The sequence below is a fragment of the Heterocephalus glaber genome, unplaced genomic scaffold (genome assembly GCF_053883595.1).
Source record: "Heterocephalus glaber isolate CG9 unplaced genomic scaffold, H.glaber_assembly_v1.0 deba00001673, whole genome shotgun sequence".
In the NCBI taxonomy this organism is placed as follows: Eukaryota; Metazoa; Chordata; class Mammalia; order Rodentia; family Bathyergidae; genus Heterocephalus; species Heterocephalus glaber.
In genome coordinates, this window is record NW_028258410.1 from 1,464,480 (window position 1) to 1,536,568 (window position 72,089).

Below are 72,089 nucleotides of genomic sequence, written 5' to 3' on the forward strand. Positions count from 1 at the left end.
GTTAATCTTTCTTTATGACAGAATAACGTTCCCTTGTATATACATGCCACATTTTCTTTATTCATTCTTTTGTTGAAGGACATGTAGTCTGCTTCCAAGATTTAGCTATTATGAATTGTGTGGCTAAAATCATGAGCATGCATCACTGTGGTATGATGTCTTCAACTCTTTGGGGAACATTCCTACAAGAGGAATAGCTAGGTCAAATGGAATTTCTATTTTTATTTTTTGAGGACTCTCCACACTGATTTCCCATAGTGGTTGCACCAGTTTACGCTCCTACCAACAATGAAGAAGGGTTCCTTTCTCTCAGGAGTCTCGCCAGCATTTGTTACTGCTTGATTTCTTGATGATATCCATTCTTTCTGGAGTGAGATGAAATCTCAGTGTTTTTTTAATTTGTGTTCCTTGAATGCCCAGCAATGTTGAACTTTTTTTTAATGCACATCTATTTATTGGTTGTTTGTACTTCTTTATCTGATAAGTGTCTATACATTTCAGGTGTCCCTTTTTTAATTGGGTCTTAAAATTTGGGGGCTGTAATATTTTTTAGTTCTTTATGTATTCTAGATATTAGCCCTCTGTCTGAGGAGTAGCTGGCAAAATATTTTTCCCCATTCTGTAGGTTCACTCAGTTAATGGTTTTCTCTGGTGAGAAGAATCTGAAGTGACATCATTTGTTCATTAGTGGTATTATTTCTTGTGTACTAGGGTTCTATTTGGAAGGTCTTTGTCTACACCTATGTCTTCAAGTGTTTTACCTATTTTGTCTTCCAACATATTAATGCTTTCCATTATAACCTTCAGATACTTGATCCATTTTGATTTTAGTTTAGTGCATAGTGAGAGATATAGGTTTATGCTCAATCTTTAGCATGTGAATAGCCAGTTTCCCCAGCACCATTTATAAAAGAAGCTATCTTTCCTCCAGCAAAAGTATTTGTCACCTTTGCCAAACATAACATAGATTAGTGTGCCTGGAGTTGTTTTTGCATCCTCTACTTTGTTCATTGATCCACAAGTCTTTTTATTTGCCAATATCATGCTGCTTTTATTACTGTAGCTTTGTAGATACCTTGAAATCAGGGATTATGATGTCCCTTGTGTTGCCCTTGTTGCCCAGAAGCACTTTGGCTCTTCTGGTTCCATATGAATTTTAAGACTGCTTTCTCAAGTTCTGTGGAATGTTATTGGTATTTTGACCGAGGTTGTGTTAAATCTGTACAACAGTTTGGAAGTATGGGCATTTTGACTCTACTGGTTCTGCCTATCCAGGAACAGGGGATGTCTTTCCATTTTCTCTTCAATCGTCCTTTTTCAGAGTGCTACAGTTTTCATTGTAGAGGTCTTTCGCTCCCTTAGGGATTAGGTTAATTCTTAAGTATTTCACTTTTTTGATGCTATTGTGAAAAGTATTGTTTCCCTAATTTCTCTCAGTGCATTTGTTATTGGTAAACAGGAAGGCTATTGATTACTGAGTATTGACTCTGTATCCAACTACATTAAGAAATGTTGGGTTTTTTCCATTTTCTTTTTTCTTTTCTTTTGTTTTTTTTGAGTTGTAAAGAAAGGTAATTTTTGCTCATATTTCAGGAGATCCATGCTTGGTGGCTGCCTCTGGCAATGTTTTCTTTCAGGTGATGTCCTGATAAGCAGGGTTTCACATTCCAAGAAGTGATGAGTGTGTTTGAGTGTGTGTGTGTGTGTGTGTGTGTACAGCAATTTTTAAAGAGGATTTCAAATTCATACAACTAGGTATACTAGTAATAGCAACATTTATTATTGTGATTCATATTATTTTCATTTTATTTTTAATACTTTCCTTAATTGTGAACATTTTTACATATGTGTTTTTAAAAATTGCATTTCTCATTAAAGATTTTTAATCTAATAAATTCCCATTTCTTATGACATATAACCCAAAATACTTTATAAAGCAAACTATGATCAAATATTAGGCCCAAACAATTTTATATAATAAAAATATCAGAGGATATGGAATAAGAATAGTACTTTTGTTCAAGTTGTATGTACATGTCCTATGATTTAGTCATTTAACTTTTCTTACTTCTCTGTTTTTTCTGTACAATAAGACAGTGTTGTAAGGTGGTTGAGATCTTGTGGGAAAAGTAATATTTCACATAGGTTTAAATTAAGTTTTAAAATCAATTGACTGCTTCTATTTAATGGATCAAAAAACTCAATATAATTTTAAAGTCAGATGTATTGCATGTGTGCTGAGATCATTAGAAGCATCTTTGTTCTATAATATACCCAATGCTTACATGCTAGGAGGTAGTGCAGATTTCTGAGTACAAACTGCTTGTAAATAACAACATGTTGTGTGAGTCTGAAATCTGAAAAGAAAATTTTTCAATTTTCTGGAAAACAAGAAACATTCAAATGTTAGTGCTATCTTTCTATAAAATAAAAAATATGGTGAGTGAAGTTTGCCTCTAGAATGCAAATCTGACACTGGCTCTGTCTCTGTCATTGGGCTGGTTATTTAACATTTTTGAACTTTAGTTTTCCTTCATCTATGCCACAGGAATGACCATGACGTGTATCTTGATAAAATATTTTAAGAGTCAAATAAGAGGTCAAAGAAAAGATATCAAGTATGATAATTTTCATTTTCCCATAGTTCCATGGTCAACCATGGTCCACAAATGCTGAATAAAAAATTCCAGAAACAATTCATAGATTATAAATTGTATGCTACTTTTAGTAGTGTGAAGAAATCTCACACCATGTCCTTTTTGTCTAGCTTGTGACATGAATTATCCCTTTGTCCAGCATAACAACATTGTCCAAATTATCAAGTCAATGATCATGATATCACAATACTTATAATTAAGCAAATAGTAATGGCTTGGTAATGGCTTTATGGTGCAATATTTTATTACAATATATTGTAATGACAGTTTTGTTATTATTGTTAATATCATCAGTTTACAAATTGAACTTTATCCTAGATATTTATATAGAGGAAAAGTATAGTAGATACACATGGGTTAGTGATATCCAGTTTCAGTAACAGCTGTCCATTGAAGGATCTGGGAATTTAGGACCCAAAGATGTGAAAGATCATGAAACAAATAAATAAAATTTTCTTACGAGATTATTTACTATCTAAAATTGTGTTCCTGTTCAATAACAATCTAATAGCATTTTTTAACTCTGCATTCCTTATTGTGTAGATAATAGGATTTAATAGGGGAGTGACAAGAGTATAGAATACAGTTACTGCTTTATCCATGTGAAAGGTGGCTATTGGTCGCAGATACATAAAATTACAGGGCACAAGGAACAAGATGATGACTGTGATGTGGGAGCCACAGGTGGAGAGGGCCTTTTTCCTCCCCATGGAGCTGTAAGTCCTCAAAGAGTGCAGGAGGTGCACATAGGACAGCACCAACATGACAAAGGTGATCATAGACATTCCCCCACCATTGATAGCAAGCAAGAGCCCGAGAAGGAAATGGTCAGTGCAGGCCAGTTGTATCAGGGGGATGATGTCACACATGAAATGGTCTATCCTGTTTGGGCCACAGAAAGGGAGCCAGAAAGTGACTAGAATCTGCCCGAAGGAGTGGAGAAAGCCCACTTCCCAGCACATCCCCACCAGGATGCAGCACTTGCTGTGGCTCACCAGGGTCATGTAGTGCAGAGGTCTAAAGATGGCCACATAATGGTCATAGGCCATGACTAGGAGGAGAACAATCTCTGAACCTACCAAGAAATGTTCCAGAAAAAGCTGCATCATGCAAACATTCAATGAGTCAGGTTTTGTGTCTGAAAGCAGATCCAGTAGCATTTTAGGGATTATGGAAGAAGAATAGCACACATCTATAAGAGATAAGAATACCAGGAAAAAATACATTGGGGAATCCAAAGTATGGTTACAGATTATAGTGATGACAATGAGTAGGTTTTCTGTGACAGTGACAATGTAGATGATGAGTAACATGAGAAAGAATTTTCTGCATCTCAGAATTCTGTGTCAGCCCCATTAGAATGAATTCAGTCACATTCATTCTGTTTTCTTCTATTCCAGTGCTAACGCTGAGTTCAGAGGTAGTTGGTTAACCTGCAACAATAAAGTCCTTCATAACAAATGAATGTATTGTGAAGTTAAATCCAACCAAGTTCCTTGGATGGAGTGTAAACCTTATGCAAATGCTGGTGTAATAGCTGTGGCTCCTATACATGAAATTGTCTCAATGTATGACAATGTTTTGTTCAAATGATACGACTGAAATCCTAGGAGTAGTTTTTCCCTGTTTACATCCCATATCAAGCAAATTAAAATAACCCACATGTCAACTGCCTACTTCATACCTACTTTGTGTCCATCAGTGAGCCCATCTCCCTTTCACTCTCACAGCAACTTCCCAAGCCATGATCTTGTTTAGAGAAAATATTCAAGAATTCTAGAGATTAGCTACATTTTATTGAATTATTACTTTTGCTGTTTACTTCAATGTAATGTTAGGATGTAAGCCTACTAAGTAACATTAGACAATTTACTTATCCTAAGTTTTATTTATTCCACCTGTGAAATGAGGGTATGAATAGTCTTTGTCTCAATATGGATACGATCTGTATTGAAGTTTTTACAAGAGCAAGCCATCATTATGAACTCTACAGGGAGATGACATGAGACCATGATTATTAAAGTCACTATGTTCTGTCTACAAGGCAAAACAAATGAATTATTTAAAAGAATACCACTATCCTCCACCATTTATCTGCATAGTTTTTAGCCAGCCAGTATCATTTTTTTCTTCTTTACCAAGGTGCTGTACTTAACACACACATTCTATACATTCCTACATACATCACACATGAGACTTAGTGGTTAATTTTGAGATTAGGCACAGAGAGACAGTATTTGTCACACATTATTACATTTCTAAAATATATATCAAATATAATTTTCTAAAATAAACATATTTACTTACAAGCGTTGTTGTTCATGACACAATTCTCTGTAAATACACTGTTTTCTACTCAACTGCTCAGTGACCTCCATTCATCACACACACACACACACACACACACACACACACACACACAGCAATGACCCTTATGTGTGCACCTCTTTCCAACCCCTTGTAAGACATGTAGCTTATTTATGCTGGAGATATAGGGAATACAGTACTCTAGCTGCCTACTCTGGGAACTTCCACCCAAGTTTCCTTCCTGTCACTTCAAAATGCAAATGACTGTTTCAGATGGGAAAACTGAGACACCGAGAGGGTAAACCATGTACTCTAGGACTTGAAGTGAGTGAACCTGAAGGCATAATTCAAGTCCCTCTGGCCTTGGGTTTCATCTTGACTCATCTCCACAGTCCCTTGTCCTTTGCACATAAAACTTACCCAAACAGTGTGATCCTCAACCTTGCCCTTCAACAAAAGCTTTAAAGACTATCTCTCATCCTGCCTTACGGAGGCATAAAAGACTGACTCAAAAAGCACTTGGGAATCTAAAGGATGTCATCTTCTGAGGATTGTCTGAGAATTTCTCATCTTCTCTCTCATAGGTATTTAGAATTATCAACTTGCTTATTTTGCTGAGTCAGTTAGTAAACATTACTATCATCACTCAAACACTATCTTTAATCTGCTCTAAATTTAATATTAAAAGAAAATACATGTTGATTATCCATTATTGTAAACTACTTCCATAATAACTACAAAATAACTCTATGGTGTAAGTGCATGATTTCAAATTCACAGATAGAAAAGCTAAGGGAGAGAATGTTTTATTTCATTTATCGAGGATAATATAACTAGTAAGTCATAGAACTGTAATTTAAAACATCCGTTTTCCTAGGTAGGCAGAATCAATATCATTAAAATGGCAATTTACCAAAAATGATCCATAGATTTAATGCAATCCCTATTAAAACAACAACAACATTAGGATCAAAAACAGTTCTAAAATTTATATGGAACCAGAAAAGAGCTGTAAGAGCCAAAACAATTCTGAGCAAAAAAAGAAAACTAGAAGACATCATAATTTCCAATTTCAACTTAAACTATGAAACTATATAACAAAAACAGCATGGTACTCACACAAAAATCGACCTGTAAACCAATGAAATGGGACAGAAGACATAAAAAACAACCTCATGCAATGTTAGCCATCTGATTTTTAAACTTTTTTTATTACTACATGTTTGCAGTGCATGCAGCTTACAGTCACTTGGGGAGTGGGTCCTTGAACACACCGCAGATTGCTTCTTTTTTTAATCCCCTATCCCTTCTCTCACCCTCCATCTCTCCTGCTTTCCCATCCTGATGTTCATTCTTGTTGCTATTACTCATCTTAAGCTCATGTTATTGCATATAATGTGTGCATTCATTGAGGTTATTTGATTTTTTTCATAAAGGGGACAAAAATATACACTGGAGAAAAGATAACTTCTGTAACAAATGGTGCTGGGAAAACTGGTTATCCATGTGCATACATTAGATCTGTATCTCACACCCTCTACTGAAATCAAATCAAAATGGGTCAAAGCCTTAAATATAATCACAGAAACTTTGAGATAGCTTCAAGATAACATAGGGAAGACACTTGAAGCCATAAGCACAGGCAAGGACTTCTTGAACAAAACTTCAACAGAAAGAAAAAAAATTGAAGGAAAGAAGGAAAAAACAGAAACAAAGCTTATGTATGTAGGGAGGGGTGGAGAAGTAGAAGGGGGGCCAGGGGAATGGGAAAAAAATAAGAACCAAGATATATCATGTACAGGTACAAATTCCCAATGATGAATGTGATCCTAAGATATACCTAAAATGCACCAATAAACTCAATAAATATTAAAAAAATAAGTCACACACTGGAGGTTAATCATCACATGTTTTCATTTTAAGCAGAGTAATTACCCTAGGTTTTATATTGTATTTTAACTGGACTTTTCTAGGAACTCAAGTAAATGGATGCCAGGCTGTGATTTATAAATAAATAATAGAATAGAATATTAGACATTGAGAATTGAGTGGGTTTGGAGATCTTAATTCATTCTTTTCATACTGCATACAAAGAAACCAAGACTCAAGAACATTCAAGACTCAAGAACATTTCTTCTTCTATGACCAGGAAGTTACATATAATACTGGAAAATTGCTTTTGCTCTTGGCAGTTCCAGAAACATACGATAAGTACTTTGTACTACATAAGAAAAGTGACTATACTTCACTTACTTCTCAATACCCCCAGAGAAAGTCATATAACACTAAGAACTCTGAAGAATTTTAAAAATCCACTGTTCTTCACATCGCTAACAAAAACAGAAGCAACAAATGACAGCTTTTATCTCACCTCTGTTCCAGACTTAAAATAGATTTTATTGTCAATAAATCCTAGTTTAACCCCATCTTAAAGAAATCTGAGAGAATTTATTATATCTTTAAAATTAAGAAGGCAAACTAGGATATCAAAACAGATAATAAGCACCATTTCCCTATGACTAAAATGGAAGGGGATTTTCTTATCTTCATGAGGATATTTATATTTTTTAAAGAAAATGTCATAGGCTGGCTTGATTGTTCACACATGGACTCCCATCATTCTGGTAGGCTGACCCAGGAGGATTACAAGTTTGAGCCCAGCCTGGGGAACTTAGCAAAATTCTGACTCAAAAACAATTAAAATGGGGTTGTAGGGCTAGGGATATAGTTTAGTGCCAAGGCCCTGGGTTCAATCCACAGTACCACAAAACAGTTATGCATAATGGTTCACTTAAAAACATATCAATTTGAATCAAGAATGACAGGTAAGCCATTTCTCAGTATTTCACTTTATACCAAAGATCTTTGACTAAGTGATAGGAAAAGAAAAAGAAGTAAAATAAGGTTTTGCAATGATATCATAAAATTTATGCTATTTTCTACTGATTTTTTATCTACCATGTATTGATACAATATCAAGTAATAAATCAGCCCAAACTCAGTGGCTTACAATTTAATCTTCCTAGCTGCAGTTGGGTACAATATGCTTAAGCCAGGGAGGACTCAAAGTAAAATGAAGAAAATGATGTTGAAACTCAAGGAAAAAAAAAAACCTTACTGATGGGAAGCAGAAAATAAACTTGATGAACATAATTATCTAAGGAGGTTCCTAGGCAAAGGTATTTCCCAGCTAACTGCTTCTAGCATTCGGAAAGAAACTAAGACATGGTAGAGAAAGAGGTACACAACAGTAAGGAACCAGGACTTATTTGACTTTAAAAATAAAACTGCTTCTTAACTGTAGCCTCTCCAGGTAACTCTGGTAAACAAAGAAATACATTCATTCCTGAAGGAATAAAGTCCAGAGCACTGTAGGAAAAGTGTGTTCAGAGATGAGAAGAAAGCTGAGACTGTGGAGCACCTTGCTGACATCATAGAAGTCTCTAAGGAGGTCCTTCCTAAAGACTCTTAACAGACACAGCCTTTCCAGGTTGTCAGGGGTGACGGCCCATTCTCAGTCTAAATAATAAATCTTCTTAGAAGGTTGGCTCTTGGACAGGTGTCATTTCGCAGCACTTATGCGAGGCTTTTATGGGAAAAAAGCATAACTCAAAGATATTCATGGAAATCACTTTTATCTCATTGGATAATCTCCAATAATGTTTGTAGGACTCTCACAAAAAAATTACAAAAATTATGGCAGTGTAGACAAAAATGAAATGTAAAAAGGACATTGCACCTCCACACTTCTATGATAAGAAGCAGGCTGAAAAACTACTGACCTATAAGCACTGTTGTTGTCACTTATGGAAAATAAAGGAGATCTCAAAAGACAGACTTGAAAGCCTGAGAGAAGAAATAAGAGTCCTGGAAAACCACTTGAAGAAGGTAGTCTGAGCAACAGTGAAGGAATGAAATGACCCGTCCCTGAATGTGTCCAAAACTCCCACCTCCCAGGCACTGCTGCATGCATGCTGGCTTTTCTTCCTTCTGAACCTGAGTATCTCCAGGAGTCTTACCCTGTCTGTCCCACCACCATGGACCGAGGATGCAAGAAATTAGGAGGTCAGTAACTTGTCTCTGTGGTTCACGAGTCTTCTAAGCAAGAGGAACAAAGCTCAAGGTGACCTCATTCACAGCTGGACCTGAATGAGATGATGACATTCTAAACCTGGAATCCAAGCCGTAAATATATGAAATCTGAAAAGTAGCCTGCAGAGAAGGAGCAACATAAAGGTATTACACTTATGCGAGGATGTGTACTACTGTGATCAGGGGGCCAAGTGTGACAGACTTATTACCACAATAGTATTTCCTGTTATGTATGGTCTTCTGGGAACACTGTCATTTCCTAGTCAAGAGGCTGAGTCTTTCCACTTCAACTGTGGAGGATTTTCTCACCGTCTTGACTAATGGGGTGAGGAAGAAATGATGCTGTGTGCCTTCTGAAGTCAGGGCACAAGCTGACTCACTGTCTTGGGACATACACTGTTAGAGCTCTGAGTGACTATATGAAAGTTTCCATCCCACTGAGGGAGTGTGCTTGAGAGAGGCTATGAAGACACTAACAGAAATAGGGCACCCTATTCATGATTTGAAGGGCACCACTATGCTAGGACCATGTTCACAACGCAGTGGGCATTTGAGCAAAGACAGTTTCAGGTGACTTCAGTCCCACCTTGTCCCTGACAGATCATCATTATTCAGGTGACTTCAGTCCCACCTTGTCCCTGACAGATCATCATTAGACATCCTGAGATAGAGAAACCCACATGGTCTGCTCAGAAACTCCTCACCCGTTGAAGTCATCTGTTGTAATTAATAACAAGGTGTTGTAGGCAGCTAACCAGTGATTGATTACATAGCAGTAGAATCTGAAATTTAAGAGCAATTTACACAGTGTAGTATTGGCTCATGAATAAAAACCTTTCACAGAATAGAAAACTAGGAACTAGAGTAATTGGTATACAGATGCTTATATATGAAAGGGGTGGTTTCAGGGAAGTGGGGGTTTGAATGGTTAATAAAATAATTGTTCAGGACAAATTTAGCTAAGAATATGATAAGAAAGTAATGTATATTTCCTTTTTTTTGCACTTTATTAAATTCTTTCATTGGTACATTGTAAGTATACAACACAATTACATTTCTCATTGGGAATTGTACCTTTACATAATGCATCTAGGTTCTTATTTTTTCCCATTCCTAGCCCTCCCTTCACCCCCTCTACCCTTCCCTATTTATAGAGACTTTATTTCCATTTTTGCCATTTCTCATCTTTTTTCCTTTCCCTTCTTTCCTTTACCCTACCCCTCCCATTACCCTTACCCCTTTGGACCTTTTCTTCCTATTTTACATTATCGATTATTCATTCTAATCATTGGTACATTTTAGGTATACAATATAATGACATTCATCATTGGAAATTTGCACCTTTACATAGTCTCTCTTGGTTCTTATTTTTCACTTTTTCCCAGCCCTCCCTTCAACCCCTTCATTCCTCCCTATTTACAAAGATTTTGTTCATATTTTTCCATTTTCTCATATTAATCCCACTCCCTTCTATCCTTTCCCCTAGGCCTCCCACTTCCTTCCCCTTTGCCCCTTTTATTCCTATTTCACATTGCTTATTATACATTTAGTCCTTATTTACACTTTCAGTTTCTCACACCAGAGAAACTATTCAGTATTTACACGTGTGTCCTATTTATTTCATTTAAGAGCATCACCTCAATGTACATCCACTTAGCTATAAATGTCTCTAATTTCTCATTTTTTATGGTTGAGTAGTACTCCATTTTATTTAAAAAAACACATTTTCTTTATCCAATCTCCATTTGGTGGGCATTTGGGCTGTTTCCAAGTTTTAGCTATTACAAACTGTGCTGCTATGAAGATGGGCGCACATATATCACTGTGGTATGATTCAATGTATATTTCTATCTCACATCATATCTGAAAATTCAAACTCTATGTAGGTTAATTTGGAAAGCAAACTTTAAAATTTTAGAGAGTTGCCTTTATTTAAAACTCAAATCAGGGAAGGACTTTGAGAAGTAACTGCGGAGATCTTATTTTCCCTGTGGATCCAGTTTCCTTCCTCTCCACATCATAAATGTGGATGGATCCTCACATGGGCTCACATGAGTATCCAGGTGCCAGATTTGCCACTTCCAATCATTATGAAGCTTCTAATTCTCTGCATTGGATAGCTAGAATACTTTTTATTTTCTCTACCAAAGAATAAATGAAATTTTATGGCTGGCATTTATTCAATATATGTTGAATAGATGCATTAATATTGCTAAGTGCCATAAATAAGTCTATTATGAGTTAAGATAAGGATGAGAAAAGAAATGCTAGTTTTTTTAGTTAAGTGTACAGTATACGTTGTTGGTTGACTTTTCAACAAGACAGTAGGTGATTTCAGAACTTTTGTGTGTGTGTGTGTGTGTGTGTGTGTGTGTATGTGTGTGCTATCAGGGATCGAACTCAGGATCTTGCACTTGCAAGGCAGGCAAGGGGCCACTGAGCTAAATTCCCACCCAATTTTAGAGCTTTTTAAAAAATGATGTTTATAATACAATATTAGATCTCTGAATATAACTGACAGCAAGGTAAACAGAGAAGACACCTCTGATTTATTACTTGTCAGTAAGATTGTACAGTTGGCAGAGAACCAGAAAAGTTATTTGTGTAAAATAAAGCAATCTGTGCACCCATGGAGTTTAATTCAAGGTGGCGAGGTTTGGCAGCTCCACCATGACATCAGGGACTAAAATTATATATTTCAACTATTGGAGGGGCCAGTCCATCTAGATATACAGAAAGGCATTGGATAATAATATTTTTGTTTAAAAGTTGGTTAGACTATACAAAATCAAGGACATACTTCCTGGACATCAACTCTACACTTTAACTCCACCACATAATAAAGTTAACAAACTTCATTTCTCATGAGCTTACCCTCAGCTAGGGACATGTGCTATGGAACTTTAAATCAATTTAACCAGGAAATATGTTATTTCTGTTAGATTAAGTGTTTTAATGATCTGGATTATTGTTTAAACTGAGTCTCTTAGAGGAAAGAGAACAAGTTCTAGTGAGCCACACTTGCATGAGTAGGGAGGTACCATGACCCACAAACAAGAATAGATCTTCAAAACTATCATGAACAATGATAAGTTGGTAAGGAGATGAGTATGAATTAGCTTCCTTGAGTCTTACAATAATGTATATATAGATCAAAACACCTTATTTTACCCTATAAATGTGTAGCTATTATTTATTAGTTAAAAATAAAGGCAAGTTTTTAAAAAGAGGAAAGAAAAAAGAATTTGAAATTACAACAAAAATTGCTGTCCACCAAAGAATCGTAAATGGTATGATTATAGCAGGGCATGGTGGTGTATGCCTGTAATCCCAGCACCCAGGAGACTGAGGCAGGAGGATTGAAGTGAGTTTGAGGCCATTATAGGTTACATAGTGAGTTCTAAGCCAGCCTAGACTACATAGTGAAAACCTGTCTCAAAAAAAGCATATATATATATATATATATATATATATATATATGCATATATGTATATATAATTAAACATGCAGTTCTCTTGGTCTCTTAAGGGTATCCTCTATTTTACTTAGAAAAATAATGATTTTTATAGCTGTTTCAGAATAGGCTAAACAACCAAAAAAGAATATAAAATGTAATCACAGGTAAAACTATAATCACTGATGGTGAAAGTACCCCTTGTTTTTGTGAAATAATGAATGTCAGGTTCTGCTCGAGGGATTTGGGCCTCACCCAACAAAAGTCACTTTGGTATTCCAAAGTTTTCTCATGGCATTTTTCATTTCCGCATTTCTCAAGACATAGATGAGAGGGTTGAGCATAGGAGTAATGAAAGATAGCCTATTTAATAAATAGTGTTGGAAAAACTGGATTTCAACCTGCCAAAGATTGAAACTAGACCCATACCTATCACCATGCACTAAACTAAGATCAAAGTGGATTAAAGATATAAATATTAAGACAGAAACCCTAAACTTGCTGGAAGATAAGCTAGGTAGAACTCTTGAAGACATTAACATAGGAAAAGACTTCATGAACAAAACCTCAGCAGCACTAGAACTAGCAGAAAGAATCAACAACTGGGATCTCATCTTATTAAAAAGCTTCTGCACTTCAAAAGAAACCACCAACAGAGCTAACAGACATCCTACAATATGGGAAAAAAAATTTAGCAGCTGAACCTCAGACAAAGGACTACTATCTAGAATATATAAAGAATTGAAAAAAATTAGACCCCCCAAATTCAAAGACCCAATTCAAAAATGGGCATCCAAAATGAACAGGCATTTCTCAGACAAAGAAGTAAAAACAGCAAATAAATATGTGAAAAAATGTTCAACATCACTCACTAGTCATTCGGGAGATGCAGATGAAAATAACACTGAGATTCCACCTCACTCCAGAAAGAATGGCTGCTAGCAGGAAATCAACAAATAACAAATGCTGGCAGGGTTGGGGGGAGAAAGGAACCCTTCTTCATTGTTGGTGGGAGTGCAGACTGGTGCAACCACTGTGGAAGTCAGTATGGAGATATCTCAAATAACTAGGACAAAAGGTCCCAGTTGACCCAGCTATTCCCCTGGTCGGTATCATCCCAAAAGAATTAAAAGAATCATACCACAGTGATATATGTGCACCCATGTTTATAGTGGCACAGTTTGTAATAGCTAAAGCTTGGAAGCAGCACAAGTGCCCATTGACTGGAAACTGGATAAAGAAAATGTGTTTTTTTTTAATAAAATGGAGTACTACTCAGCCATAAAGAATGAAAAACTAGAGTAATTTATAGCTAAATGGATGCATATCGAGGCCATACTCATAAGTGAAATAAATAGGATACACATGTGTAGATACCGAATAGTTTCTCTAGTGTGAGAAACTGATAGTGTAAACAAGGGTTAAAATGATTAAAATGAATAATTGATAATTTGAAATAGAAAAAAGATCCAAAGACGAAGGAGTGAAGGGAGCGGAAGGGGAAAGGAAAAACTATGAAAAAAGAAAAAAAAATGATAATGAAATCTATGTAAATAGGGAAGGGCAGAGGGGGTGAAGGGCGCACAAGTAATGGGGAGAAAAAATAAGAACCAAGATATTTCATGTACAGGTACATACACCCAATGATAAATGTAAAAGAATTGTATACCTAAAATGTACCAATAAAAGAACTGAAAAAAATAAAAAAGAAAGAAAGTTAAAACCACAGCCATGGATTTATTAATAGGAAATGTTGAACTGGGTCTTGCATACAAGAAGATGCTGGGTACAAAGAATAAAATGACCACAGTGATGTGGAAGGCACAGGTGTAGAAGGTTTTGCATTTCCCTTCCAAACCATGGCCCTTGCAGGAGTGTAAAATGATCCCATAGGAAACAAGAAGAATCAAGAAGATGACAGAGCAAATGGCGCCTCCATTGATAATCAAGGACAGCCCAAGCAGGTAGATGTCAGTGCATGCACATATCAGCAAGGGGTACATGTTACACACAAAGTTGTCAATGACATTGGGGCCACAGAAAGGGAGCTGACAAATAAAGAGAAATTGAACTAAGGAGTGAGGCCTCCAGCCCAGCCCATCAACAGCATGAGGACACACACCTGCCAATTCATGATGGCCAGATAATGAAGAGGCTTACAGATGGCCATGTATTGGCCATAGGCCATCACCACCAGAAGAATGTCTTCAGCACCAGCAAATAAGTGATAGATAAAAACTTGAGTCATACAAGACTGGAAGAAATGGTCTTCCTGTCATAGAGTAAATCAGCAATCATTTTAGGACTGACAGTAGTAGAATAGACTATGTCTATAAATGAGAGGTAAGCCAGGAAAATGTACATAGGGGAACCCAAGGAGTGGCTGGCGGCGATTGTTACCATGATGAGCAGGTTGCCCAGTATTGTCACAATGTAGATGAGTAAGAATGTGACAAAGAGAATTTTTTGCCCCTCAGGATTCTGGGTGAGACCCAAGAGGATAAACTCAGTTACATTGTTCCTATTTTCCATGGGTTCTTCTGAAGGTGTTGAGCTCGCCTCAGAGCCTGCAAACACAGGAGATAGTAGCGAATTCAAGGTGATGCCAAGGTTTGTGACAAAAATAGGGTTCTCTCCTCAACAGTGTTTCCTCCCCATGGCCTCACACCAAGGCACTCACTAGAAAATGAGTCATTGGAGTCTCCTTCCACTATTGCCCTGCTCATTTTCACAGATTTCTTTCTTCCATTTGCATGATAGGACTTCAGGATTCTAACCAGCAGACATACATGAGTCTCATGAAAAACATGAATCCTACAGACCTGGAAGGAAATGACCTTTTTCTCATAAAGTTTATAATCATCTCAGGAGCAACGGCAGTAGAATAGACAGTTTGTTTTAGCAACAAATCAGCCAGAAAAATGTAGACGGGGAAGCCTACCAGCTAACAAATGTCAAGAATACTACTTTTTCCAGAATATCTTTCATGAAGGCTGCATTTTCTTTTTGCATTTTATTACTTTTTTTTTTCTTTAAGACCTTTGATCCTCTGAGGTCTGTCATGCAAACAATTCATAGGTAATGACTTCGCTCATATATTTATGCAAAATGATAAATATTACATGCAGGTGTACTGTGTGATCAAAATACAGTGAATGCCTAAGCATAAAACTATTATTACCCTAAGACACATTGTCATTAATCCTGCTGAAAATACTCCCCTCACTTCCACACACTTTCCCTTAGCTCTTGACACCTAAGGAAGCCCTTCTGGAGGCCTCTTTGTGAGTCCTTAGTTTGCCGTCCTGGCTGCCCCGATGTCCTGAATCATTTCAACATCCCCCCCCTCATTTACCTTTCCTACTTATTTTGACTTGAGAAAAAGCCAGAAATGGCTGATGCCAAGTCTAATGAATAATAAAAAGAAAGGTACACCAGTGTTTCTATTTGACAGAAATTACTCTAAACATTTGATTTAAGATATCAAGGTAGCATGAAATGATTCACTAAAGAGGACTTCCAGAACTACCTCAGAAAGTGACAAGAACAATGGGATGAGTTCCAAAGGAGTGGAAAGATTTTGAAGGAAGTTAATGATAATGTTTTTATAATGTAATAATTTTTATTTATTAAAATAAACATTCACCATATTTTCTGATTACATCTATGAAATTATTGGCCTGTATTAGCATATTTACTTTTACATATCTGATCTCTTGTTATGAGCTTCTAGAAACTAGGAATGGCTCATTCATAGTAATTAATAGACACATTGTAAGTGCTTATTAAATATGTATTAATTTTACTTATTAAGCAGAATTTTAAAGCTCATTAAAGCAACTGAGTAATGATAAATACATTAAATTATCCCCAGAGATAAAAATCCAATAAAAGCACATAAACTGAATTGACATTAATTGTAACCTAGGTTTTGAAGCGAAAACAAATAAATAACACAAGGATGGACAAAACACAGACATCTTCTCCACTTTCCAAATGTGTGTAACCAGGAATCAGTTTAAAATGTCAAAAAAAAAAAAAAGATATTTTTTAGGTAGAATCATGATACAAACAACTCTATATGAACAGTTCACAAATAATAGGTGATATTTAGCTCAGTTGAGATAAGAACATCATGTCCTAACTTTATTTCTTTATTTCTTCTTTTAGCAAAACATTTATTGGTACATTTTAGGTATACATAATGATAACATTCATCATAGGAATTTTTTTACTAGTACATGATGTATCTTCCTTCTTATTATAAAAAATTGTTATGGCCTCTTCAGATGTGTTCTTTTGTATTCTTAACAGTGAAAATTTTATTCAAAATGACACAATAACATTTTTGCTAGTAGATCCCTTTTATATTAATCAGAATAATTCAGTTTGCTCTAAAGCATCTATGAACAATTTTGTTCATATTATCAGCTCTTAGCTATCTCAGTTCAGGCTGAATATGAGACATTCATTCTCATTTGAGTCAAATAAATCATGTACTGGGCCTTTCAGATGTGATCCAGGGTCAACTTCAACTGTAATGTGTGTAACTTCATATTGTCAAGATTATGTTAAATATGTTCCATGTCATGCTCACTTTTCTTGATGGCCACTTGTCCACAAGTCAAGAGATTATTCTAACTTTTGTATTTCTAAGGAAGCAAAACTACACCCAAACATCTCAACTGAGAATGTGGTATGTAAGATATAAAATACTCAGAAATATTTTCAATCTACAAAGCTGGAAATTACAGCTTTGAAATTTTGAGTTATAATCCAGAAAATTTTGAAACATGATAGCAGACTATGCCTATGCATGTTTCTGTTTAACTTTTATAGTAAAAAGCTGTTTTCTATGGAAACATTACCTTCTTTGAAAGATGAGCAATAAACATAGAAATGATGCAGCAAAAATTTGAGATTTTAATAAAAAACAAATCAGCTCATCAGATTTCTTTAAAACAAGATAAATATTAAATATAGTACAGATATTTGGTAGTCAGTTTCCTCATTGTAAAATAAAATGGCTGCCTGTGAAACCTGTTGGACATGCCAGGGAAAGAACTGCAAAATATGAAGGAACCAGCACTTGTTTGACTGGAAAATAGAATGGCTTCACCTCATTTGTAGTCTCTCCAGAGAACTACATTAAAACTAAGAAACACATTGGTCCTGGGAGGATGAAGTCTAGAACGCCATACAGAAAACATCTAAAATGACAGAAGAATGGGATTTTGAGAAGAATACAGAAAAGAAGAATTGGAGAGGGTGGTCTTTGGCAGTCTTTGACAGTTTTTATTTGCTTGTAATTTCCAAAATTTACATTGCTATCATTCCTGTACTTTTTACAATAGTGCCAATGTAGAAATAACCCAATGTCCACCAACTACTGAATGGATAAACATATTATGAAATAGTCATACAATGGGATATTGTTCAGCCTTACAAAGGAATGAAATTCTGATATATAGTACAACATGGCTAAACCTTGGAGACATCCTAAGTTATTAAATAAGCCAGAGATAAAGGGACAGATATTTTATGATCACACTTTTATGCCATATTTAAAACAGCCACGTTAATAGCCAAAGTATAATAGAGGTTAACAGATGCTGGGAAGGGGAAGGAATGGAGAGTTATTATTTAAGGGGTACAGAATTTCAATGTGAGATGATGTATTACATATACCTTAACACAATTAAAAAACAGTAATAAAACCTCTGTACAGAATCAGAGTATTTTAACATAGCATGTGTAAGGTGAAAATTTATAAAAATAATTATCAGAGCCTCTCAATTACATAAAACTTGTACTATATACTATAAAAATTTCAGAATAATATGCATCATATTATATTATTATTTTTGTACCATATGTTTTCTCTATTTTTGTATGTAGTTAAACAACTCCAAAATACAATTTGAGGAAAATTATTCCTACTACCTTCTAGCAATTTCTTGCAAAGTAGATAAAATGCATGGGCTGTCTTATCCTTGGTTCTGTCACAAAACTTTTCAGACTAACTATAAATCTGCTTCTTGGGCCGGGGATTTAGCCCAGTGGTTCTTTCGCCTGCCTCGCAAGTGAAAGGACCCAAGTTCGATCCCCAGTACCAAAAAAAAAAAGAAAGAAAGAAAGATACATGATTCATTCCAAATAATTCTGACTTGCCCTATTGGAAGTGAAGAGTTTTCGTAAATATATTGCCTGGGTTTTGTATTTCTTCTTTGGTCCCTTGTTCCAAATCCAAGCACTTTCTCTATGGTTCTTCAAGGTGATGACTTAGTTTGATGAAGATAATTTAGAATGGCCACCTTATTAGTCCAGATATGACTGCAAAGGAAGGATGATAGCCCACTCAGCCACTGAAGCTATAAATGCTTTGTCACACAAAAGTACATGTCCCTTAGTCTGCAAGAGGTATTGTATATCCATCTTCCCTTACTGTTAAAATATTTTACAAATTAAATTGTATTTATCCAGAATTGGCTTCAAATAGTTGATATGTGGGCTGTATCATCAATGTTGAAAGCTATGATTGAGAATATGTATCCAGAATCAAATGTAAAGCTTTGCTGTTATGCTTGCTGACCAAATCAACTGAATAAACATATTTGTAATAAGTAATCCACAATACTGGATAATCTACAAAATGGACTTTGTTTGGATATTTCTAAAGGATTCACTACTGCATTAACCCAGTTTATAACTAGAATGGTAATTAATGGCTTTTATTTTACATCTAGACAGAAATATTAGTATCCAAAGTGAATTAATCTCCCAAGTAAGAGGAGATATGGTTGGGTATTTAATCAGCAATAAACAAAAAGTATTTCACTGAGATGTTCGAGATGTTGTTCCCAAGACTGTGTGTTCCAAGTTAAATTCACTGAGGAATTGTGCCCAAGAGAACATACCTTTCTACATGATCTTTCCAATGTCGTCTGCATTTTTCAGACGCTTCCCCTGGACACTTCACACTAATTAAGTAGAAAAGATCAGCAATCTGACCAAGGGAAAGTCACATACTAAAAACAAAGGCAAAAAAAGGTTGAACAAATAAGAATAGTTTGTTTCCAGTTAATCACATGTATTTGAAACTCCTAAATACAAGAAAGCACGTGCATAAAAGTAAAGGTTTTTGTAGGGCAAACATATTTAGAGAATGGTAGGTCATTGCAAATCAACTTAGTGAAAGTTTCAGTCCAACTCAGAAGAGATAATGTCCAAATAATAAACCCAATTCAGAACAAAGTAATCTTTCTTGAAAAGAAATGCAGAAACAAATTAGGACCTTTAACTTTTAAAATATTATTATAAGCAATATATACAGAATAATAATACAAATGAAATCCAGAAATATTCAGATGTATAGCAATAGAAGCACCTTAAACCTAATCCTTCAACACAGTCTCCAAACACCATACAATGTGACACAAGTATAAAAAATCAGATAGAATTAATGCATGCCAAATATCGAAGACATTAGGGCCGGGGATTTAGCTCAGTGGTTTTGACTCCTGCTATGCAAGCACAAGGATCCGAGTTTGATCCCTGGTACCAAAAATATCAAAAACATTAACAGTCAAATTCAGGTTATGAGGAAACAGAGAATGGAAAAATATAAATATACTCTGATTTTCAATTTTCCATTTAAAAAATTTTACCTATATTAAGAAAATCAAAATAAAAAAGAGTGATTACGAACTAAAAGTTATATAAGACACCCAAATGCTTAACTCTCTATCTATCCATATAGAAAACATGCTTCAGAATTTCAAAGTAAACAGAAGGCAAAAATTTGTGTAACTCCATGCAAAGCTATAGTAAAAAAAACAAAGAAAGAAGAGAAACTGTTACAATGAAATTCATAAATGCTTCCAATAAAATTTAAAATCAAAGAAGATTTTATCAAAAAATTATAAATTGATTTTCCACAGAAACTGTTTGTCATTTATATCAACCTGTGTAAACTTATTATGACAATGCCATACTGATAATAAAAAGAAACTGGGTATCAGTCACCTAAGGAATATATCTATAAAGAGTGCCCAATAAAGACAGACCATTGGTCCTGATACAATGTTATCAGTAATTATTATAAAATGCTATATAAAATAAATAACTAGATTATCCTATCAGTTCTTCAACTCATAAAAATGCTAATCATTGCTGTTCTAAATCTTTTATCACCACAGTTCTGATTTTTCTCTGAAGTGTTTGTAATCAGATTAATGGAAGAATTGTTAACAGGAAAACCGGTTCTTTCTTTTACTATCTTTGGTAACAATTGGTATAACAAGAAATTTTTCCTTGGCTAAAAATTGTTATATAAACTGAATTTGCTTCTGGTTGGCTTGATTTTATATTTTCCTTTTAAAACTTTGGAACTGTCGTACCTTGAAATTTTGCAAAGTACAACTGATGACAAAGAGATATAATGCAATGTTTTGAGAAGTAGACTTTCAACTACAAAATACATAAAATTAAGTTAAATGATGAATTTGAGGAAAACTTAGCCTAACAGCTTCTTCTTCTAAATATCTTTGCTGCTCAAATGTGGATAAGAGTGTTATAACACCGACTCTACCATCAATCACTTCCCCTTCAACTTGGGACCAGTTAATGCCAACGAGCAGAATTCTGGCAAGAAAATAAAAATAAAAAATATACCTACAGAATGATTGATCAACGATGCCTTTGGAAAGAATCTCAGAAAGACAAGAGGAGATATAAGAAATGCTTGAGAGCTGTCAAAATCAAATGGAAGCACTTCTGTCAGCCTCAAAATTAAAAGTCAAGAATTTATGAACAAAAGGATCTTACACATGAATGCCTCCATGCAAATGTTGCTAAGGACTCTGCAAAAATCATAAATTTGTTTTGAGCCAACTTGATTCTGACGTACCAGTTCTGCCATTGAAAATCAAGATCTTGAGATGTTCACACTGAAAATAATTGTATGCACCAAGAATGACCTGAGTACATGAGGATAATCTAAAAAGAATAACTAAGTGAATTATTGAGTATACAGTGATTGTTGTCCTCTACTATTTTTTAGTGACAATATAACTGGCTGCAATAGGAATTAATGCTCAGCTGGAACACTCACTGCTCGTAGGAACAGATGGATAGTTGCTCTATGAAATTGAACTTAGAGTTAACTTGTTTTGATGATATTGAGTACTGTACCATGTCTTCCACCTAGAATGAAAACCAGTGAATATAATTAAGTCTCTGCTAGAGTATGCTGTGCTTGGTGGCCTAGAGTGGCTTAGTGCCACTCAGATGGAAGTAAGCAAGGGGGAGTTTCGTTATCAAAAGAAACAATGGCAGTGGGGCCGGGGATTTAGCTCAGTGGTTTCGCTGCCTGCTGCGCAAGCGCAAGGACCCCAGTTCAATTCCAGGCACCAAAACAAAACAAAACAAAAAGAAACAATGGCAGTAACACCTCTTTATCCTTTGCAAATATGAGACAGACTCCTACAAGACAAAGCAACTTTACCATCTTATTTAAGGACACTGTCTGTCTGGGATGGCAATGCTGATCAGCATTTGAAGGGAATTGTGATGAATACGCAGCACTAATGGACAACCACACTTACCTTATAATTAGTCTGGCTCATGCACTTGGAAGAGACCTCACATACCAAGTCACATATATCCTACTTTGCCTACAACTCCTACTAATTGGGATGTGATAAATGCTGAACATAAAGTAACCCAAGATACTTAGTGGTTTTACCCACTTGCTATACTTTTGCCCAAGAGACAAGAATTGACATGGACTTTAATATCAAGGATCAAGGATACACAAACTGCTGCCACCCTAAATTACATACAAAAGTCATGACCTTGCCTAATGAAGAAATTACTCAAATATAAAGGGTAAGAGTATAAAAAGGCTGATCATGCATACATACATACATACATTTTTTTCTGGTAACACATAAATTTTTTAGCCCTTCTTAAGTTGCAAAACCATATTGCAGCCATAGATAAGCAGTGTTGATCGGGTTTCCATTTGGTTACAATCTTTTCTTACACCCTGAAAAAACTATTTAGTCTGCTGTTGTGTTAGTGGGGATTGTCCCAATTTCCTGTCCTTTGTGTTGTTGTGGGATTTGGTTGTGATGTACACTCTGGCCTGCGGACCAAGGGCCATCAGAGAAAACAGGCTGGATGACATTGGAAGCATGTTTAGGTACACATCATCCCTAAGAAAATGTTAAGGCATTTAAGACCATATTCCTGAAACAATTCTTTTCTAGTCCCAAGGCTCCTTCCAAATCAAAGGTGAATTCTGTAGAGTCCAGGACCAGAATGTAGACAGAAGTATTATCCAAAGAATACTAGAGCCTGGGAAACTAATGTTGTTCATAGGAGCTACCACACATACTAAGTCAGCCTTTTCTTGGGATTCTGGTCAAACAGTGGAATAAAGCTAATGGTGTCACTGTGATGCAGAGTAATCTATAAAGCCCAACTATTCAGTGACCAGGTGACATTGCTGACTGATTTGTGTCTCTGTCTCATGGATTTTAACCCGGTGACACTGTTGATTTATATGCCATTCCTGTGGAGTTTTGCCAGGCCGTACCACCCTAGTACACCCCTGCTGTGGGTTTTGGCCAGGGGCAGTAGTGCTCTTCTCCTGCAGAATTTGACCAGGTAAGGAGATTAACTGTACCCTTCACTATGGGATTTTGGCCAGGTGGGGGACTTGATCTGTATTCCCTTCCTGTGGGATTTTGTGAGGAAGTGCTATTGGATTCATAGTCTCTTCCTACAGCCACTCCCCACCTGTGAGTGCCAGTTAGTCCAGATGTACCTTATTTTTCACAAATCTGTCTCTGAATAGCTTCTTTGGTCTCTTAGAAGTCCATTGCACCTCCCGGCACAGCTGGACTCTGTACCATACAGAGGGATCCTATTCAACCATCAAAGAAAAGGAAATTCTGTCATTGACAGTAATACTGATGAGCCATCAGGACAGTGTGCTAAATAAAACAAGTCAGGCACAGTTAGGCAAACACTGCAATTTTTCATTTTACATGTGAATTAGAAAAAAGTTGGACTCAAAATTAGACAGTAAGATATTGGTTTCCATGAATTAGGAAACCAGTGAGGAGGTGGGGAAATTGTCAAATGATATAAAATTTCATTTAGGAAGAATAAGATCAAGAGTTCTAGTGCACAACATGGTGGCTATAGTTAATAACAAATAATATTATTTTCTAAATTTCTGAGTGTAGATTATGAGTGATCCCATCAAAAAAGGAAATGTTATCTGGGCAATAAATATGTTATTTAGCTCAATTTAGCTAATTCTACAATGTATATATATATATGTATGTATATTAAATCACAAAAATTCTTACTCATCAAATGAAACAATATAGTGTTAAAAAGCCAGAGACTTTGTGACGTAGAAACAATAAAAAATACTAGATGCATAACTCCAATAATTTAATAATTGTAACAGAAAAACTATGCAGACCCTACCACAAACATAAATACAAATTTCATAAAGATTTGGGAAAAAGTGAATGTCCAATAAACATGAAAATAAGGTCAGCTTCAGGGGCAATGAAATGTGAATTAAAATCACAATGACTGGGAAATCTTGTACACCTTACATTCACAGAAATATTAAGCATTTCAAAATGGGCATTTCACCAATGAATGTAGAGCAATAGAACTGTTTACACTACTGGTAGGAGTGTAACATAGCACACCAGTAGAGAAACATGCAATCATCTGCAAAAGTGAATGTATAAATTCCTTACTTAACATGTAAGAATTTCAGCTGGAAAAGAAAACTCATAAGCATATATAATGTCCCTATTGCAATGAAAACAATTCTACCTTCTCCCAAGTTTTTGATTTTTCGAGAATGAGGAAACTGTGATCTCTATCCATTGATGATAGAGAGATGATAGATAGACGGGTAGATAGATAAATAGATAGATGAGAGATAGATAGACGAGAGATAGGAAGATAGAGATATAGATCTATTTTCCATATCAACAACATCCTGTGTAACAAAATTGTTCACTGTAAATATCTTTAAGCAGTATCATTTGCCATCTAACTATCATGAAGTGAAAGTGCATGGCCTGTGATGCAAAAATGGAATAAACTTAACACAAAACCCATAATTTAGCCACAGAAAGTTTCTGACCTAACAAAATAATGAATGTGAAAAATAAAAAATCATTCTTTCAGTTATAGAAATTTATTTAATACTAGCTAAGTTTCTTTCTCATTAATTTGGATGATGTGTATATTTCAAAGGTGGCTTCTTTAGGTGCTATAGGATCATGACATAATTTCAAAATTTTTGTTAATCCATAAAGTAAATCGCTATCATTATTTTTAAAACTTTAAATCTCATTTCAATAACAATAAAATTTCAGTTTTATTTTAATAACCATATGACAAATACCTTTTATTTATCCTCTCTTATTCTCTATAAGATTGATTCTATTTCAAAAGAAATTTATTATACACTTTGATGGCTTTAGATAAAAAGCAGAAACATCCACAGATACTCTATCATGTTGATAACATCATCTTTGTTAGAGTTTATGGTCTGTTTGTAGGATTATCAAAGATGTTCAGTGTGAAACACATTCATATTCTATCAGTAGTTAACCTTCTACAACAAAGATTTTTCATAGCATTTTTATCTCTGAATTTCTCAGCTGTATATTACAGAGTTTAGCATAGAGTCAATAATTGTAAAAATACACTTATGAATTTATCAAAAGGAAAGTTGGAGACTGGTCTAACGTACATGAAAATACAGGTAACAAATAATAGGACAACTGTGATATGTGAGTTGCAGGTAGAAGGGGCCTTGCGCCTCCCTTCCTCACTGTGAGTTTTAAGGGAGTTTAGGATGATTCCACAGGAGATAAGTAGGAGGATGAAGATCATCATACAGATGGCTCCACCTTTGGCCACCGCAGTGAGGCCAATTAGGTAGGTGTCAGTGCACGCAAGCTCTCGTAATGGATACATGTCACAGATGAAATGATCCATGACACTGGGCCCACAGAAGGGGAGACTAGACACAAACACAAGTTGAATCAGATTGTGCACAAAACCTCCAGTCCAGGCTACCACCAGTAGGAGGATATAAACCTGCAAACCCATAGGTTCATGATGGTCAAATAGTGCAGAGGCTTACAGGTAGCCATATATTGGTCATAGACCATCCCCACCAGAAGGACAACCTCAGCACCACCAGACAGGTGCCCTATAAAGAGCTGGCCCATGCAGTCTGGGAAGAAAATGGTCTTTCTATTGCTAAGCAGGTCTATCAGCAACTTGGGTGAGAAGTCAGTGAAATAAACAGCGTCCATGAGTGACAGACAGGCAAGGAAGTAGTATATTGAGGAGCCCAAGGAGGGCTGGCAAGGACAATCACCAAGATGAGCAGGTTTCCTAGCACTGTCACATTGTAGATGAGTAAAAACATATAATATATAACGCTGTTTGTACACTGGGATCCTGAGTGAGGTCCAAGAGGACAAATTCTGTGACATTTTTACTGTGTTGAATTCAGTCTTCTAGAAGGCTTGCTCCAGAGATGCAAGCTCAGGAGAGCAGGACCTGACAGGAAACTGCAAATAGGACCATGGATCCATTCTGTCATAGAGTGCATCTTCCTCCTTATGTCTTCTACAGTGGCGAACACACAGGAAACACTTAGCTAATATTTTTTGAATTCTTCCAAGAACCCCAACAGACCTTCTCTTTATAATTCTGTTTCTCCTCAAATAATTTTGTGTTATCTCTTTGTCATAGATGATAGTCTATAGAAGAGTAATAAAAAACCCAATTGTCATTTATACATTTACAAACTCTTTCATTCAAAGATGTCATGTTGTGACACAGAGGGCAGTAATGGTGAAGAGCAAAAGTGCCACTAATATAAAGAAATGCACAGTACTCTCTAGTAGTGGCAATAAATCCTAGATAGATAGCTAACATAGAGTCAGGCCCTTTAGTTGGTAGTATTCATGTGGAATAATTTTACCACATGATCTGCATTGAATGAAAAATAACTTCCATCCTGGAATATTCATCTGAATACTATTGTGCCTTACCACATATTAGATGACAAGACTCATTTATCAAAGGATGTTCATTTTTGGAGAATCCCTCATTAAATCTCAACATACTAGATTTTGAACTGTATCAAATAACTACAAAAATATTTAGTACATTGCTGCCTACTTAGTACTTAGTACATTACCTTATTTGAATCTCACTTTGCATTTTCAGGACATTTAATCCTGTCCTTGGCTTATGCCAAATTCTTAGCAAATATGTGTTCTCTATCCTGATTTTCAGCAGATATTTTTAACTGATCTGAATGAAGTCACGACTATAAACAGCCACTGTACTAGCTGCTGGTATCAGATTTTTGGAGCTTTTGGAGTAAGCTAGTTACTAATGAAGGAGAAAAATAGAAAATGAGGGAGAAGTAGAGAATAATGTGAAACTGTGTTGTATATAAAACTCCCTATGTACTGAGGATACTTAAAAATAGAATTCAGTGTGCAGATTCCAAAAAGTAGTTTACTCGAGGGAGAAGTCCATCCTCACTCAGCATGAAAAGGCATGCATTTGAGTGATTCTCTAAACGTGACCACAAACTTCTCAGCACATTGAAAAATAAATTAATTGAATTAGAAGAGGTCAGAACCCTTTCCACTCCAACTATTCACAACACTGGTAGTGCAGGTCTACTGCTTCTTACTCTATAGATGTTTTCTATATTTCATATTTTATCAGCAAGTAGCAATTTGCACACTCATTACTGTTACTTCAAAAATGCCAGGCTATAGTAAGTGAGATATCAAGAGGGACCAAATAATGACCCTTAGTTTTCCATCCAGTGTCTACCTAAGCAGGAATCAAGAATCCTTGGAGAGAGTGAGGCACAGTCGTGAGCAATGTGGCTGCTGGGAAAATAGATGGAACTGGTGACCATCATGTTAAGTGAAATAAGTCAGGCTCAAAATTCAAATGGAACTTTTTTTTTTTTCTCATGAGAAGCCTAGAAAAATAAAGATATTTTCAAGAAGACAGGTGATGTAAAAGTAGGAAGAAAACTGTTGAAGAAGTTTGTTAGAGAAAAGGGTGGAAAGAGGGAAGTGTGGAGGATCAAAGTTCAGCATACACAAGTATAATATGTAAAAAATAAAACCCACTCTACGAATAGGCATGAATGAAAATCTTCAGGAGATTGGGAGTAAATGAAAATTTTTACACACAGAAATACAAGCACTCATCCTTATACATAAAAATGCTTCTATTTGTGGAGATTAAGAGGACTGTGTCCATGTCTGAGAATAGAAGCAGAGATTGATAATGGGTGGGAGGATTTATTCTACAGTTCTGCCATTGTGTTTGGGTTCCATTTTCAATTCTTATTTTTATTATCTATTATACTTTCCATTAATATTTTTAAAAAGTAAAATTACTGCACTACAAATTTTATACACAATGCTATGGAAATGAAATAAAGGAAATGTAACCTACATAGGATTACATATTAAAGCATTATGATAAAATAATAAAAAGAAAATCTGCAAATAAACAAGGAATGACAAATAGAAATAAGTGCATGAACAAATCAATACTAAATTTTAATTAAAATTAACTTTAAAAATCAAAAAGATATTACAAACTGTGCCGCTATGAACTTGTGTGCACATATATTACTGTGGTATGATTCTTTTAATTCTTTTGGGAAGATACCCAGCAGGGGAATACCTGGGTCAAATGGGACCTCTAGTCCCAGTTCTTTGAGGTGTCTCCATACTGACTTCCACAGTGGTTGCACCAGTTTGCACTCCCACCAGCAATGGAGAAGGGTTCCTTTCTCCCCACTATCCTGCCAGCATTTGTTATTTATTGATTTCTTGATAGCAGCCATTCTTTCTGAGGTAAGGTGGAATCTCAGTGTTATTTTCATCTGCATCTCTAGAATGACCAGTGATATTGAACATTTTTTCATGTATTTGTTTGCTGCTTTTACTTCCTGTTCTGAGAAATGTCTGTTCATTTCAGGTGCCCATTTTTGAATTGGGTCTTTGAATTTGGGGGGTCTGATTTTTTTCAATTCTTTATATATTCTAGATAGCAATTCTTTTTCTGAGGTACAGCTGCTAAATTTTTTTCCCATATTGTAGGTTGTCTGTTAGCTCTGTTGGGGGTTTCTTTTGCAGTGTAGAAGCTTTTTAATAAGATGAGATCCCAGTTGTTGATTCTTTCTGCTAGTTCCCATGCTGCTGAGGTCTTGTTCATGAAGTATTTTCCTATGCTAATGTCTTCAAGAGTTCTACCTAACTTATCTTCCAGCAAGTTTAGTGTTTCTGTCTTAATATTTATATCTTTAATCCACTTCGATCTTAGTTTAGTGCATGGTGATAGGTATGGGTCTAATTTCAAGCTTTGGCAGGTTGAAATCCAGTATTTCCAACACCATTTCTTAAACAGCCTATCTTTCCTCCAATGATGGTGGTTGATTCCTTTGTCAAAAATGAGGTGGCTGAGTATGTCTGGAGTTGTTTCTGCATCTTCTAATCTATTCCACTGATCCTCAGGTCTGTTCCTTTGCCAGTACCATGCTGATTTTATCACAGTACCTTTGTAGTATAGTTTCTAGTTAGGGATTGTGATACCCCCAACCATGTCTCTGTTGCTTAGAATTGCTTTAGCCATTGTGGTCTCTTATGGTTCCAAATGAATTTCTGGATTGTTTTCTCTAGTTATGTGAAGTATATGGTTGGAGTTTCCATTAGCATTGTGTTGAATCTATATAGTAGTTTTGGAAGTATGGGCATTTTCACTATATTGGTTCTTCCTACCCAGGAACAAGGGATGTCTTTCCATTTTCATGTATCCTCTTCAATCTCTTTTTTCAGAGTGCTGCAGTTTTCAATGTAGAGGTCTTTTGCTTCCTTTGTTAGATTGATTCCTAGATATTTCAGTTTTTGGATGCTATTGTAAAAGGAATTGTTTCCCTAATTTCTCTCTCAGTGAGTCTGTTGTGTACAAGAAGGCTATTGTTTTTTGAGTGTTGACCTTGTATCCAGCTACTCTACTGAATCTGTCAATTAAGTCTAGAAGTCTTCTGGCAGAGTTTTTTGGGTCTTCTATGTAAAGTATCATATCATCAGCAAATAATGACAGTTTAACTTCTTCTTTTCCTATCTTTATTCCTTTTATTTCTTCCTCTTTTCTAATTGCTGTGGCTAATGTTTCCAGAACTATATTGAACAGGAATGGTGATGGTGGGCATCCTTGTCTTGTTCCCAAATTTAACATGAAAATTTTCAGTTTTTGATCATTTAGTATGATGTTGGCTGTTGGCTTTTCATAGATAGCCTTAATCAGGTTAAGATAAAGACCTTCTATTCCAATTTTCTGTAGCATTTTTATCATGAATGGGTGTTGGATTTTGTTGAATTCTTTATCTGTATCTATTGAGATGATCATATGGTTTTGGTCCTTGACTCTTAATATGGTGTATTACATTTATTGATTTACGAATGTTTAACCATCCTTGCATCCCTGGGATAAATTCAACTTGGTCAGGGTGTATGATTTTCTTGATGACCCTCTGTATTCTGTTTGCCAATATCTTGTTGAGGATTTTTACATCTATGTTCATTAGGGAAATTTGCCTGTAGTTCTCTTTTTGGGTTAGGTCTTTCCCTGATTTTGGAATCAAATCAGTGGAATAGATTAGAAGATGCAGAAACAACTCCAGACATGCTCAGCCACCTCATCTTTGACAAAGGAGCCAACCACCATCATTGGTGGAAAGATAGCCTATTTAAGAAATGGTGTTGGAAAAACTGAATTTCAACCTGCCAAATCTTGAAACTAGACCCATACCTATCACCATGCACTAAATTAAGATAGAAGTGGATTAAAGATATAAATTTTAAGACAGAAACACTAAACTTGCTGGAAGATAAGTTAGGTAGAACTCTTGAAGACATTAGCATAGGAAAAGACTTCATGAACAAGACCTCAGCAGCATGGGAACTAGCAGAAAGAATCAACAACTGGGATCTCATCTTATTAAAAAGCTTCTGCACTGCAAAAGAAATTGCCAACAGAGCTAATAGACAACCTACAATATGGGAAAAAAAAATTTAGCAGCTGTACCTCAGACAAAGAACTGCTATCTAGAATATATAAAGAATTGAAAAAAAATCAGATCCCCCAAATTTAAAGACCCAATTCAAAAATGGACACCTGAAATGAACAGACATTTCCCAGACAAGGAAGTAAAAGCAGCAAACACATGAAGAAATGTTCAACATCACTCATCATTTGAGAGATTCAGATGAAAACAACACTGAGATTCCACCTCATCCCAGAAAGAATGGCTGCTATCAAGAAATCAATAAATAACAAATGCTGGTGGGGTTATGGGTAGAAAGGGACCCTTCTCCATTGTTGGTGGAAGTGCAGACTGGTCCAACCACTGTGGAAGTCAGTATGGAGACACCTCAAAGAACTAGGACTAGAGGTCCCATTTGACTCAGGTATTCCCCTGCTGGGTATCTTCCCAAAAGAATTAAAAGAATCATACCACAGTGATATATGTGCACCCATGTTCATAGCAGCACAGTTTGTAATAGCTAAATCTTGGAAGCAGCCTAAGTGCCCATCAACTGGAAACTTGGTAAAGAAAATGTAATTTTTTTTATAAAATAGAGTACTACTCAGCCATAAATAATGAAAAACTAGATTCATTTATAGCTAAATGGATGCATATTGAGGCCATAGTCTTAAGTGAAATAAATAGGACACACATGTGTTAATACCACATAGTTTCTCTAGTGTGGGAAACTGATAGTGTAAAGAAGGGTGAAAATTATTAAAATGAATAATTGATAATTTGAAATAGGAAAAAGAGGTCCAAAGATGAAGGAGTGACAGGAGGAGAAGGGGAAAGAAAAGAGGGAAAGGAAAAACTGTGAGAAAAGAAAAAATATGAAAATGAAATCTGTGTAAATAAGGAAGTGCAGAGGGGGTGAATGGCACAAAGGTAGTAGGGAAAATAAGAACCAAGATATATCATGTACAGGTACAAATGCCCAATGATAAATGTAAACAATTGTATACCTAAAATGTACCAATGAAAGAACTAAAAACATATAAAAATAAAAAAACCCAAAATATGGTACTTTTTAGAAGTTCTTCTTAATTTTATGTTTATTGGGGTTTTCCTACATGCATATATTTTGATCATTCCATCCTCCATATACTTTCTCCTACACTCATAATTCATGGTTTTAGAAAGAGCATTTTTACATATATCATTACTGCCAAGACATGGTGATTTGACCCCCAAGTTGTATAATTATGCTATTTCCTCCAGGGACTGTTACTGTAAAACTCTTTCTACACAGTTATTATTCTTCTGGAATCTCTGGAGGTGCATAGTCTACCCTCAGCATCATGACTACTGTGCCAATGAGTGTAATTAAGGGAACTCAGCCTTTGAGATAAAGTGATGAAATGATTCAACAATCTGTGTTGTAATTCTAATACAAGCAAAGCATCCACACACCTTTACCCCTGCCTCAGAGAGCCTGTCTGCACTAGTCCTCACATGACTGTTTTCTTAGGGATTGAAATACTAGACTCAAAGCACGATAGAATAGGGATCTTCCCCCATCCTTTAGTCAACATTAAATTCAAGTATGCTGTATGCAGCCAGGCAAGTATACCTGACTGAGAATCAAAATATTTTAAAGGCTTTTTTAGCATTTCACTTTCAGTGACTAAAACACAAATTGCCAATATGTATCTTAAAAATTCATGATTCTTTCTTGCATGAAATTCAGGGTTTTTAACCCTAAAATGTTTTGTTAATATTTGTTCATTATTAGGGCAAATTTTGCAAACAGTGCAGATTTGGGTTTTCTTTGTTTATAATCAAGATTCAAATTTCATGATGTTACAAGGCACTTTTGATATTGATCTTTTTTAATTGAAAAAATGAAAGAGTAATTTTTTTTTGAAAGTATGATGAATCAACCTTCTGAAACCATGGGAAAACTGGTCAATGGCAGCATCTCAAGGTGAGGTGCTGGTGGATGCATGATTTGCTCTCTATACTCATGGAGATGCTGTGGGTGCCTGAGCAGTTATCATTCAGGACCAAAGAGAGCACACCAAAATCTAGAACTGGGATGGAATGGCTAATGACTACTCCCTCATGAAGGTAACACAGAGGGAGTGTCTATTTGTAAGATTCTGAACTAGGCTTTACACGATGTAAGTATAGTACCTTGGTGATATAAGAACTCATAATCTTAAAAGCTCTGTGTGATTCTGATAAGGAGTTGCATTAGGAGGTCCTTTGTGCTTGCTAAAATATGTGAGCATTGACCCCAGTCTTTAATACTCTGCTTGATTATTTTGATATTATAAAAATCCAAGGAAAAGTATTTATATGTAAGATTCTGAAATAGGCTTTACATTACATATTTGCAGAACTTTATAAATTTACCTTCTCTAACATCAGTGTTCTTACAAACTAATTTAATGTGTGACTATTTGAGAGATTTTAGATTCTAGATAGAATCAACAAACTTGCCTTCTAAGGATTGTTTAGATTGTTAAAAACTAAGTGATGTAGCATCCATAGAAATTGAATGAGTGACTTTTTAGAGCCTCGTTTTAATACTTAAGTGAACAAGCTTTAATTTTAGTGAATCATAATAGTGGATCAGATCAGAAGAGGCATACAGCTGACCACTGGACTTTATCAATAGGGGAACATTGTACAAGAAGGTCAGAAAATTGAGTGTGGGTGGTTGCTTAAAAGTGATGTAGTGTCAAAGGACAGATTGAACATGGAGAAATGTTACATGCATGTGTTGACAGAATAGTGTGTGGGAAGGGGAAAAATTGTTGGTGTAGGAAATGGAAGGGAAAATTGGAGGAGCAGTGTTCTTCAGAGTTATAAAGAGGATGAGCTCTACTGCATGAGCATAGACATGGAACATATGAAGACAGATAATCCATGTTTATGAGAGGAAGTAGAGCAGAATTTATGAAGTCAGCTTGAAGTATTTATGAAGAGAGACTTGGAGAGCAATTGAGATTACTAGGATTATTTTAATAGGAAACTGGGTTAGTGAATATTGATCCTACTTATGGTGATGTCTTCTTTCTTTGTGTTAAATTTCCTCTCTGGCTCTCTGTTAATGTTCTGCTTTCTCTCTTCTCTCCTCTCTCGCCTCTTCTTTTCCACTTCTCCCCTCCCCTCTCTCAGCCCTATCCCTCACTTTCCATCTCCCTCCCCTCCTCACCTCTTTCCTCCTCTCTTCTATTTTTTTCTTTTCTCCAATCTCAGTTTGTATTCTTCCTGCCCATCATTTAAATCTCATACATACAACCCCTGGCTTCCACTTACATAAATACCACAAATGTAAACAATGTCCACAGCAAAACATGCAATCTTCTTGCACATTGAGGCCATACTCAATTGAAATAAATAGGACACATGTGTATAAATACCAAATAATTTCTCTGGTGTCAGAAACTGAAAGTGTAAATGAGGATCAAAATATACAATAGATAATGTGAAATAGGAAGAAAAGTTCTAAAGGGAAAGTGGGAGGTGTAGGGGAAAGGAAAGAAGGCAAAGGGATAAATATGAGAAATGGAAAAGTGGAAACAAAGACTTTGAAATAGGGAGGGGTGGAGGGATTGAAGGGAGGGCAGGAGAATGGGGAAAAATAAGAACCAAGATACATCATGTAAAGGTACAGTGATGAAAGTCATCATATTGTGTACCTAAAATGTATCAATTTAATGAATAAAAATTTTATCCTTCTATATTCCCCATGCTCATATGACTATATACATTTATAAGTGGATACATATATGGTGTTTTTATTTTCATCTGACAATAATATCATGTTTTATGTAGTTTTGTGCTTATTTCTTCGTTATTCCACAATAACTTGTGGAAATTCTCTGAATACAGTGCTGATATATTTGTAATTAGTTCTTTTAAATGTCTGTTTTCAGTTTAGTGGGTTTCGTGTTCTACTCAATGCTTTCTCTATTAAAATTCGCCTTAAATTTATTTTATTTTTTTGTTTCAGGCCATTATAAATAATGCCACAAGATGTGCCATATATATGTCCTTATGTACTATGGCTTTAATATCTATGCAATAGATTCCAAAGAGTGAAGTGGTTCTGATAAAAGATATATGTAAATTTACTTCCAAAACAAATTGAAAAATTATGTTCCAAAAATTTATAAAATCTCAATGCAAGAAAGTTCTCAGGTCATTTTTACTAACACTTTTAAATTTATCGGTTTTAAAGTATGACATATATAAAATAGCTGAGGTTTTCTTTATTTTCCCTTTTTTGTTTACAGGTGAACTTCAGCATCCTACCCTATGTTTATGGTCATTTGGGGTGGGCTTTTCCTTTGCTCTCATGTTTATATTATTTGCCCAATTTGCTATTGGTTTGTCTTTTATTTATTAATTTCTTAAATATATTCCTTATATTTTACTAACTCTTTTTATGTCATTTAATTTTAAGTTCTTTCCCAAACTATTTTTGTGCATTTATTTAAAGTATCATTACCTACACTCTTAAAAACTTGTGAAATTGAAAATTTCTTTGTGCTTTTTATAACTAGTTGATTAGATTCTTCCAACTGTGATTAGCTTACACATGAAAAACTAGTTACAGTAGAGCCATTTTTCTTTAATATAAGTCATTTCTCCACTTTTCTAGTTTTTTTTTTTTTTCAGACACTACCCCTCTACAAAATCACAGTGGAGAACAGTGCTTTCATTAATCTTATGTAGTTTTAGTCTCTGATAGTTGTAAAACATGATAAATCATAATGGCTGCTTATAAAATGAATGAACAAATTATCCTACAATTTAATGAGGCCACTGCTAATAATTATATTTGCAGATAATTTTGTTCTGAGCAGTGATAGGAGAAGGACATATGGAACAAAGGAACAATGTGACTGAATTCACGCTTTGGGACTCACTCAGAGCCTCCAGGGTCAAAAAATATTATTTGCAATGTTCTTGCTGATGTATGTGGTGACAGTGGCAGGCAACCTATTCATTGTGACTGTGATGCTCAGCCCAGCCTTGGATTCTCCAATATACTTCTTTCTTGGCTACTTATCCTTGATGGATGTCCTTTATTCTAGCACAGTTACCCCACATATGATGATAGATTTACTCCATGAGAAGAAAACCATTTCCTTTGAAGGTTGTATGACTCAGCTTTTTTTAGAACACTTATTTGGTGGTGCTGAGATTTTGCTTCTCATTGTCGTGGCCTATGACTGGTATGTGGCCATCTGCAAACCCCTGCATTATCTGACCATCATGAACCATCGAGTGTGTGTTCTATTGCTGCTGTTGGCCTGGGTTGGGGGTTTTGTTCATGCTGTGATTCACATTATTTTTGTTTACAATCTTCCTTTCTGTGGCCCCAATGTCATCGACCACTTCATTTGTGACATGTATCCCTTACTGAAACTCACCTGCATGGACACATATATTATTGGCCTCACAGTGGTGACCAATGATGGGCCGATCTGTGTGGTCATCTTTTTGCTCTTGCTCATCTCCTATGGGGTCATTCTGCACACCCTGAAGAACCTGAGTCAGGAAGGGAGGCACAAGGCCTTGTCCACCTGTGGCTCCCACCTCACCATGGTGCTCCTCTTCTTTGTTCCTTGTATTTTTATTTATGTGAGACCTCCCTGTACCTTGCCCATTGATAAATCCTTGACTGTGCTTTACACTGTTATGACCCCAATGTTGAACTCCCTCATCTATACTCTGAGAAATGCTGACATGAAAATTGCCATGGAAAGGCTCTGGGCTAGGAAATAACACAAATGAAGTAGCAGAGAGGTGTATCATTTATGTTCAATGAACTGTTGCTTCTTTAGGGGAAATCACAGATGATTATTTGATTGTATTCAATTTTCCATGAGGTTTAATATCTGTGCATAGTGGAAAGCATTTATTATGTAAATTCTTCCAATGATCAACATACATTTTACTACTAGAATTTTTTAGAAAAATATGGTATTTAGTATAAAATGTTGCTGTTGGTTTATTTCATAATTAATATTGTAAATTTCTTAATTAATGAAGGATTTCCTTATGTTCCTTACATAGTTATTCCTTTTTTAGAATTACCAGTTGTCATGACAGATATTGAAATAATGAAATAAGAAATAATATGTAAATATGTGCTTCCCTCTTTCCTTCACAAGTTCAGAAAATATTAATACATACAATGAACTCTTCAAATATACACTTTTGCATTTGTAAGATGCTTTAAATATAAGATTTTGTTCATATTATTTAGCAAGTTATGATTGGATGAGAATATTTTATTTTAATATTAACTATAAATATAAAGGAAGAAACTAAATAAACTTATGCAATACACAGAACTATGACTAAATTTTCCTTATCTTCCATAATAGAAAGCTATGATCTCATTAGATAGAGTAACATTTGTGTCATGTTTCCATAAAAAGATGATCTAGAGGGAAACCATAATGGCATGTTAGAGCTAGTAGTGTACTGGGAGGATGCTGGCCTGTATCTCCAGGGACCCAGAAAAGGGGATAAATAAAAAGTCCTTATAGGCAATGTGTTAGAGAAGCCCACTGGATGATACCACTATCAGCAGCACTTGGAGGGGGAAGCTGTATGGGCATGCAGTGGCTTTGACAAGTGTGATCTGGGTTAGGAGAAGAGACAATGAAGCACCACAGAGTGGGCACAACACCACTGCCACACTACTGCCCCAAGCCCTGTGCCTGTGAAGTATTCTGTCCTCACACCCATCTTCCATATGACCCCATCCAGAGTTCCCTCAGGATCCTTTATGCCATCCATCAAAGCCTGCTGAACTAGGAGCCCAATGAACTCTCCTATTGACTTCTAGATGCTCCTGCGATCCAGGCAGAAATGCACTTCCCTTCTGAGCTCAAGACACCACTGAATTTTGGGGGTAGACAGCCTATGACAGGTACAGATAGAAAGTTAAGACTATGCAGAACCTCAGAGAGAAACAGTGGGAGTGAGAGTTGCATGGTGTTGCAACTGAAGCAGTGTAGAAATCGTGGATGTAAACAGCTTCAAGCATTACCCTAAAGGGAAGAGATAAGGGATTTCCCCACCCCCACCCCAGAGATGAGTGAGGATCCAGGTGCTTCACCAGTCTGACTCTGCCTGCCCAACTTCTGAAATAAACGAATGTGTAAGAGAGAAACAAAAACATCCAGCTCACGATGGCCCCTGAGCACAGCTGAAATAATAGAGCTGTGCCCGAAGAGGGAACCAGGAACCAGCTCGATGGTCCTCCTGGGGAAGACCCTTTATTGTTGTGCCTTTGTGAGTGTTATTTCTGGCTTTCTTTTCCTTTTCCCCTTTCACTTGATAGATATAAATGATAGATAGATTATATGTGCAAATGTATGCATATATATGCATGTTGATTGTATACTGGAAATGAAGTGTAAGAATTAACTAGTGGTTTATTTTAAATTCACAGAAATAACACATGAGGAAACATAGAAATAAGATGCACACCAAAACTTGTATCATCCCAAAAGATGATGCCAAAGACACTGGAGTAAAAGAAGTTACAGGCAAAGAACTCAAAAATGGTTAAAATGTTTGAACAGATCAAAGAAAAAAACCCAAGCATATCCATAGGCTCTCTAGTGAGCTTAAAGAGGATGTAATTAAACAGATAAAGACATTAAATAATAAAATATTCAGTGAGCTTAAATAGGATAAAAAAACCAAACTGACTGAATTAACAAGACTATGAAAGTTATAAATGATCAGAAATTATGAAAAGAACCAAGCGATAATTCAGGATATGAAAAATTCAGAGTGTCAGGTCTTGAAGTAAAGTTTGAGGTAATAAATCATGTACTCAGTAGTAACCTAAAAAAATGACACTATGAAAGCTGGATTCAACAGTAGCTAGATGCAATATATATATGTAATATACATGTAATATATATGTTATATATGCTATATATGTTATATATGTAATATATGTGTGTTATATGTGTTATATATGTAATATATATGTAAAGATTATGAGACTCAAAAGCTATAAGGACATTTAGTCACCAAATTTACAGCAGAAAATTTCCGATTGTAGGGAAAGAACTAAATTTTCATGTAAATGAGGCTTATAGAACCCCAAATACCATGACCAGAAAAGAGTTTCTCCATGACATATCATATTCAAAATCCTAGAAATTCAGTACAAATAAAAAATAGAAAAAGCTGTGAGAGGAAAAACAGCAAGTAATCTAAAATGCAACCCTATCAGAATAATGACAAATTTCCCATCACAAATCTCAATGGGGGAAATAACTTGCAGTAACTTTTTTTCTTTTCTTTTTTTTTTTTTTTTTTTTGATACCAGGGATCAAACTTGGGACCTTGCACTTGTGAGGCAGGCAGTGGAACCACTGAGCTAAATCCCTGGCCCTGCAGTAACTTTTCTCAGGCCCAAAAGAAAACAATTGTTAAAGAACACTTCTATGTTCTAATTGCTGGAGATATAAAAACTTTCAATGACAAAGAAATTCAGAACCATAAAATCTCCATTGCAAAAATACTTTAGGAACTCCTAGACAGAGAAATGGAGGCCATTAGTACCAAAGAGCCCAAAGGAAAATGATAAATCTAATTGAAGAGGAATTAAAAAAAAAAACCCTTAAAATAATAGTTGTGTTACTGGTCTTAATTTCACAATTGAAAACACACGCACTGGGAGTTTGGAATAAGGAAACAAACCCAACCATATCTATTCTGTAAAAGACATAATTCATCAAAAAGGAAATACAGACTTAAAATGAAAGTATGTAACATGATATACCATGCAATTGAGACTAAAAAACAGCAGAAGCTGCTATGCTATTTTCTGACAAAGTGAACTTAAAGCTAAAGCTGATCAGAAAAGACAAAGAAGGTCACTACACATCATTAAAAGGAAATAATTTAATAAAATAAAACAATTGTAAATATATATGAACCAAATATTAGTGCAACTCATTTCATAGCACAAAAAAAATTAAAAAGGTCAGATAAATACCAAACAATCATAACAGGGACCCCTATATTCTCTCTCATAAATAGATCATCTAGACAAAAATCAACAAAGAAATATTATACATGAAACATACCATTGAACAAGTAGATTTAACAAATATCTAAAGGCATTTCATTGGAAAAAAGAATATACATTTCTCAGAAGAACATGGAACTTTCTCCAAATAGACTATATCTTGGGCCATAAACATGCTTAAATAAATTTTTAAAAATTGAAATACAATCCCTTGCATATTATTGGAGCAAAGAGAAATAAAATTAGAAATCAACAGCAAAAGATATCACAGAAACTATGCAAATACATTAAGACTAAAGAATACAATCTTGAGTAGTCACTGGGTCACAGACAAAATCAGAGAATTATTAAAAATTTCCTTGGAAGACTCATGTCTTTATATTCTTGGTATTGTTCATTGGATTAAAAGTGGTTCAGAAATGACTACTTCAAAAATTGTAATGAATTAATTTTTTTTAAATAGTGATGATATGAAAAAGCTATATAGTGAATCTGCACTTTAGCAAAAGGGTTTCTGAAAACTTAAATTCTGCCAAAGCTGGAAAATGTTCACAGCTGGTATTTATCTTTGAGATGTAATGTTGGATTAGCTTTGTTGTCACTTGGACAAAATACCCAGCATCCATTAAGGTGTAGAAGTTTAATTCACTCATAATTGAGGTTATTCCTTTCATGCTCAGCTGGTTCCAGACAAAACAAAAAGGCATGATGAAAGGGCATGGCCAATCTGAGCTGCTCAAGCCATGTCAGCCAGCAAGCATAGGTAGAGAAAAGAGTAGCCAAGTACAACAACACACCCTTCCAGTTTACACACTGGGAACTACCCGCTCTGACTGGGAACTACATCTGAACACATGAGGTTTTTTTTGTGGAATGCTGCAGAGCTGAACCATAACATTCTGAAAGAAGGGGAAGGGTCCATTTCATTAAGTGTATTTAGTCCACGTCTAAAAGTTGCTGGTCTTAACCATTTCAGCTTTGCTTACCAAGTCCAAAATTTCTTCTGAGACTCAAGGCAAACTGTTAGCTGTGAACCCTGAAAAAATCAAAAGGAAAGGAAAGTCCTTCCACCATGCAACATCCCAGAGCACAGGAATAGGAAGAATGAAATGAATCTGACCAAAACAAGACTGAAATTCAGCAGGAAAAAATATGAAGTTCTGCACTCCCATATGTAGCATCTGGGGAACATGTTGGTGAGATATGAGCTCCGTAGTATTTAGGCAGCACTGTCCCTATAGCCTGGCGATTTGCTGTCCACATGGCCTCTCTCTTGGGCTGGGCTTGCAGCTTTCTTGTAGGATATTCCATGTTCCTTGCATGTCCAGCTATCTGGCATCTCCATCACACTTCCAGTTGTCACAGCTTTACACATCATTAACTATAGTGTACATGGCCAGGTTCACACAGGATAACTTTAGCAACGTGAGCAGAAACCTCAGTGATCTCATTTTTGTAAGAACTAAGTTTCAGGCCAAGCTGCCATTTTTTTTTTTTTTTTTTTGCATCTTTCAGTTCTACAGCTTGAATATCAGTTTGCTTTGAAATTAACTTCTGCAAGATAAATTAGCCTATTACCAATACATTTAACCTCATACAAAATTTAGAGCATGGAGAAAACCAAGAGAAATTCATTGCCAGAAAGAAACATGGATGCCCTCAAGTCCAGCTTCCCAAAGAATCGTGTTCCCAACTGAAGGCTCACAAGTGTGCCCTTTATTGTCTGTATTCTAACTAGCATTCTGGTCTTGTGAACTCTGACCAGTACTGTCCATCAAGCCCTGCCCACAATATTCTTCAGTTTCTTAGACATTCTTCATTTTTTCAGAGAAACTAGTCACCGTGATTCTGAACACATGGTAAGGTACAGTAACAGTAATGCACCCACTCCTAGTACATTTGTCTGTATAAGTTAGCATTCCCATCTCTAAAAAACATACTCAAAATCCACAAGTTGAAATAGGAAAGGATTAATGTGGGTTATTGTTTTAGATTTCATTAATGGTCAATTGGCTCCAAGGCACAGACTAGATGATACAAGAAAGTTGTTCACCCCATGCATCCAGGAAGCAGAGAGCAGAGTAGCCAGGAACAAGAATACTCCATTTAAGATCACACTCACAGTGACCTATCCATTCTGGAACAAGCCCCACATATAAGCCCATGAGAAATTTGAAAACATTTAAGATCTAAAACATAATATAAGTTTTCTGGTTATATTATCATTCCTCATAAAAATTAATTGATAGAATCAAGTACCTGAGAAGAGATTGCTGAGATATACAGATATATATTTAATTGGAAGAAAGGGGCCATCAGAAGAAAGCAGTTGAATGAAGGAAGGACTGAACAGTAGTCTCATTAATTGTAAGAAATTTCCATCAGTGGATTTTTCAAGAATTTAAATCATAGTTTTTCCTTTGTTAGACACATGCCTTATTTTCCAGGTACATAAACAATATAGTAAATCTTAAAAGGAAAGCTTTTTATTGCTTCACCTTAATTTACTGAAAAAAAAATCCATGTAACTACTTTTTGAGTTGCTAAAATTTTGTTTACTTGTACCTGAAAATAATGGGTTAGGCCAGCTTAATTTCTACTAATTAGGTTGATTTTTTTTCTTAGTTATATAAACATGGTGTTGGGGTTTAGATTAAGATGACTCCCAAAGCCTCACTGTTAAGAAGTGGAGCTTTTGGAATGGGAACGGATCATGAGTGAACTAAATTTATCAGTGGAATTCAGAGCTAAATGTGGTTTTAGGAGGTGGGGCCTGTTTGGCAGGGGTGGGGCACTGAGGTGGCCCCTCTCTTTGCTATCATTTCCTGGACCTTATGATGTGACCAGCTTTCTATGCTCAGGCCCTTTAGAAATACCATTTCTGCCTTTCACCTCATCACTCAATAAGAAAATTGAGTGCAAATTTGAAAATCAATTATGTATCTAAAAATGTAAGACATAGTTATGTAAATTATGGTGCAATCAAATACTTGATAAAATCCAGCTAATCATATCTTTATGTTTGGAAAGAGATTAATGATATAATCAGTCTCCATGAAATAATTACAAGGATAAAAATAAAGATACAGTTATTCATATAGCATGATTTATCAATGAAGAACTTTTATTTTTCCATGACATCCATAATGCTAGACTCTTCATGGGAAGCACAAAGAAGAACTATTTTTGCCCATGGTTTCTACCATATTAGACACAGATAATATTTTATTTTAAGGCTGAAACAGAGAACTTGTCATAAAGATTTTATGAATGAGGTTACAGTCTAATAAAACCATCTGTTATGACTTCTTTGTTACCTAATAGTCTTCATTCTACAAATAGAGAAGCTCAAAGCCTCCAAAGATAAAATGATGTCAAGGAGTTGGAATCATTAATTCCTCAGATTTGATCCATATACTCTTTATAGTCATATGACAATATAATTCTGTATCCCATAACTATGTGTATTTTCCCTGTTAATCAAATTTTATAAGGTCTGAAAAGGCCAAAATATTACCCACACTAATTTGATGAGTACAATAGTATAATAGTATGTAGTGGTGAAGAAAAAGACCAGTGGAACAGATTAGAAGATGTAGAAACAACTCCAGACACACTCAGCCATCTCATCTTCAATAAAAGAGCCAAACACCCTCACTGGAGGAAAGATAGCCTCTTTAATAAATGGTGCTGGAAAAATTGAGTTTCAACTTTCCAAAGATTAAAACTAGACCTATATCTCTCTCCATGCACAAAACTAAAATCAAAATGGTTTAAAGGTCTAAATATTAAAATAGAAACTCTGAACCAGTTGGAATAGAGGTTAGGTAGAACTCTTGAAGACATTGGTGTAGGAAAAGATTTTATGAACAAAACCTCAGTTGCCCATGAACTAGTGCAAACTATCAACAAGTGGGATCTCTTCTTATTAAAAAGCTTCTGCACAGCAAGAGAAACCACCAACAGTGTGAAGAGACAACACACAATGTGGGAAAAAATCTTCACCTGCTCTTCCTCAGACAAAGGTCTACTATGTTGAATCTATAAAGAACTTAAAAAGATCAGACCTCCCAAATTAAAAGACTCAATCCAAAAATGGGCATCTGAAATGAACAGACATTTCTCAGACAAAGAAGTAGAAATAGCAAATAAATAAATGAAAAAATGTTCAACATCACTGGTCATTTGAGAGATGCAAATGAAAACAATGCTGAGATTCCATCTCACTCCAGAAAGAATGGCTGCTATCATGAAATCAAACAATAACAAATGCTGGTGGGGCTCCGGGGAAAGAGGAACCCTGCTCTTATGCTGGTTGGAGTGTAGACTGGCGCAACCACTGTAGAAATCAGTATGGAGATATGTCAAAGAACTAGGACTAGAAGTCTCATTTGACCCTGCCATTCCACTTCTGGGGATCTTCCCCAAATATTTAAAAGAATCATACCACAGTGATATATGTGCACCCGTGTTCATAGCAGCACAGTTTGTGATGACTAAAACTTGGAAACAGCCCAAATGCCCATCAACTGGAGACTGGATCGAGAAAATGTGGGGTTTTTAATGAAAAGGAGTACTACTCAGCCATCAAAAATGAGAAATTAGAGACATTTATAGCTAAGTGGATGCACATTGAGGTGATATTCTTAAGTGAAATAAATAGGACACACGTGTATAAATACTGAATAGTTTTTCTGGTGTGAGAAACTGAAAATGTAAATAAGGACTAAAAGGTATAATAGCTAATGTGAAATAGGAAGAAAAGGGGTAAATGGGAAGGAAGTGGGAGGGCTAGGGTAAAGGAGAAAAGGGAATGGAATTAATAAGAGAAAATGGAAAAATAGGAACAAAATCTTTGCAAATAAGGAGGGATGGAGTGGTTCAAGGGAGGGCTGGGCCAGGGTGAAAAAGAAGAACCAAGAGAGATTATGTTAAGGTGCCAATTTCCAATGATGAATGTGATTATATTGTATACCAAAAATGTACCAATGATTAGAATGAATATTCAATAATGCAAAACAGGAAAAAAAAAAAGGTCCAAAGGGTTAGGGGTGGTGGGAGGGGCAGGGTAAAGGAAAGAAGGGAAAGGAAAAATGATGAGAAATGGCAAAAATGGAAATAAAGTCTTTGTAAATAGGGAAGGGTGGAGGGGATGAAGGGAGGACTAGGAAGGAAGAAAAAAAAAGAACCAAGATGCATCATGTAAACTTACAAGTTGCAAATGAGAAATGTAATTGTGTTGTATACCTAAAATATACCAATAAAAGAATTTAAGTAAAATAAAGAAAAGAAAATGTAATAAAAAATTTACCAATAAACAAAAGCCCAGGTCTTGATAGCTTCACTGCTGAATTCTACAAGACATTTAAGAAGAACTAACACCATTACCCATTACTCTTTAAATTCATCAAGGAAATTGAAAGGGAAGCAAGGCTTCCAAACTCATTCCGAGAAACAAGAGTTACATTGTTTACATAACCAGGGAAGGATCCATCCCCAAAAGAAAACTACAGGCCAATCTCCCTAATGAACATGCATGCAAAAATCCTCAAGATACTGGCAAATAGAATACAGAGGGTCATTAAGAAGATAGTACACCCTGACCAAGACAGATTTACCCCAAGGATGCAAGGATGGTTCAATATTCATAAATCAATAAATGTAATACACTATATTAACAGAGGCAAGGACAAAACCATATGATCATCTCAATAGAAGCAGAAAAGGCATTCGACAAAATCCAATACCAATTCATGATAAAAATGCTACAGAAAATTGGAATAGAAAGTCTTTATCTCAACCTGAGTAAGGCTATCTATGAAAAACCAACAGCCAACATCATATTAAATGGTCAATCCTGAAAAGTTTCATGCTAAAATCAGAAACAAGATAAGGATGAACACTATCACCACACTTGTTCGATATAGTTCTGGAAAAATTAGCCACAGCAATAAGAAAAGAGAAAGAAATAAAAGGAATAAAGATAGGAAAGGAAGAAGTTAAGCTGTCATTATTTGCTGATGATATGACACTTTACATAGAAGACTCAAAAAACTCTACCAAAAGACTTCTAGACTTAATTGACAGATTCAGTAAAGTAGCTAGATATAAGGTCAACACTCAAAAAACAATAGCCTTCTTGTACACAAATAGGAGACTCAGTGAGAGAGAAATTAGGGAAACAATTCTTTTGACAATAGCATCCAAAAAATGTAATATCTAGGAATCAATCTAACAAAGGAGTCAAAAGACCTCTACACTGAAAACTACAGCACCCTGAAAAAGGAGATTGAGGAGGATATAAGAAAATGGGAAGACACCTCTTCTTCCTGGGTAGGAAGAACCAATATAGTGAAGATGGCCATACTTGCAAAACTACTATATAGATTTAATGCAATGCCAATTGAAATTCCAAAAATATACTTCACAGAACTAGAGAAAACAATCCAAAAATTCATTTGAAGAGACCTAGAATAGCAAAAACAATTCTGAGCAACAGAAACATGGCTGGGGGTATAACACTACCCAACTTGAAGCTATACTACAAAGGTATTGTGATAAAAACAGTATGATACTTTCAAAGAAACAGACCCAAGGTTCAGTGGAATAGATTAGAAGATGCAGAAACAACTTCAGACATACTTAGCCACCTCATCTTTGACAAAGGAGCCAATCATGATCATGGGAGGAAAGATAGCCTATTTAAGAAATGGTGTTGGAAAAACAGGATTTCAACTGCTAAAGATTAAAACTAGACCCATATCTATCATCATGCACTAAACTAAGATGGAAGTGGATTAAAGATCTAAATATTAAGACAGAAACACTAAACTTGCTGCAAGATAAGTTAGCTAGAACTTTTGAAGATATTGGCATAGGAAAATAATTTATGAACAGAACCTCAACAGCACAGGAACTAGCAGAAAGAATCAACAACTGGGGTGTGATCTTATTAAAAAGCTTCTGCACTGCAAGAGAAACCACCAACAGAGCTAACAGACAACTTACAATGTGGGAAAATATTTTTAGCAGCTGTAACTCAAACAAAGGGCTACTATCTAGAATATATAAAGAACTGAAAAAAGTCAGACACCCCAAATTCAAAGACCCAATTCAAAAATGGGGATCTGAAATGAACAGATATTTCTCAGACCAAGAAGTAAAAGCAACAAATAAACATATGAAAAAATGTTCAGCATCACTCCTTATTCGAGAGATGCAGATGAAAACAACACTGAGATTCCACCTCACCCCAGAAAGAGTGGCTGCTATCAAGAAATCAACCAATAAGGAATGGTAGCAGGGGTGTAGAGAGAACGGAAACTTTCTCCACTGCTGGTGGGAGTGTAGACTGGTGCAACCACTGTGGAAATCAGTGTAGAGATACCTCAAAGAACTAGGGCTGGAGGTCTCATTTGAGCCAACTATTTCCCACCTGGGTATCTTTACAAAAGAATTAAAAGAATCATACTACAGAGATATATATGTACCCATGTTTGTAGTGGCACAGTTTGTAATAGCTAAAGCTTGGAAACAGCCTAAGTGCCCACCAACTGGAAACTGGATAAAGAAAATGTGTTTTTTTTTTATAAAATGAAGTACTACTCAGCCATAAAGAATGAGAAACTACAGTCATTTATAGCTAAATGAATGCAAATTGAGGGCATACTCTTAAGTGAAATAAATAGGACACACATGTGTAAATACAGAATATTTTCTCTAGTGTGAGAAACTGAGAGTGTAAATAAGGATTAAAAGGATTAATAACTAGTAGTTGATACTTTGAAATAGGAAAAGTTTCAAAGGGGTGGGGTGGTGGGAGGAGATGGGTAGAGGGAAGCATGGAAAGGAAAATTATGAGAAAAGAAAAAAATGGAAACAATGTATGTAAATAGGGAAAGGTGGAGAGGTGAAGGGCACATAGGTAATGGGAAAAAAAATAAGAACCAAAATACATCATGTACAAGTACAAGCACCCAATGATAAATGTAAATGTATTGTAAACCTTAAATGTAACAATAAAAGAATTTAAGCAAAAAAAATGTATGGTGTATCATATCTATGCTAATTCTATGGGATATAACTTTTTATTATGTCAGAAGCAAATGGCAATTCATACTATATCCTTCACTATCTGACATTGGAATTTTTTTGTTCATATTCAGCAAAGTTTTGTCAAATCCCAGGAAGAGTAAACTAATTAAAATACATGCTGAGACATTCATACAAACAAAATCTGTTTTCACTAAAGCTAAGTATCTAATTTGATTTCTCACTAGTTTAAAACATTGCACCATGGGTAGACGGAACTCGACCAGTGTGCCTGCCTTCATCCTCATGGGGCTGATGGACTCCGCAGAGACACAGCTGGTCCTCTCCATGCTCTTTCTTCTGATTTACCTGATCACAGTTGTGGAGAACACGGGGATGATACCGATCATTCATCTGGATCCCCAGCTTCACACCCCCATGTACTTTTTTCTCACTCACCTGTCATTCCTCGACCTTAGCTACTCAAGTGTCATCATCCCTAAAACCTTATAGAACTTACTTACTTCCACCCAGAGCCCCTCCTTCATGGGCTGCTTCATACCGATGTTCTTTTTTGTCCTCCTTGGTGGCACTGAATGTTTCTTTCTCTCCTTGATGGCCTATGATCACTATGTAGCTATCTGCAGCCCCCTGCACTATCCAGTCATTATGTCCACAAACTGTGCCATGCCCTGCTCACTGACTCCTATGTGATTTGTTTAATAGAATCTACTGTGAATGCAGTTTGTATAAGCAGACTTCATTTCTGCAAGTCTAACATAATCCAGCACTTTTTCTGTGACACAATCCTAATTTTACCCTTGTCCCGCAATGACACTTATGAGGTTGAAATCATTGTTTTCATTTGTCCTGGCTCCACCCTAGTTCTGTCCCTCCTCACTATATCTGTATCCTATGTAGCTATCCTCTCCATGATTCCAAAAATTAATTCCAGTGCTGCAAAGAAAAAAGCCTTCTCCACCTGTCCCTCCCATCTCCTTGGAGTCTCCATCTTCTATAGCACTAAGATCTTTACTTATCTTAAACTGAAGACATCATACTCCTTGGGAAAGGACCAGGTGGCTTCTGTTTTTTACATGATTGTGATACTTATGCTGAAACTCCTCATTTACAGTCTCAGAAACAAAGAGGTAAAGAGTGCTATTGTTAGACTCATGCAGAAGAGAGAGGGATGCAGGCAGTGAATAGCACAGGGTTGCTAAGCATTTATACTTGCCTTTTCCTTTTTTAATGGAAAATTATTTGTTCTGTTTCTGAACCAAAAATTTGTTATTGCTTTTTTCTTCCCCAGCTGCCTTTTCTTAAGAACTTGATAGTGGCCATTTCCATGCCTTGATTTTTAGACATTTATATTTCATAAGCCAATCATGAAATATGTGTTAGTCTGTGAGTAAATATATGTGGCATCAAAGTCAACTTGAAAAACTAGAAATATGTTTGTCTTATTGAAAACAACATCATACCATATCCATGAATGCTCTAATTTTAGGGAATTTTATATTAGTCATTCTATTTATGATGGAGATTAATAGCAGCAATGTTTTGAGAAATGCTTTAAAATCAGGATTCAGGCATTTAGATTCTAGATCTGCCAACTTTCTAGTGTATAACCCACATTTATTCACTGAAATTCTAGCAGTCAGTGTCATCAACTGCACAAGGTATATATTAATCCCATGTTTGTCTGGTCAGAAGGAGGTTGTGAACATTGAGGGTGACAACAATGAATACCGAGAATTATCATCAGATGCCTTACATTACTGTGATATTTAATACGTAATACATTTTTGAATAATATTTCTTCATGTTTTATGAATCTTTGTTCATTAAATATATAAACATAACACCTAAAAAGGAAAAAACAGAGGCCAGGAGTTCCAAATTTTGGATTCAGAATAAAGTTAAATGCTGAATTAAAAGGAAGTTATAGGAAAGTAATATATCCTAATATTAAGATAATTTGGAACATGACAATTACTATAGAAAAGAAAAACTTCATATTAATTATTGACAGTCCCAGGGATGTTCTTCTAGTTCAGTGGTTATGAATATCTGTCTCTATATATTTAATATTATTTTTCTGTAATTTCTTAATACTTGAAGCTGTCTTTATTTACTTTCAAGTTTCATATCTAATGATCCATGTAATTGTATCTTGCAAGACTAACATGTTTCGAGTATATGAGCAATATTTAGAGTCTTATTGCAAGCACTTTGATACATTTCTAAGATGTGGTTTTTTCTTACTTTCATTTTTTGTATTTGTATGAGCTAGATAATTTTTACTATTGATTTTTGTGGGCAAACCTATCAATAGAATCTCTGATTGGAAAATGATATTTAAATTGAAAAAATTCCTAAATTTTAATTAAAATGGTGCCATTTTATTTTCTTCATTGCATAGGGTATAAAGCAGTTATATCATATTATTAAATAAGCATAATATAATCTCTTATCCATAAAAATTTTAAACTATTCACATGTCTCCAATCATTTACTTTTCATATCGATGGTTAGCTCATGTAATAGAAGTCATTTCTCTGAAATGATGTGAGATCTCATGTCCTCTTTCATGGGGCCAGGTCAGTGTTCTATGTAATATAAATATAATTTTTAAATGCCACAATGAAGTATAGCAAAACATGAACATGTGGTTTTGCTTCCTAATAATTAATGGCTAGATGGCAACACTGCTATTATACTTTACTAAAATAGTGTTCACCAAAGCATGTGCATTGTTCAATGTTTTGTATAGTTTCTAATACAAGACACTGTGGTTGGCATTGGGAGTAAATCTTCCAAGTCATTAGTGTAAACTTAGATACAGAAAATGAATTTGGTAAAGGAAAGAATAACTTAACAGATGGTGCATGATGATGGGCAAGGTAAATGTATTAGGAAACAGTTTGCCTAGTGTGATGAAACATTCAGGAATAGACTCGCTCAACACAAAACAATATCCATGGGCATCACCTGAATTTATCGGTGTTTCATACACACCTTATTGCTCAGATTACTTTGGGGTTGGCTGTTTTTGGCAAGTAACTCATCATTCAAGTTCTCCTATCTTTTGGCTCTGTTACCTTCTTGCACATAATCAGAGGGAATTCATCCAGTATTCAGTGTGAACCACGGGTGAAAATTTGTTTTACAAAGGAAAAACCACTGTGCAGATTTTATTCATGTGAATGCTCTTCATAACATACATGATTAAGTGGATAATTACTCATATTACTTTTCCTTTTAATCATCAAATTAATCTGCAGAATATTTTCATAATATATTTTACTTTCCATTTTAATTTTGTGAGGAATTGGTGATATCTTTATTTTAGTCTTGATATTCTGTTTCTTGCTCTCCATGCAGCAACAACCTTTGCTTGGAACTCCATATTATACTAATGTCTACCATATATATATATATATGTGTGTGTGTGTGTGTGTGTGTGTGTATATATATATATATATATATATATATATATATATATACTATTTTTTTTTCTTTTTTGGTGCTTGGGATTGAACCCATGAATCATTAAGCTACATATTCAGCCCTTATTAAACAAAGAGGAATAAAAGACAGCTTGAATAATACTGATCAATTTTCCCAAATTCTTTCTTTTTTTATAAAAGTTATTTTTATATGTGGCTTAAATTCATAATGCAATAGTATTATTTTCCTTCACTCTTTTAGTTTTAAGGTAATTTAAATTAAAATTTACAATGTTTGTCATTTCATGTTGCAGTTTTATATTTGTCATTTCTATTTCTGCATAAACTCGTGTCCTGCATATTTATCTGTCCCAGGATCCTTCGAACTGTGTAACCAGTGGCTTCTTAAATTTCTTATTGTTAAAAAAGTGTTGACTATTATATCCTCATATATTTCCTATTCCATTACTTCCTTATGTTAGTTTATACTGTTACTCATTCCAATTCTTTAACATTAATTCTGTTTAGATAAGTTCTGTTGTTTCATTTTCAACTTCATGATTATTTCTTAATCTGCAGTGACCCCACTGATGAACCTGTTGTAGGATTCCATGAATCTGATTTTATGTCTGCATGTGTGCATGCATATGTCTATGTGTGCATATTTCAAATATGATACCAAATGCTCTCCATAACTTCCATCTACCAAGTATAAAATATGACAAATTCACGCATGTTTTTAGCCTTTGCACTAGAATGCTTAACCAAATGAATTTCAATGCCTTTAGACAAATACTTGCAGGTATGCATGCATTTGAACCAATTGATCATATTAGTTATTCTTATACATGTTTGATAGTGATGAACAGAGAAGACTTCGAGATCTAATATAAGCTCTCTCAATTACATGTTCACTGCTTGCCACATCAGCTCATGGTTGGCTTTAACTATGGTTTAATATGTAGCTGAGATTCTTCCATGCATGCCGTGATTACATCTTGCTTCCACACTTTGCCCAAAGCGGACAATTTCATGGGTTCCATGTATTCTGGGAAGGGACTTGTCTTTGGAATTTAGATTATGTGAATGAATGTGAATTCAAACTTGGGAAAGTCTCACTGAAAATTATGATTTTGTAGATTAACTGGATTTTAAAACAAGAGAAGAGGAAGTTTTAGTGTAGGGTTTAACTACTTATGTTCAAATGGAACCTCTCTGATCCTTTGCTATCCACTATTAACTTCTGAATCTTGAAAATGTATTACCTCAGTGCAGCCCTTTTCTAACTGATCCTATCCACTCTGTTCTGCTGCTACATTATTTCTTTCCTCATTCCTGGTTTTATTCATTCTTTCATGTTTACTCCATCCTTCCTTCCTATTTCCCTGTAGTCCCTTTCACTTTCTATCTTCTCTCCTTCCTCCCTTTTTTGCTCCCTCCCTCTCTACTTCCTCCTTTCTTTCCTTTCTTTTTGTTTTATTTTTATGACTGTATCCTATTAACTAAAGCCAAAATATGTACTTTTCTAATCACTGCAATGACTTCTCAAATCCAGTTGAAATCACTTCTAAAATGTATTTTGTATACATTAATATAATGTCACTGTTATTTCTGTCACTGAGTTAATGAAAATCTTCAATACTAAAGTGAAAATATCAGGCAATTCCTTTATTTCTTCATGCAAAGTAAATTTCAAAACCTGACCTTCTTTGGTAGGCAACTTGACATAATTTGGACATCATTCTATAGAGATATGTGGTCTTGAGCCAAGTATTCAAAACTTTTTGTGTGCAGTTTTCTCATCTGGGATACAATGAAATAGCACAACAATTTCATGGAGATATAACCGCAGAAACCACATGCATTAATAATATTGTCCAGTAGCTAATGAGCTGCATAGATATGCACATTATTACTGTTGCAAGGGGAGCGATTTTCCTCATTGTCTTAGAATTTCTGGTTAGTTGTGAAAATAAGAAAAAAATTTAACTATGGTGAGTATGCAAATTTATTCCATAAAATTTTACATGACAATAGGCTGGAAAATGGCAAGGCTTAGGCCAGCACTGCTTACAATTCATTTCAGAGTGTGTTTAATTGACAGTATTTTTTCCTTTCAGAAAATTTTACTTTTTTCATTTCAGAGTATTTTTAGTTTTTAATACATATAAATATTGATCACTTTAATCACCCTAGCTACTGTGCAGTCTCCTTTCTTACATTTTCCTGATCCCCTGTCCCATCACCAAAAATTCTATCTCTCTCTCTCTCTCTTTCTCGTGTGTGTGTGTGTGTGTGTGTGTGTGTGTTTTGTGTGTCTGAGACAAGTTCTCAATACATAGTTTAGTTTAGGCTGTGACTCTTCATGATGTAGGCCATTGGAGATAAACCTCCTATCACAGATTCCTGAGTGGTTAGATTACAAACTTGTGTCACTTTGCCTACCTGTAGGTTTTCTTCTTTTTTTTCAAATAGGGAGAGCATTTGATAAAATGTCTTGCTACATAGTCCAAGCTGACTTCAAACCTCAGGTATCTTCCCTAAGTTTATCATCTCCTGTGATTGCACAAATGCACTACTATGTCTTGTTTTTTCTTTTTTTCCTCTGCTTTTCACATTATTTGCATATCGTGTTTCTCATACAAGAGAAGTCATGCATTTAAAGATATTTCTCCAAGGAAGCAGGTACTCAGCTCTGTGAGAAGATTGGGGAACCACAAGGTCAATAGGTTGGGAGATGAGAGAACTAACAATCAGGTAAAGCTCAGATATAGTATTTAAAAAGAAGAGTAACTGAAGTACTTCACAGGCCTGGAATGAATGTTGCTCAATGTGGAGGAGAATTTGCCCTTGCTCATTCTGATCAGAGAGAAACCACCCCACATTACAAGTGCCAACTTTGCTTCCAGAGACAGAGCCTGAGGAGAAGGAGACCTGAGCGTGTAAGAAGGTAGTGATGCTTCCCAGTATTTCCCTGTGCAGTGAGATAGCCTTGGATCTGGCACCATCTTGGAAGTCCCCTCTCCCTCTGCCCAAGTAGAACAAGCAGGAGAAGGATTTTGACAACACTCATGCCAAGAGGCCAAGAGGTATCTGGAAAACTTTCTCTATTTTGGTAGGTGGAGTGGGAGATCAGACACCCCCACATTTTCTAGTCTTCAGTATACAACAGCCAGTTCTCTCCAGACAGAGAGACATTCTTAAGAGGTAGGTTAAATCCCAAAGAAGGACAGGTGAGACACAAATGTGTGAAATCAATCAGCTGAGGAAAATGGCCTCCTACCTGGCTGTCTGGAAAGCAAACACTAGGGTGGGAAATTCTCCCTGGAGTGAGACAGAGAGCTTGAGCCCAGATGTTGGTCACCACATCCACCCCAGTGAAGGGAAACAGCAGAACACAAAAAGCCCAGAATATAGAAAACAAGGTGCTCTGAACACTTGTGCAGGCCAGAGCTGTGTCACAGGAAGATGTGTGGGAGGTGGGATCTGAGGCTAAGAGCAGGGCTGCAGAGAGGTGTGGAAGTCAGGGAGTGTGCAGCTCCTTATCTCAGTGAAAATAGAGATGCCCCAGGCCTTCGGCTATGCTTAGGAGCTTTCTGAACAATCAGGGCAGCTCACAGACACTGGGCATCCAAGCGTATGGGACCCAGGCATGGGAACTGAGGCACTGGGGCCATGGTCAGGACCTCACAAAGATTATGCAGACATTGCATTTGGTCTCACACTAGCTCCCAAGAGCAGAAGGGATGAGGGCAGCTGTAGTCCAGGCTCCCTAAGGGCATACCTGGCAGGGGACAGAGGTTACCATGGAGGACACAGCTCAGCTCCAGACTGCTGGAAATGTCCTCTCCCTCCTGGACAGAGCCTGAGAAGGAGACACAGGGAAAGACAAGGGGATTTCCATGTTGCTTCTTCTATTAGGCCTTGTCCCACAGTGGAATTCTACAGGAAATACTTCTCTCCCATCCAAATCCCCCACAAGGAGGCAGAATCACTGTGTGTGTGTGTGTGTGTGTCTGTGTGTGTGTGTGTGTGAATTGTAAGCATTATGCTATTGTGTGTGCACCTAGAGGGTCTTACCTTGTTTTGCTAGGTTCTCTCCTGCCAGGGTTGTTTCACAGGCTTTCTAACATTCTATCACACAGGTATCTGCTAATTATTTAACTGGATAAACTCTCCTCTACTTTTCTCCTTTTTCTTTTATATTTCCCTCCTATCTCTTCTATATTCCTCCTCCCCCCACACCTATTGAATATCCCCTCAGTCCTCCTTTTCTCCTTGTATATAAATGTTCTCATTGAGGCTTTCCCCTAAGCCTCCCTACTTCCTCCCCCCTCCATTCTCATCCTAAATAAGGACAAACATTGGAGAATTTCTCAAACAAATTATAAACTATATAATGGTGAATGATTTGTTCTTTAGATATTGACATTACTGATGATCATTTGTCTTTATAAAGAAGTGTTAAGAATACAATCTCACAGAAAAGTTGTGCAACAAGAATGAATTTTTAACTTTGAACCCTCAATAAAATATTTCAGCTTTACAATTATGTTTAACTTTCTGGTTATTCTTCTCAACAACATCATACATGACTATATATAACAAAACAGGTACATTCTCATGAATCTACCAATTTTTGATGGTATCCTGGCTAGTTATCTTTGTGCTTATTTTTCTCTTATAAAATAAAAAAATCAAGTAAACTAAAAGAATAAAATATATTACATGAATGTAGCCTATAGATAAACCAGTCAGACAGACAAACCATGATGTAGGTTCTGCCCCATTGCTGTAGGGCCTGAGGATGTCTACTTATCCTCTCAGTTTTGTTAGTGAAGACTGGAGTCCTGCTCAATGCATGAGACATGAGGGGGCTCTTTAGGAATAAGCTAACATACACAGTCTAGGCAGAATATATTGAGTGAAAAAATTAGGATAAATTGATCAATACATAGAAGTATAATAATTATGCAAACTTAAAAGTACACATCTGAATTAATTTTTCTCCCAAAAGAAAAAACATTGGAGAAGAAGCCCACAGGTACGGGGTTCTGGGCTGCCATCCCACCACTTCCAGCACAGAGGTAGGGGCTTCCAGGCTGCCTATCCACCACTCTCAGACCAGAGGAAGGGGCTTCTTGGCTGCTGTTCCACCACTCCCAGCCTAGAGGAAGGGGTTTCCTGGCAGCCTTTCTACCTCTCCCAGCTCAGAGGTAGGGGCTTCTAGGCTGGCACTCCACTACTCTCAGCCCAGAGAAAGGCACTTCTGGGCCACTGTTCCACTGCTCCCAACCTAAAGGAAGGGGCATATGGGCCACCATTCCACCATTCCCAGCCCAGAGGTAGGGGCTTCCTGGCTGCCATTCCAATGCTCCCAGCTCTTAGGAGTTGAGCACACACTGCCCCCCCCATTAAATTGATAAGACATGTATAAAAGTCTCAAAACCAAACGTCCAGGTCACCTACAGCAAAACCAAAGGGAAATGTGATGGAACACTGTGATAATCAACCAACTGGACTCCCTGAACTGACAACAAAAGAGGATCTGGAAAAAATGAAATCAGAAATAATTTCTCCGATTACAGCAGAGATTGTGCCCATAGTGGTAGACATGATTAATAAGTCTAGAGAGGAGCTGAGGAACATGATGGAATCCAAACATAGAAAACAAATGTAATCCATAAAAGAGATGCAAACAGGTTTCTAGATCAAAAACTCCATTGAAAGTCTACACAGCAGAATGAACCAATGTGAGGACAGAATTTTAGATATAGAAGATAAGATTGCAATTAATGACAAGGAAAAGAAAAATTCCTTCAAAATTGTATGGGACCAGGAGAAATCATTCCAGCAGCTGCTAGATGATACAAAGAAGAATAACATAAGACTGATTGGAGTCAACGAAGAAACCAGAGAGAGTGCATGTGACATAAAAAACAGTTCACAGAAGTAAAGGCATAAAACTTCCCAAGGAGTGGAAAAGAACTTGACATACAGACGAGTGAGGCATATAGGACTCCAAATAGCCTTGATCAAAAAAACATCTACACATAGGTATATAATTGTTAAGATTCCAGAAACCCAACAGAAGAACAAAGTTCTACAAGCAGGTAGAGAAAAGAAACAAATCACATACAAGGGAAAACCCATCAGAATCACAGCAGACTTCTCAACATGAACCCTCAAGGCAAGAAGAGCTTATAGTGATGTATTCCAAGCCTTAAAGAAAAACAACCTCTAACCCAGATTGATGTACCCTGCAAAACTATCTTTCAAAATTAATGGAGAAATAAGATACTTTCATGACAAAGAGCACCTTAGGAACATCATGAATACAAAAAAGCACTCCCCAAAATTTTAGATAATATCCTAGGTACAGACAATGAGGATCACAACATCAGGAAGCATAGCATAATGAATCCATTGGGCATGACAAGAAATTAAATTCAAAGGGGGAGAATCCAACAAAAAGAAAAAGTTATGACAATGATAAGTTAATACATATCAGTTATAATTGTCAATGTTAATGGTCTCAATTCACCAATCAAAAGAAGTAGACTGGCAGAATGGGTCAAGAAGCAAAATCCAACAATATGCTGCCTACAAGAAACACACTTAATTCAAAAGGAAACTCATAGACTGAAAGTTAAAGGGTGGAAAAAAATACTCCATGTGACAAGAACCCCCAGATAGCAGGAGTAGCTATCCCCTTTGCAGATTGAGTACATTTCAAACCAACACTGATTAAGAGAGACAAAGAAGGACACCACAACCCTGTAAAGGGAACAATTAACAGGAAGAAGTGACAATCGTAAATATATATGAACCAAACACTAGTGCACCCAACTATATAAAACAAATACTAACAGGCCTGAAAAGTCATATATGCACAAATACAATTGTATTAGGGAACCTCAATACCCCACTGTCACAAATAGATAGATTAACTAGACAAAAAACAAGTAATGAAATACTAAAACTCAATTGAACTCTTGAACAAATGAACATAACAGATATTTGCAAATTGTTCCACCCCACAATATCAGAACACACATTCTTTTCAGCTGCACGTGGGTCATTCTCCAAAATAGACCACATACTCACTCATAGAACATGTTTAAGTAAATGCAAAGGAATTGAAGTTTTCCCTTTTATATTATCAGACCATACTGCAATGAAATTGGAGATCAATAGCCCAAGAAACCACAAGAATTACAGAAACATATGGAAATTGAACAACATGCATCTGAGTAACCAATGGGTCACAGAAGAAATTAAAGAAGAAATCAGACAGTTCCTTCAATAGAATGACAGTGACAATACAACATATCAGAATCTATGGGACACAATGAAAGCAGTCTTATGAGGGAAATTTGTAGCAGTGAATATGTATATTAGGAAAACAGTACAACCCCAATTAAACAACCTGATGCTGAACCTCAAGCTTCTAGAAAAAGAAAAGCAACACAATCCCAAACTCATACAAGGGAGGAAATTATAATGACCAGAGCAGAAAACAATGCGGTGGAAACTAAGGACTGATATAAAAAATCAATAAAGCAAAGTGTTGCTTCTTCAAAAGAATAAACAAAATTGCTAAACACTTGCCCAACTTTATCAAAAAAGATAAGAAAAGACCCAAATCCATGCAATCAAGAATGAAAAGGGTGAGATTACAATGGACCCAGCAGAAATCCAGAGGATCACCAATACCTACTTTGAGAATGTATATGCCAATAAGGTAAAAATCATAGATGAAATGGACATATTTCTGGATAAATAAAAATTAATGAATGTGAACAAAGACCCAAAAATTCTAAACAGCCCAATATCAATTAATGAAATTAGAAATGCAATTAAAAACTTACCAATAAAAAATGCCCAGTATTGATGGCTTCACTGATGAAGTCTACAAGATATTTAGAGAACTATTGGCACTACTGTTTATATATTTCAGTGAAATTGAAAGAGAATCAACACTTCCAAATTCACTCCTGAAATTAAGCATCAACTTGATCCCCAAAAGCAGAAAAAAGCCCAACTGAAAAAGAGAACTGTAGGCCAATCTCACTAACAAACATAGACACAAAAATTCTCAATAATAAGATACTGGCAAACAAAATGTAGATGATCATCAAGAAGATCATAAACCATGATCAAGTGGGATTCATCAGAGGGGTAAAGGGATAGTTTAACACATGTATATCAATAAATGTAATCCATTATATTAATAGTGCCAAAGACAAAAACCATATGATTATCTCAAAAGATCCAGAAAAAACGTTCAATAAATTGAAGAGGCATTCATGATAAAAACCCTCTAGAAAATTGGAATAGGTGGTCTCTACCACAATCTGACAAAAGCCATCTATAAAAAGCCAATATCGTACTAAATGGTCAAAAATTGAAATCAGTCAGAGTGAAATCAGGAACAAGACAAGGATGTCCACTACCATCCCTCCTGTTCAATATAGTTTTGGAAGTATTAGCCACGGCAATGAGATAAGAAAAAGTAATAAAAAGAATAAAGATAGGAAATGAGGAAGTCAATTTGTCAATATTTGCAGGTGACATGATACTCTATATAGAAGACCCCAAGACTCCTCCAAAAGTCCTCTAGACTTAATAACCACATTCAGTAGAATAGGTGGATACAAGGTCAAAACGTAAAAATCAATAGCTCTCCTGTACACGAACAAGAGACTCACTGAAAGAGGAACTGGAGAAACAGCTACCTTCACAATAGCATCCAAAAAATGAAATACCTAGGGATCAACCTAATGAAAGACATTTAAAGAACTCTACTCTGAAAACTATAGCACTCTGAAAAAAGAGTTTGAAGTGGATATTAGAAAATGGAAAGACATCCCTTGCTCCTGGGTAGAAAGAACCAATATAGTGAAAATGGCAATACTTCCAAAACTGCTATATAGATTCAATGCAATCTCAATTTAAATCCCAACAGCATATTTCATAGACCTTGAGAAAACCATCCAACAATTTATTTTGAAAAAAGAAGAGACCTAGAATAGCAAAAGGAATACTAGGCAACAAAGGCAAGGCAGGGAGAATCACAATTCAAATCTTGAAACTATACTACAAAGCTACTGTGACAAAAACAGCATGGTACCAGCAAAGAAACAGACTCAAGGATCAGTGAAAACTGTTAAAATATGCAGAAACAAATTCAGACTCACTCAGCCACCTCATATTTGACAAAGGAGCTAAACAACCTCACTGGAGGAAAGATAGCCTCTTTAATATATTGTGCTGGAAAAAATGGATTTCAACTTGCCAAATATCAAAAGTAGACCTATTCTCTCACCATGCACTAAACTGAAATCTGCCTTGACCCACATTGCATAGGGTTCAATACTGGGGAGAGTGGTGGGAGATGAATAAAAATAAAAACACCAAGATTATGCTTGAATGCTGGGACCAGTTGGAGCCATAGCCTGTCAGGAGCTAATGGCTGCCTAGAGTCCAGTGTGCTCTTTATTTATAGTGAAAGACAAACAGGAAGAGAAGGCTGGGTAAATAGTGCTATGTGGCCTGGCCTGAATGTAATGTAATTGTCTCATGACTGGAGTATGCCCAGAAAGAGAATAAGGAAGAAGGATACATAATGTAAGTGTCTCCTGTCGCTGTGCTGTTCTGGGTCTACAATCTACAGTCTATGGTCAAGAAAGGGAGTAGAGATGAGATGAAGGGCCATCTTGTAGAGATGAGATGAAGGGCCATCTTCAGGCTCAGCCCATGCCATGTTCTCCTTTTATATTTGAAAAAGGCAACTGCATCAAGTTGGTGAACTTTGTAGTTTCCAGAACTGTATGAGGTGAAGGGAGTCACTCAGATGTCATCTTTGTATGGCTGGGATGCCACATTGTGCCAATTGTGGCAGGGGTGCCACATTGTGCTGCTTGCAGTAAATCCATCAAATTGATCTATGGTAATACATTCTGGGATAATGACATCTGTAGCATCTTTTAATTTTCTGTTGAAAAATAAGCATACCCTAACCCCTATGTTATTAATTATATTGAGACATTTAGCTTTTATTTAAAACATTCTTTAACAACAGTACTGTTTAAGACATGTCTATAGATCTATCATTGTATATATTTATTTTCCATAAGGTGATTTAAGAAAATTTTAATGAAATGAACAAGATCTAATTCAGTTTGTGGTGATAGCTGTGTGTTCCCCTCTTTTTATGTTATTATGCTTTTAGGGAAAGCTGAGTACTCCTAACAGTGGCTTGTCCCTGTAGCTATCTAATGGACCTCTGACACAAGCACTTACAATGTGTCTAACTGACTTAGCTGTCTACAGTAAATTTTTTAATAAAGAACATCTCCAACTGAGGTTGGGGGGAAAAGGCATAGTTTCAATCCAACTGCTTCAAGCTGAAAAGGGTCCATGTAGGGAAGACTGCAGGTAGGGGCTTTTTTCAGGGAGCTAACTTAATAGACTTTAAACAAGAATCATGTTATAATTATAAACACTTTATAAAGTCAATCTGATGGACTTGGGTGAAAAATCTAGCACATTCGTTGTTGACTTCTTTTATATAATCACTTGGAGTTTAGGAGCCTATAGACAACAATAAACAGAATTGAAAAAATTAGAACATATTATGAAAGTATAAGTACTGAAATAAAATCAGGTTGTGTAAACACCATGTTTAAAAACTGTTTTTAAAGGACTAAAATGGTGAATGTAACCAGCTGGCTCTTAGACCCTTTTGTTAATGAAGATTATCTATAACTGGTTGTGATCAATTAGTTGTAAACACCACTGCACTCAAAAAAGACATTGGTCTGATATTTTGTCATAATATTTCTTTTTAATTTTAGCTGTAAAAAAATTGAAAATTTAATAATTGAAGAAAAACAATTTTAGCTAAAAATTTAAAAGCTCAGCTTGAGGTCTATAAATTTTACCACAGTTTTGTCTGTTGACCCATAACAGGGGTGAGTCACTAGTGCAGTTGGAAACTGCCAGTAAGGATCAGCAATTGGAGTCCCTTCTTATATACAATTTTATTATTATGGTCTTGACTTTATATATCTTTGGATTATAGTTTTTTCTTCTACTGGGTGTTTAAGACCAAGTTAACGTGAGGCCTATATTAATTAGAATTAATCCTTTGCTGTTTATCAAGGCCAATTAAGTCTCCACAAGGATTACTTTGAACCCTGAATAGAGCTTTTCAGCTCCTGTCAATGTCAGCCATCAGGATGTATCATGGCCTTGCTTGACCATGTTTCCTTCTGTGAAAGCATGAAGGATTTTTCCCTATAAGTTACACTCCTTTGGCACACTATTGATTTTACTTTTTTAGTGTCCTAAAATCTCCCTGCTCATAGGTTGGATGACAATAAAGTTGTAGGATCTTGTAGGAATGTTCTTCACTTCCTGGGTTGTTTGTATACCTTTAAGGGCCAGGGCCAAAATATTGGGTGTCTGCTTAGCCCAGTTAACCTTCTAGTTCTGGTCTCTGAACTGTAGTTGTTGAACACCCAGAGGAGAAGATCAATAACATTAGCATTGCAATGGGAATAGTGAATTTAATTATTATAATTTTATCTGGATATAAAATCACTTTGAAATATAAAGTATAGTTGGATGACTTATTTTTTATCAATTATGGTTGTTCTAATAGTTGAAGTCCTGTAAAATGTTAACAGAAAAAAAACTTCAAATCAAGAGCCACACGTAATATTTTAGCATGAAAATCATGATGACATTATCTTTGTAACACACTTAAATCTCCAACTTAATATAAAATAGACATTGTTAAATGCACTCATTCTCCTCTGAAAACCAAAAATCACTCTTACCTAAATTGTTATCTATTGATAGGATCCCATCTAAAGAAAATGTATCAGTTTATAAATGTACTTTTATGATAAGTAGTTGGAGTGTAAGAAAATGTCAAACACCTGAATCAAAAGGAGGTCATTACCATAAACATATATTAGAAAACCTATATAGTCAGAAAGCATGAATACATTTAGTACAACAGAAATTTAACAATAATATCACAATTTTATGTGTGAAACTCATTGCCCCTTAATTTAGTTTGGTACAAAAAGCATATTTCCAATAAAACCTTATTGTTTTTCTCACAGAAAATTTAATCATTTATAGATGACCAGTGTAAACATATCACAATAACATATTTAGAATTTAATCCTTTGATGACAATGAATGTAAACATAGTGCAATAACATATTTAGGTAATATTCATGGCTGTAAGTCTCATAAGGCTATGAAAATTATCAGGTTCATTCAGTTGTAGGAGTATGGAAATTATTGGGGTCCACCTACTGAGCAAAGTTTGGAAAATATTTCCATGTGGGTGTTGCTTTCTTCAACGAGGGGAGTTCTGTTTAGCATACCCTCAAATCCAAGAGTCTCAATTTAATTACCTTGACAAAGCTTATTTAATAGCCTATAAAAATCAGATTGTTACATTTTTTGTAGCCAATTAAAGTTTTGGAGTGATTATATTTAGACAACAATATGTATTACATCTTTTTAATTTGTTAGCAACCTGCAGGGAAAAAGCATGCCTTTAACTTAAATAACCTTTATGTTTAAGGAAATTTAAATTATAGGTAAATATCTTTTTGCAAAAAAAAATTCAAGGCAAAAAATGGGAAAAATTTGTTGAGCTCAAACAAAATAGAAGTATGATTGGACAAACAAACATATGAGACAATTTATAAAGCAAGAGTGCACTCAAATATATTTAGCCTAATTGAATTACAATATCCTGTTGTAATTTTTAGTTTCATAATTGTAAATAAGACTAGTCAAAACATTTTGTAAGTCAATTAACAGAGATCTCTTGTAGAACTGTAAGGAATGAAAGCTCTTTATGCCTGTAAAAGCAAATCTTTTATAACAAGCTTGAAACCAACAAGAAAACATACATATTTTCTTGATAAATAACCTCTGTGAACTTTCTTGACATACCCAGGCCTTCTGGTCTTGTATAACTTTCTTTATCCTTCTAACAAAATAAACAGATGCAATATTTTCATATTAAAATTATATCTCACTGGGGATTTTGCTCAGTGGTTCTGCTGCCTGCCTTGCAAGCACAAGGACCTGAGTTCAATCCCCAGTACCCCCCCCCAAAAAAAAGTGTATCTCTTTTATTTGGAGTCTTCTGAATATTTTTTCTCCATTTCACCTACTATAAACCTTGTATAACAAATTTGACTTAACTGTTAAAATTTTAAAGTGTCCCATTTTTTTCTTCTCAGATCATTACATTTTAAAATTTAACAGGCTGGCAATAGAACAATAGTAACCTTGAGTTCTTCATCAAGGAAGTACATAAAAGAGCAAGTTAATCCTATAATTACAACTCAAGAATTTGCATTGCACAAGAAATGTTTTAAGCACAATTGAACATCAAATCAAATTAAAAGAAAGATAATTATCAATTAGCTAAAATTTGTAACTTGATTTCTCTTGTAAAATCTCTATGTCTGTTAGAGCACAGTTGTGGTTTCTCTGGCTTTGTTTTAAATTCCCAGCCTCTGCATGCAGCATTAGGCTGGTAATATAGTGCTGGCCTTGGGGCTCTTAAATTCAGATGGGTTTTTTCCTCATTCTTTTGAATTATGCTCTTTAAAGCTTTTATAGCTATTTTCAATCCATCACTTATTTTCTCATTTCAATTCTTTCCAAGGTGAGGGCAAGTTTTTATTTTTTCTGAGTCTGACCACAGCACTTCCTGGTGCATTAAAGGCAAACAGTAGTCCTCTTGCTTTTGCCCCCACATCCTCTGCACCTGTGATCTAACCAACTCAAGGTAAGAATAAAATGGCAAAAATTACACTAGAAATGACAAGAATTGTGTTAAATATATATATATATATATATATATATATATATATATATATATAAGCTTGTATTAATAATCACCAATTTAGAAAAACATGCATGAAACAGGTAGCAATGGATATGGTATTTCTCTTTAATATATAGTCTTCATTTTCCAAATTGTCTTTAAAAATTAGAAATATTACTTTCCTATAATTTAAGTCTAGTTTAATATATTACCTAATCCTACAGTGGAAACTGCTACTCAATTTTGTTATCATTATGTTAGCCTCTCAACTAAATTGAACAAAAGAGATTTGTAAAACATAAAGGAACACTATTCAGAAAAATGTAGTGTTTATTATTTGAACATATTATAGGAATGCAAGCCTTCAGGTAACAGTGGCTAACACTTATTTTATTGTCCTAAAAGTTTTAGGTCCATCTTCTGATGAGAGGGATATGGAATTATTATATATCATGTGGGTAGGCATACCGAATCTTATTCAGTGAATTAGTGTTTGTCAAATGATAGAGAAGCACCAGATCTAAAATCTAAATGTAGTAATCTTGACTTAAAATCAATTGCCCCAAACATTGTAGTTGATAATCAAAATAAACCGAATGACATATGAAAAATGAAGTCTTTTTTATTATGATAGTCTCTAAAATTGGGGTATGCTGAAATATTACAATGATATGATTTGTAAAGTACAAAAATTTTTCTTTTTGCAAAAAAATTTTACTTCACAGTACAGTTGTTTTACATCTTAGACTTAACAAGTAATTTATAACTCCAAATAATAATATGAAGTATTAAGTATCCATCTCTAAAACTGTCCAAATTAATGTTTGTTAAGTAAAGAGCAGCCAGAAAGGGGAAAATAACAAGATTGAATTTTATTTTTAGAATGAGACTGAAGAATTTCTTAGAAGAAAAAAAGACAAGTGGAAAACTGTAAATGCTTAGCATGCATCCAGGGTATTTTTTGTTGTTGTTAAATTCTTTTATTGGTACATTTTAGGTATACAACACATTTACATTTCTCATTGGGAATTGTGCCTTTACATAATGCATCTTGGTTGTTATTTTTTCCCCATCCCTAGACCTCCCTTCACACCCTCCAGCCTTCCCTATTTATAAAGACTTTATTTCCATTTTTTCCATTTCTCATCATTTTTCCTTTCCCTTCTTTCCTTTACCCTGCCCCTCCCATTACCCTACCCCTCTGGACCTTTTCTTCCTATTTTGCATTATCAATTATTCATTCTAATCATTGGTACATTTTAGGTATACAATACAATGACATTTATCATTGGAAATTTGCACCTTTACATAATCTCTCTTGGTTCTTATTTTTCAACCTTGCCCAGCCCTCCCTTCAACCCCTCCATTCCTCCCTATTTACAAAGATTTTGCTCCTATTTTTCCATTTTCTCATATTAATCCCATTCCCTTCTTTCCTTTCCTCTAGCCCTCCCACTTCCTTCCCCTTTGCCCCTTTTCTTCCTATTTCACATTACCTATTATACATTTTAGTCCTTATTTACACTTTCAGTTTCTCACAACAGAGAAACTATTCGGTATTTATACATGTGTGTCCTATTTATTTCACTTAAGTGTATCTCCTCAATGTGCATCCACTTAGCTATAAATGTCTCTAATTTCTCATTTTTATGGCTGAGTTGTAGTACTCCATTTTATTAAAAATCCCCACATTTTCTTTATCCAGTCTCCAGTTGCTGGGCACTTGGGCTGTTTCCAAGTTTTAGCTATCACAAACTGTGCTGCTATGAACATCGGTGCACATATATCACTGTGGTATGATTCTTTTAATTCTTTGGGGAAGATCCCCAGCACTGGAATGGCAGGGTCAAATGGGACTTCCAGTCCTAGTTAGAGGTATCTCCATACTGATTTCCACAGTGGTTGCACCAGCCTACACTCCCACCAACAGTGGAACAGCTTTCCTCTTTCCCCACAGCCCAACCAGCATTTGTTATTGGTTGATTTCATGATAGCAGCCATTCTTTCTGGAGTGAAATGGAATCTCAGCATTGTTTTCATTTGCATCTCTTGAATGACCAGTGATGTTGAACATTTTTTCATGTATTTATTTGCTATTTCTACTTCTTTGTCTGAGAAATGTCTGTTCATTTCAGATGCCCGTTTTTGGATTGGGTCTTTTAATTTGGGAGGTCTGATCTTTTTAAGTTCTTTATATCTTCAAGATAGTAGACCTTTGTTCGAGGAAGAGTAGGTGAAGATTTTTTCCTACATTGTGGGTTGTCTCTTCACACTGTTGGTGGTTTCTCTTGCTGTGCAGAAGCTTTTTAATAAGAAGAGATCCCACTTGTTGATTGTTCGTGCTAGTTCATGGGCAACTGAGGTTTTGTTCATAAAATCTTTTCCTACACCAATGTCTTCAAGAGTTCTACCTAACCTCTATTCCAACTGGTTCAGAGTTTCTATTTTAATATTTAGACCTTTAAACCATTTTGATTTTAGTTTTGTGCATGGTGAGAGATATAGGCCTAGTTTTAATCTTTGGTAAGTTGAAGTCCAATTTTTCTAGCACCATTTATTAAAGAGGCTATCTTTCCTCCAGTGAGTGTGTTTGGCTCCTTTATTGAAGATGAGATGGCTGAGTGTGTCTGGCATTGTTTCTCCTTAGATGTAGAAAAAGCATTTGACAAAATCCAACATGCATTTATGATAAAAACCCTACAAATATTGGAATAGATAGTCTCTAATTCAAACTGATAAAAACCATCTATGAAAATCCAACAGCCAATATCATACTAAATGGTCAAAAATTGAAATCCTTCACACTAAAATCAGGAACAAGACAAGGATGTCCACTATCACCACTCTTGTTCAATATAGTTCTGGAAACCTTAGCCACTGCAATTAGACAAGAGAAAGAAATAAAAGGAATAAAGATAGGAAATGAAGAAATCAAATTCTCATTATTTTCAGATGACATGATACTCCATATCTAGAATACCCACAGAACTCCACCAAAAGTCTTCTAGACTTAATAACCAAATTCAGTCAAGTAGCTGGTTACAAGATCAACACACAAAAATCAATAGCTTTCCTCTACATGAATGACAGACTCACTGAGAGAGAAATAGGGCAAGTAAATCCTTTCATAGTAGCATCCAAAAACTGAAATACCTAGGAATCAACCTAATGAAAGAAATCAAAGACATCTTCTCTGAAAACTATAGCACTCTGAAAAGAGAGATGAAAATGATATCCGAAAATGGACAGACATCCCCTCCTCCTGGGTAGGAAGGATTAATATAGTGAAAATGGCCATACTTCCAAAACTGCTCTATAGATTTAGTGAAATTCCAATTGAGATCCCAGCAGCATACTTCACAGACCTTCAGATAACAATGCAAAAATTAATTCGGAACAAGAAGAGACCCAGAATAGCAAAAGCAGTTCTAGGTAACAGAAACATGGCACGGGGTATCACAATCCCCAACCTGTAACTATACTACAAAGCTACTATGATAAAAACAGGATGGTACTGGCAAAGAAACAGACCTGAGGACCAGTGGAACAGATTAGAGGATGCAGAAACAACACCAGGGTATTTTAATTATCTGGAACCCGTACTCTTCTGCATGATTTGGAAAACAGCCTTTTTCAGCTCTTTGTTTCAGAGATTTTAAGTGAGAGGGTTCAGCATGGGGATCACAATTGTGTAAAACATAGAAATCACTTGATCCCTTCCCAAGGAGTAGGGAGTACTCCCAAAGACTAGGACGTCTTTGGTTTTAGGTAAGTAAAGATCATAGTGCTGTAAAATATGGTGACTCCAAGGAGATGGGAAGCACAGGTGGAGAACGCGTTTTTCTTTCCAGCAGTGGAATTAATTTTTAGGATAGTGGAGAAAATGGACACAGGGTCCAGATATGGTGATAAGTTACAACTCCAAATTAGACCCAGCACAAATGTATATAATAATTTCAACCTCATAAGTGTCAATGCAGAACAGGGCTAGAATTGAGGAAGGGTCACAGAAAAAGTGTTGGATGACATCAGAGCTGCAGAAGGGCAGACAGCTTATGTAAAGCACATTCACAGTGAAATCCACAAAGCAAATAACATAGGAGCTAGCAAGCAGGGGATGGCACTGTGGATATAATGACTGGATAGTGCAGGGGTCTTCAGACAGCTACATCATGATCAAGGCCATCAAGGAGAGAAGGAAATATATGACAGCAAGAAAGACTATAAAAAAGTACATCTGGATGAAGCAGCCTAGAAAGGAGATGCTCTTCGTGAAAGTTAGTAAGTTGTGTAAGGTTTTAGGGGTGATGACACTTGAGTAGCTGAGGTCTAGAAATGACACGTGAGTGAGAAAAAAGTACATAGGGGTGTGAAGCTGGGGATCCACGTGAATGATCAGTATGATCCCCATGTTCCCAAGGACAGTGATCAGGTAAATCAAGAGAAAGAGCACAGAGAGGACCAGCTGTGTCTCTTCAGAGCCAGTCAGTTGCATGAGGATGAATCCAGGCACACTGGTGGAGTTCCATCTGCCCATGGTGTTTTGCTGCACTTATCTGTTCAATAATAAATCTTAAAAATTACCCTATCTCCAAAAATATTTTTGTTTAAGTGAATGGCTCGGTATATTTCATTGTGTTCGTAGAAATTGATGAAAAGCATTGTGAAAAAGACGTATACATATGGGCATAAAATGATAGTTGTTTCTCATGTATTAAAGTGTTACATCCTGTTTCTAGCATGAAACTGATACTACTTCTAATTCATTCCTTTATTAACACATTCAACTCTCAGGTGAATATTATATCATAAGGACTCCTAGCCACACATTTTATTTCTGAAAAAGGGGACAGAAATTACTTATGTAAAAAAGGGCAGTTACATGTTGCCACTGATTCTACCTAGATATTTTGACTTCAGAGAACAGACTTACAATACTGTGTTTCTGATCAGAACTTGTTTTACCAATCCTGAATTAGGATATATAATTGTCCATGCTAAAGAAATTTTTATTTTATTATTTACTGTCCTTTTGTTGAAAATGACTCATTGCACTAATTAAAGTAGTTTTGTCTGGGTAATTAGGTGTTTTACATGAATATTAAATTCCTGAACATATAGTAACAGAGAAAAAACTAATCTTTATAATTTTTGGATATTTAATAACATGCATTTCTTGTTTTTACTGACTGAGAGCTGGAATACTCTTCCTCACTGCCACTTATATGACTGCACACACAATCTATGCTCAGTCTGAATAATAGCATGACTGCCTGAAAAAGAAAATTTAGATACCACACCAGGAAGTCATGGTCTGCTTTAACTTAGAAAGGAAAGACAGGGAGCTTGGAGTCACCTGGACATAAAAGCTCTGGCAGAAATTAAGACAGGAAGACAAAGGTTTGTGGGGAGGAGAGCCTCATGTCTCTCCTGTTGAGTAAATAAATCCTTTTATTTCCACCAAAATGACTTTTCTCCTCCATTTATGAGGCAGGCAAAGGGAGTATGGACATTCAGCTCTGGTTATAATGTATGTTTTGCTTGTCCATTCAAAATCAATTTTTCTCAAAAGTTATATTTTCAGAATATGTACATTGTTTGTATAGTTTGATTTCACCAACTATATTAATTTTTCTGTACATCTTAACATATTGCTTACGGAGGCCCAAAGGATATTTGTGTACAAGATTTTTGATAAATTCCCCTTTGTTTTATCTGGTGTCATCCCCTTCTATTCTCAGAATGATAATTACCGTGCACCAAAGTTGCTGAAAAAAATCCTGCAATGTTGTCTGTTTAGACATTTGTCAGAAACAAAATATTATCAAACATAAAATAGGAAACTATATAGTGAACTGAACATTATTGTAATCACTTTGTTTTCCTTGGGGTAATTTATCTTTATGTTTTCCTGCTTTCATGTTATTTCCTGAGGAAAACTGTATCACCATAGAAATTTTGTTCAAGTCTTGATCAAATAGAAAGGTCACCCTGAAGTTTCCTCTGAAAAGAGTCAGAGGGAGATCTGTGAGTGGAAACAGACCAATGTGTGCCTCTCCTCTCAGTCAGCCTCATATACTGAACATTACAGCATTTGTTCATCCTTGGGGAGCAATTTCCCTGAAAGATTTCTTGGCCTTATTCCAAGGACAAAAGTTTAAATATTTAATGAGCACTGTTTTTTGTCTTTTCCCTTAGAAGTCCCACATTTACAGCATGAACATTTCATCTTCCCAGGTGATGCTCCAAGTTTCTGCTGAATTTCATTCATTTACTTTTTAAATTGAAATATAGTTATATAAACTTGCCAAGAATAATGTCTACATTTGACTCATTAATCAGGATTTATTTGACTAGAAATTTAGAGAAGGAATTTCCTGAGGCATAGTATCTTTACAATTGACATTATGAAAGATTAAACAATCAAATTTTTCCCCTGGAAATTTTTTACATTTAAATGACTGACTTGGCAACAGATGTAATACATATTCATTAGGAAAAAGTAGAAAACTTTAAAATTCTAAGAAAAAACATCAGTTCTAGAATAGTTACAAGTTGTGTACATAATAGTAATATTCTTTTGTCTTTTCCCTTTTTTGAGAAAAAATTATTTAGATGTGTACTTTTGAGTTTGCATAATTATTATAATATAATGCATTGAATTTTTTATTCTAATTTTATGACTCAATATATTCTGCCAGGACCAGTTATGTTATCCTATTACTAAGAAACCCCTCATGTCTCATGGATTGGACAGGACTCCAGTCTTCATTAGCAGAACTGAGGGGATAAATAGGTATCCTCAGGCCCCACAGGAATGGGGCAGGACCTACATTCTGGTTTGTCTATCTGGCTTCTTCTACAGGCTGCATTTGTGTAATATATTTTATCATTTTATTGTACATGACTTTTTTATTTTAAACAAGAAAAAAAACAGAAAGGCATAACTAGCCTGGATGCTATCATATAGTTGTCAATGATTAGTGTGAAAATACTGGC

General features: G+C 35.6%; 4 pseudogenes; 1 reads left to right on the forward strand and 3 right to left on the reverse strand.

Annotated features, from left to right (window-relative positions):
• Window positions 1–3,121: 3,121 nt before the first annotated feature.
• Window positions 3,122–4,046, reverse strand: LOC106008680 (olfactory receptor 4C12-like; annotated as a pseudogene).
• An 8,715-nt stretch (window positions 4,047–12,761) lies between these two features.
• Window positions 12,762–15,134, reverse strand: LOC147822069 (olfactory receptor 4A15-like; annotated as a pseudogene).
• A 10,099-nt stretch (window positions 15,135–25,233) lies between these two features.
• Window positions 25,234–26,073, reverse strand: LOC101696540 (olfactory receptor 4A16-like; annotated as a pseudogene).
• Window positions 26,074–35,546: 9,473 nt separating this feature from the next.
• Window positions 35,547–36,454, forward strand: LOC101698398 (olfactory receptor 4A15-like; annotated as a pseudogene).
• Window positions 36,455–72,089: the final 35,635 nt, after the last annotated feature.